Source organism: Homalodisca vitripennis, chromosome 2 (assembly GCF_021130785.1).
Source record: "Homalodisca vitripennis isolate AUS2020 chromosome 2, UT_GWSS_2.1, whole genome shotgun sequence".
NCBI lineage: Eukaryota > Metazoa > Arthropoda > Insecta > Hemiptera > Cicadellidae > Homalodisca > Homalodisca vitripennis.
The window spans coordinates 224,931,536-225,002,450 of record NC_060208.1 but is presented as its reverse complement, the minus strand read 5'-3'; the positions used below and the strand labels follow the sequence as shown (position 1 = coordinate 225,002,450).

At 32.3% G+C, this 70,915-nt stretch overlaps 1 protein-coding gene across 1 annotated transcript; it reads left to right on the top strand.

Moving 5' to 3' along the window:
• Window positions 1-12,159: 12,159 nt before the first annotated feature.
• Window positions 12,160-41,313, top strand: LOC124355443 (cleavage and polyadenylation specificity factor 73-like). Its single transcript, XM_046806585.1, has 17 exons — window positions 12,160-12,395; window positions 18,269-18,332; window positions 20,278-20,375; window positions 23,761-23,889; window positions 26,035-26,212; window positions 27,258-27,347; window positions 28,055-28,205; window positions 30,962-31,137; window positions 31,837-31,966; window positions 32,098-32,273; window positions 33,960-34,112; window positions 34,992-35,100; window positions 35,938-36,122; window positions 38,343-38,471; window positions 38,595-38,717; window positions 38,893-39,061; window positions 41,218-41,313. Exons 1-16 carry the CDS (start codon window positions 12,325-12,327, stop codon window positions 39,010-39,012), a joined length of 2,082 nt encoding a protein of 693 aa, XP_046662541.1. The 5' UTR covers window positions 12,160-12,324; the 3' UTR covers window positions 39,013-39,061; window positions 41,218-41,313.
• The last annotated feature ends 29,602 nt before the right edge of the window (window positions 41,314-70,915 follow it).

Below are 70,915 nucleotides of genomic sequence, written 5' to 3'. Positions count from 1 at the left end.
CATTATAATAATGTTTCTTTTGTGCAAGAAAGTCAGTCAAAGTTGTTCTGCAAAATCTCGGAAGAAAATAATCAATTGTTACTTCTTAAGACCATAAAAGTTTAAGAAGGAAAAGAGACTCACTACTAATATTTTATTTCTTTGTTGAAAACTAATATAACTACCTACTGAAAAAGTTTTAGCCCTGAGAATGCTCTCCTTTTTTTTCTAGAGCTTTTCAAAAATGGCCGAAAGCCTAATAATGTCATTTTTCTAGGGTTAATAACTAAAAAGGGACTGAATGAAAATAAATGAAAATTTTACAGAATGTTCTTTATACAAATAGGAATATCTCATAAAAAAATTATGACTGAGACTTAACTACATTTAGAGATATACAGCATTGAATTTCAGTTAAACGCGCTACCCTTTTTCTCGCTTGTGTGGTACCAAGTTAGCAAACAAGGGCTTGTTTAAATCATTATGTTAACAATAAACTTATATTCCTTATTTAAACCTACTTAGGATTTACAATAAAAATTATTTAAAACCAGAAAATAATGGTATAAATAAACAATACTCATAACCACAAAACACCACTTGCGCACTTTAGGAAAAATAATTTGCTTAGGTCTATTATACTGTCAAAATGTATATGCATTTCAATTTATGTTCTAAAATATAATATTATTAAATACATTTTATAAAATACATGATCGGGCAATGATAACCCAAGTGTTTTTTGCCCTTAAAAAAAAATAAAAAATAAAATAAAATACATGATGTAAAAATATATGTTAGTACCTGAGGAATATTTTAAAATGGTAATAGTAAAAGGTGAGTGACTTGTCAGCTGAAGAACAATGTTTGCTAAAATTAAGAATTTCAAAAGAAATTACTAATATTTGCCACTACCACAAAGATAAGTATTTAGACAAATACAACCACATTTATGGGAAAAAATGTTGTGGGAATAAATGAGAAACTATGTAATGAATTATCATCTTCATTTAATTCGCTGATGAAAATTGCAGCCAATAAGTAACTGACCCCAATGTTTTAAATCTAAATGCACAGAAGAACAATATTATGTGGATACAGTATGCAAGTGTAGTACAAAAATTGTATCGGTAAGTTAAGTTGAAGAATTATAATTCTTACCTATTGTTCTCACTGTGTAAGATTATGAGTTACTATTTTAAAATATTCCTCAGGTACTAACATATATTTTTACATCATGTATTTTATAAAATGTATTTAATAATATTATATTTTAGAACATAAATTGAAATGCATATACATTTTGACAGTATAATAGACCTAAGCAAATTATTTTTCCTAAAGTGCGCAAGTGGTATTTTGTGGTTATGAGTATTGTTTATTTATACCATTATTTTCTGGTTTTAAATAATTTTTATTGTAAATCCTAAGTAGGTTTAAATAAGGAATATAATTTTTTGAGCATTAAATATAAGTTTATTGTTAACATAATGATTTAAACAAGCCCTTGTTTGCTAACTTGGTACCACACAAGCGAGAAAAAGGGTAGCGCGTTTAACTGAAATTCAATGCTGTATATCTCTAAATGTAGTTAAGTCTCAGTCATAATTTTTTTATGAGATATTCCTATTTGTATAAAGAACATTCTGTAAAATTTTCATTTATTTTCATTCAGTCCCTTTTTAGTTATTAACCCTAGAAAATTGACATTATTAGGCTTTAGGCCATTTTTGAAAAGCTCTAGAAAAAAAAGGAGAGCATTCTCAGGGCTAAAACTTTTTCAGTAGGTAGTTATATTAGTTTTCAACAAAGAAATAAAATATTAGTAGTGAGTCTCTTTTCCTTCTTAAACTTGTATGGTCTTAAGAAGTAACAATTGATTATTTTCTTCCGAGATTTTGCAGAACAACTTTGACTGACTTTCTTGCACAAAAGAAACATTATTATAATGTCAAATTGAAGTTCATTTTATGCTGAACACACTGGTTTTTGGATTATTCTGATATCTTTAAAAATAGGTTGGCAATTAAACTTTTCACAAACCGCGTATTTTACTAAAATCTGCAAAACCGCCATTTTAAAATGGCCGCCAGGAAAAAACTATGGCTTGTAAAATTTTTTCAAATAGTGTTTTGTGATTGTCTACCCATAGGGAACTCATAATAAAAAAATTAGGCAAATTAAAAATGTTGAGTAACATGACCTGGGTGATTTGAAATGGATTGACCCACAAATATATTAAGAAAATAAGAAATATAGTAACTCTTTCATAATTTTTTATTTTCTTACACGTGTTTTGGCAATCATGCCGTGATCACAGTAACATTATAATCTCACAAGAAACTAAAAATAAATATAAATAATTAAGTGATGATAATATGTAATTAACCCTTTCCGCTCGGATGGGCAGCAGTGCTGACCAAATATGGCTTATCGTAGGCTCGTATTATTTTACCGCGTACTGTCCACTCAGATCGGATGGGCAGCGGTGCTGTCCACTATGGCGCCTGCGTGCACACAGCAGCCATGTCATTGTTGCGTCCCCACCAGCTCGGATTTATTTTTGCCGTTGATACTGTGCCTTTTAAAAAGTTAAATGAGTTTAAAGGTCCAAAGGTAAATAATAATGTAGTCGAAAAGTATTACAATGGAAATGTTATATTTCTATAAACTAACATCAGTTACAATGAGTATTAATAATGTGACAGTAAATAATTATAACATGATAAAAAATAAAATTTAACTGCTTATTATTGTTCCGAACACAAATTTAACTGCAGGCTAGTTGTCATATTGTTGTTGAAATATCTGAGATGAATGGTACTTTTCAAAACAAACACTGATGTGAAGACCGGGCTCATTTTCACAAGTTTTGCAATAAAACTTCACTCTTTTCCTGGTGCCGCCTTGTGCTCTGCTGCTACACACGACGCAATTCTTCACTTTTCTACCTTCAAGAGGATATGGTAGATGAAGTTTCCCATTTAGTCGGGAAATGTCTTGCAATTGGGATGGTCTTCCTTTTTTATTTTTGTTCCTTACATCGCCAACAAGCTCTAATACCAGTAATTAATAATAATACCAGTAAAACCAGGTATTAATACTAATATATTTACACTTTTATTTACAGTTATATTTACACTGATATCTACAAAACTTCATTTACACTATTTAATAAAATTGCACAATACTAAGAATAATAAACAATCCGTTCTAATAGCCTAATGCGTGTAGGTTAACTCACTAGTGACAATGTAGTTAAAAGCGCGCTAAAACGAAAGCCTAGAATGCAATATTGACCAGATGATCAATTTCCAAGCTTTGTAATGAAACAGCTGATTGATCTTAATGCGTTGTGTTATAAAAAAATATGTCAGAATAAAAAAAAGAGTATAACTTGTGGTCAACGCTGCTGTCCATCCGAGCGCTAGTAGGATTATTCAACGGGCAGCACAGCTGACCATCCGATCTCTGAAGATGGCGACTCTAAAAATATATGCGCGCGCTAGAGGAAATGGCAGTGGCCAACACTGCTGCCCATCCGATCTCTGTGGACATTCTAACATTACCGCTCCGAGCGGAAAGGGTTAACTATAAATCTTTGTTGGTAAAGTCTATGTTCAGGATTACTTCCTTAACTTTGATATTTGTTCAAATATTCCATAAAAAAAAAAAATACAACTTAATACAAAAACTGAGGTTTGTTCTGAGGTTATAATGTTACTACATTACTTATTTTATATATATAGAATAATATATAGAAAATAGGTAATATAAATCAAGGCAGCCTGAAGAAGATAACAAAATACAAGACAAAACAATCTCAGACAGAAGAATACAATTGCAGGTTAGAAAATATGCTATCTATATCTAGAGTTTTGCTTATGGACCAGAACATAGAAAGATTAATGACAATCAATTATTGTTTTATATATGCATAAATAAGTATGATTTAGCAAATGTATTAGTACTAAAACCACAATAAAACACTTAAATATATCACGAATGGAAAACAACACTCACTTTTATTCTTCTTTAAATTTCCCATTGTAGTAAGGGATGTAATCAGAGATTAACCTCCACTCAGACAAATACAACCCCACGGCTGCTGCTGATCCTCCAAACACTGATAATGATGGCAACCTGCAAAACAGCATAATTGTAACACATTTTCAGTAGATTAATATAGTTAATGGTGCACTATCAAATTAAATAAAAGGGTTCTTTAAGAAAACCGTATTATAAGTATACACTAAATGCTATTTATTTTACTTTCTATAGTTTTCATGTGATATTCGTTTTTTAAATACAACATTGGACATACAGAGGGGAAGAATTGTGCATTGAGTGAAAAGAAGTAAGGGATGTGATATTATAATGAAATGAATTTCGAAAGTTTCAGGAAGGAAGGTGTAAGTGTCATGAGACTGCTGACGGTTCTTAACCCATTAACGTTTTTTTATGTATCTAAATTGTGGTTATATTGAATATTTTGCTGTTATTTACAGAGATATGTGTCATTATCACGCAAATGAAGCCAATTGTCTATTTATGTCAGATATTCTCAAGGTACAATAAACACTAGAAATAAAACCATAAAGTACTCTGGGGCGGGTGACAAGCAAAAACACGTGGTAGCAGTCTGCACTGTGCGACTACAGCGAAATCACCAAGTGCAAACACTCATGACAGAGGACGGAAGAAGTGCTTACATCTAGTAGAAAATGCCAGAACTACTTGCGCGACACACGGTTGTCATAGAAATGCTTCTTGCACAATATTAGAGCAGACAAGAGAATAAAACAGGAACAATATAACAATGTGTAATATTACATAACAAATCATGAAGAGGTTAAGACAACAAGCAGATGATACCTCCCATTGCATTTTGACCTATAAAAATGTCGGTACTTTGGGATTATATCGACCACACCAGTATGAAGAACACAAAAATATAAATTTATAGAAACAAACATGATAGAACGAAAAAACAACTCTTTAATTACAAAATTACAAGCATTTCCAGGTATTGTGATCGGTATTGTTGTCGCTGTTATCTTATCTTTCTCGAGAATCCCGATTACGGCAGGCCACGCGGCATCACATGATAATTTAAGTTTTTTGCACGGTACATAATTGCCTTTCCATTACAATTCAATTTATATTTCTGATCTGCTCCTCTAGAATTTGATATTTTACTGATAGGTACTATCTCGAGGGATGTTTTTCTTTCGTTGACATCAGCGGGGGGGGGCAAGCCCGCGCTGATGGCCGGAGGCACCCGCATTTTGGGTGGCGGAGTGTGATCAAGAATAAAAACAAGTTTTGAGTGTTTTTTTAAATAAATAGTTTAGTTTGGTAATGTTTGTTTTTGTTGCATTTTTGTGTTTGGAGAAATGTAGAGGTAAAACACGGAAGTACAACAAAGCGACAGCACCAGCTGAAAGGGCGGCGAGACTCTGCAGTCGTTATCTACTAGACCGCTCGACTTTGACCTCTGTCTGAGGATGGGGAGGGGTTTGCGATAAGACAATTCCTGTTTTATATTGACGAAATATTGTTCTACGCTAATCTAGTAATCAGTAGAAGCAAAATGTCAAATAACGATTCATGTCTGGGTGTGGTCGGTATAATCCCAAAGTACCAAGATATCTATGTTGCTTCTGTAGTGGCAGGATATTCAGAATAGATCAAGTTGGCAATTGAGATCGTCTTCTGTCGAAATCTCGTGTTACATCCACCGTGAGGAGGAATAATGAGCGCTATATATGTCTTGCCACCCCGTTAAGAAGAGAAGGCTAGCTCTGTTCCCATCAAAGCGAGCATGGAAAGGCTCTTTCTCACACTTAGCTTTACAGAAATCTTAACAATAAGTGAATCCCGACACTGTAAGACTCATCTACAATAAATTAGACCTTTTGATCAATATTTTACCTCAATACCTGACATGCGGTTAGTGATGTGCCGCTCCTGGACATCAATTTAGTTGCCCAAATATGTACAATAAATTAGACCTTTCATTAATCCTTTATCTCAATACCTAACATCGGTTAGTGATGTGCCGCCCTAGACATCAATGGAGTTGGCCAAATGTAAGTGATAAATTGGTTTCTGCTGTGTAGGTTCTATTGGTTAGTATAAATTGGCCAGAAGTTAGTTCCCTGGGGGGGGGGAGAGTCTGTATGTAATAACATTAGAGACAAATGCGTGTACCTACACCAATATGCATTAAATTTCTTTATAATAATTAGAAGTACAGTATGTATAACTTTTGAAACTATTATATGTGTAACTTTTACAAATATATTTCATACAATAGAACAACTATAAAAGATGGCAATACAGGCCTAGTTGGTCATTTTTATTAAATATATAAACCAGTAATAAACAACTCTGGTGTCCTGATCATACGATCAAAAATTATTTTTGTTGTGCACTGAATTATTAATTGCCATTTAAATTGAATATAAATGGCATTTGTTTTAGATTTGATATGAGTTTAAAAAGTTAAAAATATTATTTGTCAGCATTAAACCATAGACCATAAGATAAACATAGACTGGACATTCTCATATGTATAAGGCCCAAGTATCTGATGCCTTGTATTGTAAGGGTGAAATACTTGATTTTTATGGTACTGTTCACTATTTGATTTGTAAAAATGTAAAACTTCAAAAATGTACAGAGATGGAAGAATCAAAACATTATTATTTATGAAAAATGGTTTACATGACTTAAGGATCAGAGCTAAAATATAATTTAATTTTTCAATTTGAACACAAATTATTAATGCTTGTACGTTGTATATTTTTGAGGTATGGACATCTATAGATTTGTTCTTTCAGCACACAACCTGTAAAATTGGTGTGGCTCCGAAAATAGGTCTGGTCAAAGAATGAGGGTAGTAATATAATATAGTTGAATGTGTATAGAAGGTTTTATCGAAATAGGCTTGTACGTTTTTGAGGTAGGCCTATGGCTATCTATAGGTTCTTCCAGTAGTTGACCTGAAAATAACAGCTACAAATAGCAATTATTATTGTAAAAGTAGACTTTTTCATTTAAAATCCGTATTTGTAGTATTTATCTTCATGTTATTAAATTAATATATATTTTGTATGGGTTAAGTTTATGAACTAGGTTAGGATTCAGTTATGAACTAGGTCCTGGGTTTAGTTCTTTCTATGGATGTAATCTATGGCCAGTTTTACGTCAGCCCACTTCTTAATTCCTCATTACAATGGTTACGAGACACTGAAACAATGATTTCGGAACAATAATTATAATTATTTCAACTTTTAGAAGTTAAGACTGGGCTGCTTAATTTTTAATAGGCTTATGCTATCCATAAATAAAAAGGCTACCCTAGTCTATGTCTATTGTTTGCAAGATTTTCACTCCAGTTAAATCAAAGAGCTTACCATTTAAATAAGAGTTGGACGTGTTTTGGGCCGACTGGAACTGGGGACATCTCTATAAAATTTACACTCAAAATAAGAAAATTTAATTATTCTACAAACTGTCTTCCTTACAGAAGTATAACGAACGATGGCCTATGTGCCTTGGAAAGGTCGTTCCTTATTGTTTTTCTTACAGCTGATAGCTGATGCATTATTTTAACATACAGGCAGAAACATAGAGTAAAGAACAACTCTGCAAACTGTGTAGTTGGAAAAAGATTTTGACTCCATATAACACTCAAAGACAAAGGTTAGAGTAATCCACATTTGATTAAACTGTATACATAATTGTACATACATCGTTTAAATACAATAAAAGAATTAACTACCCAGGTTTATCTTAAGTGTTTTATACAAAGAAACAACTTTAAGTTCTGTGCCTAATGGAAAAAACCCCTCCATATTTTCAGAAATTTGTTTGAGCGTCCTGACGCAACACCTAAACAAAATATATTAAATTATGATATTTTGATAGTACCCGCATGACTTAATGAATATTTCCAGTAATTAGCACTCGCATTTCAATATTATAAAGCCTCCAATTGTGGTTTTAGCTACATCTAAAGCCATATAATGACAAAATAATTGGCATGTCAATAACACCAGTAATTGGCACTACCAGATCGAACTTCAACAATCCTACAGTTATGGCAAGCTGGTTTCTCCAGTAATGGCGTTGCCAGTCAATAGACAATAGACAAATATTTATTGTACAATACGTTTTCTGGTATCACAATGTAATAAAAACTGGTACATAGTCAATGATTAAAAACTACATAACTAAACTTATTCTAAAACATTATTTTCATACTTATAAAAAATAACTTTTGACACATTGATCTATAAAACATAAAAAAGAAACATTGATTAAATCTAAGGCTAAACCTATTGTAGATCTTTTGAAGATATATTTTTACTATTCGTTATCATCATAAACTATCTTCAAAGAATTAATTTATACTATAATATGTTTTTTGACAAAGTACTTCTTTTAATTTTTTAGTAAATGTAGATAAGGGAAGTTTTTTATATGCCTGTGGAATATTATTATATAATTTCAAACCTAGATAAAGAGGACTAGTTTCAAATTTTTTTAGTTTATGTCCCGGATATTGAAACAAATTACAATTTCTTGTGTGGTATCTATGATTAAATTTGTATTTTTCAAATTGATCAGGATTCTTATGTACTAATTTAAGCATTTCAAAAATGTATATACATGGCAAAGTAAGGATGTTAAATTTTTTAAATAACGGTTTACATGTTGTTCTTGAGTTGCAATGACCTATTGTTCTAATAATTGACTTTTGACTAATAAAGAATTTTTGCACATCTGAGCAGTTACCCCACAAAGTAATTCCATAACTCAACATCGAGTATACATGGGCATAATATACAGCTAAACCAACTTCCAAAGATGTTATTCGAACTAGTATACTCAAAGCATATCTGGTTGAATTAAGTTTCTTATTTAACATATTGATATGGTTGGAAAAATTTAATTTAGTGTCTAAATGTATGCCTAAAAATTTTACTACGTGTGTATTATTACTAAACCCTTTACAAAAATTATCATTTCTTAAATTAAAGCGTAATGTATTAGTCTTGTCTCGATTTAACAACAGACCGTGAGTAAGGAAAATTTTGTGAAGTTTGTCAATGACATCTTTGGTGTAAAGTTCTAAGTCACTTAACATTTTCCGTCTAATTAAAGCAGTTGTATCATCTGCATATAAAAAGAGGCTACAAACTTCTTTAGGAAGGTAATTTGGCAGGTCATTGACATAGATAATGAATAACAATGGGCCTAATATTGACCCTTGGGGTACACCATGTTTTACATCTGCCCAATTAGAATAATATTTTCCTGATTTATTAGTAATAACTGTCCTCTGTTTACGGTTAAATAAATAAGAATATAATAGTGTAAGAGCTGTGCCTTTGACACCCATTCTTCTTAACTTTGTCAGCAAAAGTGTGTGGTTTACACAATCAAAAGCCTTAGATAAGTCACAGAAAACTCCTGCAGTGTAACTTGACTCATCCAAGGCTTCAATGGTACTGTTTACGAAAGAGAAAAGAGCTGCTTGTGTACTAGAATTTTTTCTAAAGCCATACTGCTCTTTACATAATTTGTTATTAGATTCTAAAAAGTCAAAAAGTCTGCTATGGATAATTTTTTCATAAATTTTTGAAATCGAACTTAGAAGAGAAATTGGTCTATAATTGTTTATTTCACTACGTGAACCCTTTTTGTGTATTGGGTGAATTTCTGATAACTTCAATAGTTCAGGAAAAATTCCTTCACATAAGGACTTATTTATAAGTCCACTTAGTACATCAGAGATTGTATCAACAGACAATTTAAGTATCTTATTAGGGATCTCATCCCATCCACTTGAACTACTGTTGCTCAGATTTAAAAATTATATTTTTGACCTCAGTTTTGTTAGTGGGTGAAAAAACTTGCAACTCAATGTCATTTTGTTCACATGTAAGATAATGTGAAGGGGGTAATGTGACAGGAACTTTTGGAACTTTTAATATCTCTACTATATTTGTATATTGATTGTTGAAAAGTTTAACTACATATATCGGGTCATCTATCTCTTTATCATTAATCTTTAATTTAATGTAATTTTTACTGATTTTATTAAGACCTAGTTCATCTTTAATTACATTCCACATTGCCTTAGTTTTGTTTTTAGAATCTATTATATAAGAACTATTACACGATTTCTTCGCTTCCACAACAACCTTATTGAACACTTTTTTATATTTTTTGACATAACTTAGAAATAAAGGATCTGTACAGTACTTTGATTGAATATGAAGCCTTCTTTTATTTTCAGAGGATTTTATGATTCCCTGAGTAATCCATTTCTTTGGTCAAGTCAAGTGTTCATAATTGAAAATTGTATACACGTGGAATAAAACGTCAGGACTCCACCTCTATTTGTTATATAGTCTATAAAAGGGGATATCTTTAGGGTAATAGTGCTATGTGGAAAGAAAATTGCATTTGGTTATTTTGAAAATTGTGTCCCAAAGAATGTGGGATTTTGGGGGTAACTAATAAAAATTAAATGTATACTTCTCTCAAGTGACCTCTCATTTTGAAGAGCATAAAAACGTAAAGAATGGTGAAAACTATAGAGATCGCTATCTCTTTCTCATTCAAAATAATAGTTCGTCAAAATTTAAAATAGGTCTTTACACTTATATTTTTGTTATTGTAGAGGTACTGTCTGCGTGGAGACCAGTTTAATGGGCGTTTGTGTTCTTAATCAATTATGGACGAAGGATCCGATGAATATTAGAAAGGACACTGATAAGAAATTTATTTGCAAAGAGTGAACGGAAATTTCCGGTTCGAACAACGGTTTAGTACAAACGAGTTCCTTCTTTGTGTCAATCTCGTCAGAACAGGTCATACTTTTAGAGTGGTTATTACTCGATAGAGTGGTATTATTATTGTGTGGTTACACTTCCGTAAAGTGTTTTGACAATATAACAGACTTTCTAAATTTGACCGTTTTCAATGGGTTTTAACCATTGGGTTATAACTAACTATTGTTATAAAATATATCACATTTACTTATTTTTCCTAGCATTTAAGAACTGATTGTACATAAAAATAGTTACACTAATGTGTGGGTATGCGCGCATTTGAGAAAAATAGTGGAATCAAAGTTAATTTGTTCAACAATCATTGATTTATTCTATACTGGAAGTCTGTTTGAGGAAGACTTTGGACTCTTTGAATCTGATGTGGATATATTGTTGAAATTTAAAAATACGCCAAACGGAGATTTCTTCCTCCTGTGACAATCTCCTGACACTCGTACTTATGTTTACTTCAACGGGTGTTTAATATTATTTCCTGAGCTCTTAACTGCCACTGAAATTGGACAGCCCAACTTCTCAGCTTGTAAAAGATATACCACATTGTTGCAAGCTTAATAAATATAATTTCTCAATTTATGATTCTATTAGCAGAGTGTTTTGAATGTAGGTATTATTTTTTTATTTTAGTCTTTTAATTTTAAACTTCTTATTACATACAAGGAAGTTTTTATTTGATAAAAATTTCAATTTCTCAGTTTATAGCTGTCCAATCTTAAATATGTTGATACTATAATTTGTGGGACTAAATTCTTCAACATTTTCCTCTCTTGCAGTGTTTACAATAGTTGAAGGTTTTTGAGCAATTTAACTTTAGAAATAAATATTACTGCCATTTCAATTTTATAAAGACAAGTAGAAGCTATTGGCTAAACATGCTGCTGAGCACGTCAATTAATTCTAAAATCTAAATAATCAATTGGTTTAAATTTAAGATTGAAGTAACTTTTCCAAATGTTATTCTGTGCTACTAATGACATAGCAGCTGGATCTTTGAATGTTTTAGTTGCGTGATTACATTTTGTGGTTATTTTCTGATTTGTTCTGTTTATAGTTATATTTTATGCTTCCTGAAGATGCGGGTATCAAATCCCACGAAACATAGATACTTTTTATCTGTTGCTTCATTCCAATAAGTGAAATACTATAAATATAAATATATACATAAATATACATATGTACCTTATATTTTAGCGTTGAACTTTTAAATGGACAGCTAAAGGCTAAATAGTGTACGTCGAGGCTACATGGGGATTTCAAAGGTGAATAACGTTAATAATAGGAATAAAGCAAAGAACTTTAAAAAAAACTGTAAACAATCCACAAGGTACACACTCCTGAATAGCAGTGGATTCCGGCAGTTCTACACAGAATGTGTTTTACTAGAGTTTTATTGTCAGTATAAATATGTCTATGATATTGTGTTCTTAATCTGTTTAATTTATACAAATCTTAGTAGTGTACGTAGCTAAGTGTAAACATGGGAACGAAAAGGAAAGCGGATAGTCAAGTTCCAGCAGAAGAAAGTGATCTTCTATCAATTAGACCCTTGTAAGTAGGCCTTTGTTTATGAAATCTGTAAGCCTACTTATTAATGAACCTTCAGCAGTCTAATTACTCTGTATTAGCAGGCTACTTCTGGATGTTTAGTAGGCAGTTTTTAACACTGTGTTAAAATTATAGTAACTAACTTAACCTTAAAGTATTAATTTTTTATAGATAATTATCCAGAGACATTTAATATTTGCAGAAGAATAATATAATTTATGGGATAGACTTTAATAAGTGACCTACACTCATTATTCGGTTGTTTTTGTCTGATTGTTTGACTTTTTTTATCTGAAGGCATAGGCTAATTCAGTATTACAATTGATTTAACTTAGCATATGATTTCACCTTATTACTTATAGCAGTTTTAATGTAGTAAACAATAAACAGTAAGAAGTAAGTTAACTAATATTTTTAGACTGAAAATGGTGATGAACATGAGGAAAATATGTGAGATATTTCTCACAAGTGATGAGATTAGTTTAAGTGGCTTCAACATGTACGTTTGGCTCCTGGTAACCCATGGGGAGAATTATTTCCTCCATTTCACAAAAGTTCTTACTCATTGCTATCAAGCTGGGCAAGTTATAAATATTGTAAGATTTCTTTGATATGTAACTTAATCTAGGCCTTAGTTGGTTTTGTTGTTTTGTAATGTTTGTGTTAAATTTATGTTTTTAAAACTGAAGGTATCAATTTACATTAACGTGACCATGGAAAGGTATGTTAATTTTTTTTCCTGAAAACTACAATTTTTCCTGAAAACAATATTGAAGAAAAAATTCGTCGGCAACGAAAATTGACGTAGCTACGATTTTTTTAAATCCTCTGAAAACTCTGTTTTTGACAGTTTCTTATAGGCCTAACTCCGTGTCTACTCAAACTCTGTAATAGCCAGATTTTTAAAACCGATTATCATACCAACAACGAGAAATTATCGTACTTTCATATAAAATAATCGTACCAAACACATTTAATGAAAAAGTATGTTATGTTCGTATAATAAATTATGTTATAATTAACTTTTGGTTTGTTACTTGTATAAATTTGTCAAAAATCTTTCATGGTACGATAATAACTACCCATCATGTATCTTACTGGCTCATAAAATCAATGAAATTATCGTACCTCTGGCAACACTATCCATATTTGACAGTTTGGTATTACTCCGCGCCTTCTCAAATAAAGAAGGGACGCCATTTTGAACTACTGTTGTTCCTCCGCGTCTATTATTAACCTCCTTGTTCAGTAGTGGTAATGGCACACACCTTTGTGTTGGATGTTCGGTATCTCACGTGGAAGCAATTCATAAAGACGAGTATACGTTAATCCTGTCAACGATGCCTGCCCGCTGCGCAGTGCTGCACACTGCTTGCTCTTTTAGAAAAAAAATTAACTCGAGCTTGCAAAAGTCGAATCCCAGATCACGTGATGCCCCTGCTCCTTAACGCAATAATGTCCGAAAAGCATCAATATAATACAATAATATACTTTCCCCCCAGTTCATATGCACCTGTGATAATAATACTTGGCTATAAATGCCCAACCCATGAAAAAAAGTCCATTTTCCATGGTCACGCTAATGTAAATAAATACCAAACTGTAACATACAAGATTTTTCTTGTTATGGTCATTTATTATAACTCTTATTTTGTACGATTTTTTCATATCGAAGTTGGAGATATATCGAACAATTTGACAAAAACAACCAAATAAGGAGTGTAGGCCGCTTATTAAAGTCTCCCCAATTTATGGGTAGAGTATGATAAACGGACCCGGTTTTTTATATTGAAATTATCAAACAATATTTAATTATTGTACCCATCGATATAATCAACTAGGCCTAATATTAATTAATTTTAACAATAACTAAATCATCTGCACCTACTGTACACATATTTTATATTCTAATACACAAAGACTATTTGCTGTACCTTTCTTGGTTTAAAGATGTTTGTTTTGTTGTTATGTTTTGTGTACTATATGTCAATTTTCCTGTCACCAGTCTTAATTTTGTTGTTTGATTAATGGTTATGGTTCTTTTATTATTTATGACATTACATAATTCTTTAGGGTAGGGTACGATAAGCGGACCCGGTTTTTGATATCGAAATTGGCAAATGATATTACTTAATCATAACCATCGATATAACCAATTGATACTGATTATTTATTTTGAACAATTAACTTAAATAATCCATATCGAACAGCTGTAAACACTCCAGTAATACATGTAAGGTAATATTTAAATTTTACATAAATATCATTAGATTATTAAAAATGGCAGTCAATTTTAGAAAACTACACGACATTGCTTTAAAAGATGATAAGACATGTTTATCGTGGCATCAACATGTTGGATTTGTACCAAATAACCCATTATTTGTGAAATTTGTGGGAAAGAAACAACTGTAACTGTTAGAGGGGCAAACATGGTCCTCTTCAGTTTTCCCTAATTTTGGTTATAATAACTTGTTTGATCACTGGAAATATTAAATTCATATTTTAATTTAAAACATATGATTGTTATTGAGGACTCTAGATACTTTTATATCGATTGATAGTCTTGGATTTTAGATGCGAATATTAGGTATTGATGATTACATTCTTCGATATAAAGAAACTGGGTCCGCTTATCTTACCCTGCCCATTCTTTAAACTGTTTCTATTCACTTGAAACATGTGACTTGAATTTTTTGTTTTAGATACATTGATATCGATTGATAGTTCTGTTTTTCAATATATAACTTAAAGTATCAATGATTGTTATAAACGATGTGAAAACCGGGTCCACGTATTGTACTCTGCTCTAATTTATAATAACATTTTTGTACAGCACTAAACATGAAGTTTTATGAAAAGAAAGAAATATTTAAAGGGTGGAACTAGGGTGACAGACAATTTGAATTGACAGAGAAATTTTGGGAACATTCTTTTAAAAAAGGAGGACGAATCCATAAGCAAGTTCTTATTCAAAACTTTTATTAATTCACTTAATCTGTATGTTCATACAAGTTAGTGTCATATATTATATATTGCAACAGTTTAATTAAAACACGTAATATTATTGTCTACAGTATAAAGAGCGGCCACCAACTTGATGTTGATATCAATTTTAAATATCGATACTATCGAACACGACATTTGACCTATAAATGATGTAAATAACCATTGCGAACTTTCTTTATTTAGATTACCAGCTGTTGTTATTTCATTTATGTAGGAGAAGGCTAGTGACGACAAGAATATTGGCAATGAATATGCAAATATTGGCTCAAAATGTTTTTATAAACACTGAGCAATGTTTTAAATAGCTGGATAGAGCTCGCCTAAATTGTCTTTGAACATTTTGGGTTCTTTTTCTTGAGATTAAAAAGTATGCCTTCAATGCAGGATACAATTTAAGTAACCTCTCAATGACAGAGAAAAGGCTAAGCCACCTAGTTTTGCAGTGCCATGTTGGTGGTGAATCTACCGAGTCACAAAAATCTTTCAATCCTCGGTACACACTATGTTTATTAAGAAATAATTATGAATTTTCATCACAAAAGAGTCAATGTCATAACTTAGTAAGTCACTAACTAGTAATACTGCAGCCCTGTGCAATTTATCCGTCATTCTGTAATTTTCTACAATTATTGTACCAACTTCAATTTCTTTTTTAATATTGACATATATTAAACATTGAATGTTTTTTTTTAATTTATTGTAGATGAAAACAAGTGTTGGTGAGATTAAATAACCCCCCAAATAACTAACCACCACGTAATCCTCTGTCGAAAATAGTGGCCTCTGCATAATATAAAGTACCTATAAAACTTAATCTCAGACCAAAATGAGTGCTTTAAAATTTTTTTAGTTCTTAACGTGTTGACGAGTGCGCCCGGCATTTGCCGTGCCCCTATGACGGTCCATACTGAGTGACAGACTGTTAGGGAGTAAAACAAAAAAAATTTTTTAAATGTTAATAAACTTGTTTATTATAGTTTAAATGTATATAAAAATACATTGTAGATTGTTAAAATCAATATCCTCGTTTTAAAACTTTGCTAATATGTGATACTGCTCAAAACAAGGATATATACAAAGGGCGACCACATGTTGAACATTCATAGCTGGTTTCTTTTCTTCTTTGTCCAGTTCGAGTACTGTGTTTGCATGCACACATAGCACTGCCTGAGTAGTTTTCGCTTCTTTGGGTTATTCTGGGGGAGTGGCCTTATAAAATGGCGACCTTGGAGGCGTAGCGGGTCTTGTGTCCCCCCTCCATAAAATAGTTTTTTACATTATCACCAGGTGCCACCACGATACAGGACTAGTAACACTGTACAGAGACACTATTAGGAACAACTGAAAAGTTCCAAAAATCTCCACTAGACGTCACAGTAAGTCAGTGAGAACGAATTGACAGTCATTAGTCTGCAACGGAAAATGCCGTGCCTCCTCATACGGGACCAAACGGCAAATGCCGTGCGCACTCATTTGGGTATGTTTTGCTGCACTCGTCAACAGGTTAAAGGAGTAAAAGTGATGACAAAATTAAATATCAGTCATTTTGGAGAAGTTAGAATAAAACTGTTAAATCTCTGATTAGGTTTAGCTTTATTACTAAGAGGATCTATTCGAGATCTTGAGAAAGCTCTCAGTTGTTATTTAAAATTCGATTACAAAAATTAAATAATAACATGAAAAAGTACCCAATTGACCTAATAATCATTAGCATCACTATCTGAATCATTGTTATTGTTTTGATATCAAAATGTGTGGATGGATTTCCTTTTTAGACGGCTTGTATTTCTCAGAATAAGTAGTGAATCCTCTCCTTATAAGAAATATGTCGTCTCTCAAATATAAATTCAGCTAAAGGGCTTTCGAAGATAAGTGCTTTATATATCTGTACCACATTATATTTTCTCTTCACTCCCCTTCACAATCTTTCTACTATCTGTGTGTAAGTACCAGTACTTGGTTTGTACGAGTGATTTACAGTCAAATGTGTAAATCTTCCAAATTGAAGACAGTTATATGTCTTCCAACAATCAGATAGTGATATTGTTCCTGTCAATATTTATTCATTTACGATTGGTAACAATGTATCACTAAAATATGTTTTAATAAGTACTAAAAGTACTTATTGGAGTCACTTTCAATTTTACCAAAACCCTAGCTATGATTTCCATTTCAATTGATCGATTCTATTTTATTTTCTGTTTCATTTTCGTCTCCTGATTTTGGTTTCACCAATTTCTACCACTTTACTAGTCCTACCAATAACCTGAAATTCTTTAACAAGAACAGCTGAGCAAACTTCCTACAAATAGTTATTACAGTCTGTAACTTTGGTGTTAGAAATGTCCAGTTCATTCAATAGAATATCATGCCTTGAAAGTTTTAGTAATGCCCAATTAGCTACGAATAAACAAATAGTTATCTTATCTAAATTGTTTTAAAACCAATGATGTTTATATTGTTATATATAGATTTATTGCAATGAATCTTAACCTTTTTTTGTTTGCCAACGTATTCTGCTCAGTTGAAACTCTGGAATACACTCTTAGTTTCAAAACCTTTGTCGTTGAGTTTAGTACATATGTCAAAACAAATCATAATTATCATACCTTGAATAATATACCTGGAAACTGAAATTTTCCAACAGATTTTAAGAAGAATTATATCAAAATGTTGGTCTTTGTTTTAATTGCTGTACACAACCAGTCTCTTGTTCTACAGTTTTAAAATTAAATAAAGAAAAAAAGAACTATTTGTTAAAGTTAGGCCTTTTGTATTGTATTTCATTATTTATTAAGTCTTAATTATATATTTTAATTGAGCGTTATTGACTGTTGAAGGTTTTGATGATATTTCTGCTTTTTCAGAGGAGCTGGACAAGAAGTTGGAAGATCTTGTATTATGCTCGAATTTAAAGGAAAGAAAATCATGGTAAGTGTTTATAAGCTCTGTTCATTTTCTCTTTGTTATCATATTATGTGTGGGACATTTAAGAACAGACTTATGATAATAGCCTATTTATTTTAAAAGTTACTATTCAATATTAAAATGGTTGCAAGGTCAATACATTGTTTGTTTTACTCATTATACCATTCCTAATATGGATTATCTGCTGTTCCTATGTGAGTGGTAGTAACTACCAGTTTTATAGGAATATTTCCAGCCAGTGCTGAAGTTAGAATAGTTTTCTTGCTTCACTTGCAAAGAATTGGTAAGATGCTTCTCAAGAGGCACCCACTCTTATGTGACAGGCCAAAGTTACTTCTTAAGATGCAGTAACTTAGATTATGCTAAGTTTTTACTGAGTAAAATCTGCAGCACATGGATATTCAGTGCCAAATTACACTCGCTTAGTCTCTGGCTATAAAACTAGTGTTGAAATATAGTAGCTACGGAAATAGAACTATAAATACATAAAATGTATTTCATGTATATAAATATGTAGTTCCAGTGATTCATTGCATATAAAAGTGTATTTAAATATGCGTGAAGGTAACAGGACTTTTTAGAACATTTGGGACTGTAATGTGAAACAAAGAAAGTTATCACTGTTTCGATATTTGCAATCTTGATTTATTTCTCAGATGGATAACATAACAAGAAACTAGGTTGAAGTTAGCAAAATATACCAAAGCATTTTGACATGCAAAAATCAGAAAACACAATAAACAGGTTGCGTTTCAGATTCATACATACTATCTTTAAAACAAGCGCGCCGTAAAACTAATATTAATTATTTTAAATTTAACAAAAGAACTCAGGCCAGAATATCAATTGCAGATAACTCACTCAGTGGTCAATGACAAATGGTCATGACAATATGCAGCTAATATATAGATGAAATGATAAGACTAGTACAGGTTAAAATAAAGAACGCAAGGACAGCACAAGATTGAAACGGATTCTGTAATACTTTGTTCCTTCCTAGGGTGCGGCTGGCCTTAGAAACGACATTCAAATACATATAAGGATTAGAAACGTACACAGTCTCCCATCTACTTGAGGCACTTGGATTCTGGAAGGAATGTCATTCTAAACCCAAATAATTATTGAATCCTCATTAATTTTTGTTTATGCTGGTCTAATGTAAAAGCGAATTTATAATTCCATCCTCAAGATGTTGTTTTTATTAAATGAAAAACATTAATGGTTATCACTAGTGATGTAGAATTCCCAGTAATTTAAAATTGAGGGAATATTTCAACAGTAATGTTTTTGGAAATAGACGACCCGAGCTATTTTATTTTTTTCTGGGTCTGTCAAAGCCTTCTATATCTCTGGTTGCAGGTTAAAGAAAAAGAAAAGAAAGGAACACGTCTTTATTGAGGTGAAATTAGGACCAAATGGCCCTTTCTTACATTTAACCTATCAAACAAAATTAATATTAATAGTGCAAAATAAAGGCTTATTAACTAAAACTTACACTTACTGTATTCCATTCACGATTCAAAGAGTAGCCCGCCACCCGCCACGATCATCCGGTCCAGGTATATTCGTCTCAGCTCCACCACAAACCATTCCCGACTCTCAATTTGTTTGACAGGATCTGGTAAGGAGTTTCCATAATCTACAGGCGGTAACGGGGAAGGATTGGTTATGGGTGGTGGTTCTGTGTATTGGAATTCTGAGACTTAGTGCACCAGACTGAGTTTTTCTTGGTTAGATCTGTATATTACATAAAATACAAAATGCATTTTGTCCTTGTGTTTATTATATTAATAAAAAAGAATCTGGATAGGTTGTAACATACATTATAAATTTGATACAGTTTTAAGTAACTAACGACCTATTGTTTCAGTGCGATATTATCTAATTTTATTTGAAAATAATTTAGATATATATATCACTTATTGTTACAATTTTTTTTATTTTCCAGCTTGATTGTGGTATACATCCTGGGTTGTCTGGTATGGACGCACTACCATTTGTGGACCTTATTGAAGCCAATGAAATTGATCTACTATTGATATCACAGTAAGTAATTTTGAGTTATTATAACTTTAGTTTTTGTTTGATTCCATTAACTCTTTCGTTTACATTTTCTTATTTTTTATGAAACTCCATTTCTGTTGTTTCTACACCTCTATAATCAGAAAGAAACCTATGCATGTAAAATCTCGCCAAAATTCTCTGATTTCAGCAATTGGGAACTACCATATCTGTACCGTATCACGTCTCACTACAAAAGGCTCAGGATTTTTTTGGGATTCAACAGGGACATAACATCATCAGAAACCCTTACCTACAAATAAATATGGGGTCTTGCCAAACATCCTTGATGTTAGTGATGCGTTTTAGAGGGTACCCCTATGTTTGCATTATATCACATTGTATTTTAATAGACCCAGAAGCTTGAGGTATCCAATAAAAGATCATCAGTAACCCTTATTTACATAGTGTTGCTCCAAGCACAAAGTAGCTTAAATGCTAAAACACAGTTTGTCAGGAGGTTAAAAATAAAAATTATGCCTCATTCAACAATAGCAACATTTGTAGTCTTGGATATGTTTACATATAACGTATGTTAACGTAATAACGTTTTCAGGGGTCTATCCTGGGATCTCTATTGTTCTTATGTATAGGAGGTTTGCCAGGGGTTATAGAAGGGTTGGGTGGTGTTGTGTGTCTGAATGTTTAAGAGTGTGACTAGAGGTATAAACATATTAAAATTGCATCATATATTGGTCTAAGTAGTATTAAGGATTTCCTTTTTGCAAAATTAATCTTTTATTAAATTGAGACAAATTTAATTATATTTCTATCTCTACAAAACAGTTCAGATCAAATTTCAACCCTGACATTTTTCTAGACAATTACAGGCTCAAACAAGTAGACCACTCAAAGTTCCTAGGGCTTATAATAGATAAGAATTTAACTTGGCATAAACATGTAGATTATTTTACTAATAAGATGTCTGCTGGTCTAAATGCATTGTGACAAATGGTAAAATTTAGTAATTTAAATTAATATATTTGTCATTGATACACTCACATTTAGCGTACATAAATACGCATTTATGAAGCAACAACAATAAGAAACTTAGATAGGTTATCGATCCTACAAAAAAATCTTTGAGTCATGAAACATTTAAGATATACAGATTCTGTTAATCATATTTTTTCTCAGCTTGATATTTTTACGATATATGCATGAGATATATTTGAATCAATAATTTATGTTAAACAATTTTTTGATCCTATACTTTTAGCTATTGAACATACATTAATATCCATTTTAACAGACATATTGATCAACACAATCTCGAATTTATAAAAAAGAAAACATATTATATAGTTGTGAGATATTCGCATAATCTACCAGCCAAATTTATAATGGGAACAGATCTATTAAAAGTTACAAAATGAAGTATAACATTATTTGACTAAGTTGTCTTTGTAGTCTTTTGAGGAATTTTTTAATATAAAACTAATAAACTAATTAAAAGAAGAATTGAAGATAAATTGTTGATGTAAGTTATTATAGCACACTTAAACTAATGTTACCATATATAAAGTATACATTTAAATTAATATTAGTATTTAGTTTTATTTAAGTGACCCTATTCATTGTACGTGTTGAGAAGTAAAGTGATTTGGCTATGACTATTTTAGGATGGCAGTATGTGAGATCTCATTAAACATCCCCAAGGTTTGTGATGGGTGTTAGGAGAAATCTGCATCTCCGAACCATTATCGTGTTTCACTATAATAGGCTCAGATATTGGATTTCAGACATTTCCCATCAGTATATCTTATAACGATAGAAGACTTCATTTGGAGGATTAAAACCTATAATAAATAATAAATTCGTTTATTTGTCGTAAAACATGTTACATGCATTGACAAAGTCTAATTCAGCTACAGACTAAATAACATTATCTCTAAATAATATTTAATAAGTATAATACATAAATATTATATATATATATATATATAAATATAAGACATTAATTGTCTAGTTGAAAATTATACTAGTTATATCATGAGTTTATCTTAAAACAATCATTAAAAGTCTATTTTGTTAATAGAAAAAAACTCATCAATATTATATAAAGGGTTTTTTAACAGCCATTCATAAAGTTTATTTTTATAAATTTTAAGAGGGTATTTTTCTATCAAATGTTTCAATTTGTTATACACCTTCAAGCCAATTATAACATGACTATTCAAAGATTTGCTCAGTCGACAATACTCAATTAAAATGTTATTTTTGTTTCGTGTGTTATAATTATGTGTTTGTGCATGGTTTATTAAGTCCTTATTATTTAAAATGTAAACAGATAAGTCAAACAAATATAAATTAACTATTGTAAGTATTCCTTGGTTAATGAAAACAGGTTTACAATGATCAAGATATTCAGCTTTACCAACAATTCTAACAGCTTTCTTTTGAAGCACCAGTATTTCCTGAACTCTAGCACTATTTCCCCACAGTATTAATCCGTATCTCAAAATTGACTGAAAGTATCAAAAATATGCAGTCCGAACATAATTTTCACTTATGCAGCAAGATAGACGTCTCAATAAAAAAATAATTCTAGATAATTTAGTAGACAGAAAATCAATGTGAGGTCCTACCCTCTTCCTCACTAGAAATACTGCTTACATTTAAGTGCAGACTAAACACGTGCACAAAACTTAAAACTAAAAAGTGTGAGGTGGAAGACTGAAGGTGAAAGTGTGCTACATTCCCTGATGTGTGTGACACGTGTTGTCTAGTGCTCTTGGTTCTGTGTAGTGAAAATGCTTGGGTTCATTCTCAAAAGTCTAGACTTTTCGCTGTTGTTGCACTAGTCAGGTACTGCTTGTTCTTTTGATGTATAACATATTATATTGTCTAATTTAGTTTAGTATTTGGCAAGTTCATTATCGCACTATTAGGGAATTTTTACACCTGAGGAATAGGTTTCAATTCTTGGAATGTCTTCTGTTTTTGGAACCTATAAAGATGGCAAATGATCAAAATCCTATTTTCCTTTCAGACCAGAAACTCGTGGGACATAATCAGAAACCCTCACTTACATTATGTAACTTCTCCAGATATCCATTAGGTTTCTATTAGGTATTTGGAGAATTCTTGGATCTACACAATATAATAGGCCCTGAAACTTGTAGAATCCAACAAGAACATCAGTAACTTTCATATTTGTGTACATTAAGATTCTATTTCTAGATTGCATTCCCAGAATTTCATATTTAAACACCTGTCAGTATTAATACTGAAACTAATTTTTAAATTGAATTTTTGATGGCTCTTAAACTTAGACTATATGTAATTTTAAAATCATTAATGTCGACTTGAAGTTCAGTTTTGTGCGTATTTTTGCAAAAGCTTTAGTATAAAAAAAATGTGTTTTTAGTTTTCACTTGGACCACTGTGGAGCGCTGCCATGGTTCCTCATGAAGACTAGTTTCAAAGGCAGGTGTTTCATGACTCATGCTACGAAAGCTATATACAGGTGGCTGCTTTCGGATTACATTAAAGTTAGGTAAGTTCACATGCCTGTTTGTTTTGTAATATGATCATGTTTTGCAGAATTTATTAGTAACATTTATTTATCTAACAAAATTGTTTAAAATATACATTTTATACCTTTACTATAGTTATTCTTAACCCTTCCAACGCGGCTAACGCCTATAGACGCGGAACTGCCGATGCTTTAAACGCGGATAACGTCTACAAACGCAACAGCTTTACTTTTGAAATGGCGAAGAATTAGTTGTTAAAACTTCCGTAAGAGAGCAGGTCGATGTTCCTTTCGACTGTTGGGACTAGATAAAACGCTTTGTCACCATTGGTGGACGTTGTAACGGTATCTACTCGGGTTGAAAGCAATCGCCGCCATTTTTTGTATGGCCTGTGACGCGGCATACGCCTACAGACGCGTTCGTTTCGTTCAGCTGTTTAACTACGTGTGTGTTGGTCGTATGTTGGTTATATTGTCAAACAAAGTGTTTTGAATCAGTCCGTTGTTATTCTAATAGTGTTTTAGTTTGTTTTTACTAACATTTAGTATTATATTTTGTTATGATGGCTAATCCAGATGATCCAAATGATTACTTCGAACAACGTAGTTTGAGCGCATTTTTGGTATATTATGTGTAATATTTTTTATTCAATTATTTGTTTTGTATTTTATACCAGTTTCACCATACAAGTCCAGTTTATTTATTCTAAATAAATAAGGTTTATAAGTACAATATTTGTTTCATTTCCCTTGTAGGCTATCGTATAAATAAGTTTGTGTTGAATTTCATATTATTACATTTCAAAATCTTATACTGAACTTATTTATTTTTATGTACTAATTATACAGAAACTTCAGTTACAATTTACTAATTATAAATAACCTGTATAAATGTAATGTAATCTGTCAAATAGTGTTCATATGTACATTATCCTGCAATGCAGTTTATTCTAAAATTTCAAAAGTTTTCGTGTGTATAAAATTCTTAAAAATATGTAATATTACATGTTTATTATTTTTTTCTTATAAAGGTAATACCAAGAAATATGAAAAAAATTAGCATTGGGAAATTTAAAAAAATATATTTTTTTATGTCTTAGCGTTTGACAGTAATTTAAATTAGCGCTTTAAGGGTTAAAAGATAGTCCTAAAAGTATTTCAATATTTCTAATTTTTTTACTACATATTCTAATTAATTTGAATTTTTTGATTAACCAGTTTTACTGCCAACTTAAGAGAGACCTCCCTAAAGCCAAGTACATGTTTTAAAGCAAGTGTGAATGAAGAAAGAACGTACCTAAGATTTCCCAGTTGCCTGAAGGGTGATTAAGTAAAGTTACAATTTCAAACGAACAATGTGAAATCTGATATCTGCAACTATCGTCCAATATCCCTTCTTTCGGTAGCCTGTAAAATTATTGAGATGGTAATCTGTCGCATTGTACCTGGAGAAAAATAAACTTGTGGCTTCAGAAGATCCGAATCTTAATAGTGCACATTCATATAACATTTCATTTTAGATCAAATTTGTCATCCAACATAGGATTGTCTAACGCTATTATTTTGTAAAGAACTTTTTCCGATTTTTGACTCTACCATCCAAAACATCTTCTTTGATCAACAGACCTGAATATGTGTCTCTTTCTATGCCCTAAAAGCAGAAGAAAAGTAATGTGGCATCAGTATTGCCAAGTCTGATGGAAGCAATAGGTTTTTTTCGATTTAATAGACATTGTTTTGAAGTAATACAGAAAGTAACCTCAAAAGGGAGCGGGCTGGTTGGGTTTTGTGGGAGAAAGTCCCTCTCATCAGCATTCTACTGTGAATGCTGACTATCATAATTTTCTCTATATGTGAACAAAAAATGTGGTACTCGTATACGCAATTTTATGATGTGTGCTTTCACAACAAATTGCAATGAAAAATATGTGTTTGATGTATTTTATTTTATTTTATTTTTGTTGTATGTTTTCTGTATAGTTTAATTCCTGTATAGACTAGATAAGCATAAAAAATTTCATTTGAACTTCTTTCACAAGTGGCTTTTTATTTTAAACTTAGCTATAATTTTTTTGGAATGAACCCATTTTAATTCGTTCAACTATTTGTAATTTTATGTTATTACTGATTCGAGCACAAGAGTTATGTGTCATTGATCTGTTACAGTAATATAGCAACAGATCAGATGCTCTACACAGAGTCAGATCTAGAGAACAGTATGGATAAAATCGAGACGATCAATTTTCACGAAGAGAAAGATGTCGGAGGAGTAAAATTTTGGGCTTATAATGCTGGACATGTGTTGGGAGCTGCGATGTTCATGATTGAAATCGCTGGAGTCAAGGTGAGTTCATAAAATATTTATGTTGTATAGATAAAACTATAATTGAAAAAGGCATAAATTTTTTAGTAATCTATAGCTAAATATTTGTGCGAAATCTTTTCTCTGTCTGTCTGTTGGTTACAGAAGTTACTTTTGAGTACTAAATTGTTTCATTTTTTACATATAACAATTTTTGGAGCAAAATTAGATAAGAAAACCAATTTATGTAATAGTGCCTAGCTTTAAGAGTTTTCCAACCCTTTATTTAGATACCGGACTTTAAAAAAATCTCAATTTAAACATGACAAAATTTATAGATTTTATGGATTAGAATGAATAATACATCAGGGACCTCTGTATCCTATAAGGACATTTATCAAGACCATACATTAAATTAGTGGAATCAGCTACTTAGTCAACTGTAAGTTTAAATTAGACAGCTATAGGTCCCAATACTAAATTGGAGAAAAAATAATAAAACAGAATAGAGTCAAATAAATAAATGTGGGGTAAAATGTGGTCTTAACAAAGGTTCACTTAGAATGAACATATTTGAATGTAAAAGGTCTGCCAATTAACATATTTGTCACTGTCGTGTTTCTATCAAACAATCACCATTTATTATTGACGATTTCTCAGTTGTCAATAACCGATAGTTGTAGTTGTAGTTATGACCTGCATTCTTTAGTTCAGTTAATTAGTGTTAGTTTTGCATGTTTTAGAGATACTTGACACACAATATGTTTGTTATGATTACTGACATCTGCGTGTAACAACTCATTGGTATGATTTATTCACTCTAACCTCTAACACGTTAGATTAGTTATCCACCCGAACAATAGAATCAGAATGCAAATCTCAAAATGTATTGTTACTGCCTCTTTTTGTGTTGTTTAATGATGACAGATAAATGTTTGAACAAAATTGTATTACCTTTAAATTTTTAATGTTATTATCACTCACTCACTCATGACTTGTTGCGATGTTGGATTTGTGTTGAAAAAGGATGAGTAAAGATTAGTTTAATATACAGCAATTATCCACAGTATGTTGTTACTTTTTGTAGGTACTGTACACTGGCGATTTTTCTCGGCAAGAAGATCGTCACTTGATGGCTGCAGAAATACCAAGTGTCCATCCGGATGTGTTGATTACAGTGAGTATTTTCACATAATTGAAAAAGTACATAAATAAAACAACGTACAGTAGAACTCCGATTATCCGAACCCCTATTATCCGAATCCCCAATTATCCGAATCACGATTCGGTGAAATTATGTAAAATTTGAAAGTCGTCAAATAACAGTGACGGCGCCCGCTACAACCTCAAGGCAACGTACTTTATTGGAAATGTTCAAGTGAAAAACTACACAGGACAAATATGTACTGTATGTAGCCTATTACACATTTAATCACTTAATTTTTCATTTGTCATTTAGTTTATGTATTATTACTTTTCGTTAATCTGTATTGCTGTACTGCATTTTTATTGCTCATGTTTATTACTGTACTCTATAGTATTAAAATAACAACGTTTTCAATGCACTTTTTTTTATTTAATGTAAAATACTCCTTTTTTGCATAATTTCCATGCTAAATCCAACTATCCGAATTTTTGCATATCCGAATCGGCCTGATCCCCAATTAATTCGGATAATCGGAGTTCTACTGTAATTGGGTTGTGATTCAACTGACCTTATTTCAAAATTACTGCTTATATTGCAGCTGTCCAATCTCAAATTATGACATCTGGAGTCACAGCCTCAACTATATAGAGGAATCTACTTAATGATAGTCTTATACAGTAGTTAGTGTAATTCATTTGTAAACTGTGCAGTTTCTCTAATAAATATCGTAATTGCAGGAATCAACGTATGGCACGCACATCCATGAGAAGAGAGAAGAGCGCGAGAGCCGGTTCACAACACTGGTCCATGACATAGTGAACCGGGGCGGGCGATGTCTTATTCCTGTATTTGCCCTGGGGCGGGCCCAAGAACTGCTCTTGATTTTAGGTTGGTACAATTATTGTAGTATCATGGGTTACCTCGTAGGTTGGACCATAAAAAACTCCACTGAAATCGAAATCGATAGTGAAATGATTGTTAACCAATTACCAATATTTTAAATTACATTATTTAATAATTATTTCAACTTAGATTTTCGATGGTGTCTAGAAGCGTACTAAAAACCAAATCCTTTTATGTGAATGGCATTAGATCTTGTAACAGAGTCGGAAATGGTTGGTTCCTTTACAATGGATATTAAGTAAGCTGATGTAAATAACAGGTCAAGTTGGTTGTTTGCATGGTCAATTTGCTTCACATTTAATTCAGATTTCAAAATCAAAATTACAGTTTTCAAAATTAGTTGATTTTTTTCTCAAATGCCTGTAATATCAAATACCCAATACTTTTCCAAACAGGATATTTTTGCAATTTTATTTTTTGTTGGCCAACAAGACTGTTGTTGAAGAGGAAAAACAACATATTGCACAAATATGTAAATATTTATATTTTTAATTCTAGTAAAAAAATTATAAGACACATGCTATGCCACGTGAACATTTTCTGATGAAAGTGGATGTTTATTGCATTGTATGAATAAAATTTCATTTCATGACATTGAAGCTCCATAATTATATTTTGAATTTAATTCTATAAGGACAACTTTATCAAAATCAGTAATTTTTAAGTATGCACAATGTTGTGGCTTCAGAATGAGTGTCATTTTACTGAATAAACAATTACTTTTTACAGCTGGCTTTAATACGTTTTGTAACTATTTTCTCTTACAATAATTATGACAGTTGTGTACGAGGGGGTACCAAAAAAAAAAACCGGAATTATTTTATAAAAATTATATATTATCAAATTTTTTACAATACGACCTTATCTCCTTCAAAATAATCTCCATTACAACTAATACACTTGTCCCAACGGTATTTCCATTGATCAAAACATTTTTTGTAGTCATCTTTAGAAATGGCTGCAAGCTCGAGCTTCGTTTTTTTCTTAACCTCTTCAACGCTGTCAATTCGTTGACCTTTCAAGCCTCTTTTCATGTGTGGAAATAAAAAAAGTCGCATGGAGCGAGGTCAGGCGAGTAAGGTGCGTGGGGCAGCGGAACCATGCCGTTTTTGGCTAAAAACTGCCTAACTGAGATGGCTGTGTGGCCCGTGCGTTGTCGTGGTGGAAGAACCAGTCTCCAGTCTGCCACAAATCGGGTCTTTTCTGGTGAACACTGTTGCGCAATCTTCTTAAAATCTCCAAATAAAATGTTTGGTTGACAGTCTGACCTGGAGGAACAAACTCAGAATGAACAATGCCTTTAGCATCAAAAAAGCAAATCAACATGGTTTTGATGTTTGATTTGACTTGCCGACATTTTTTTGGACGAGGTGAAGATGGCGACTTCCATTGGCTTGACTGTTGCTTCGTTTCTGGGTCATAACCATAGCACCATGACTCATCACCAGTAAAATCCCACCCTCATTACCTTTTCCAGAAAATCGGGATCATTTTCGAGATGTTCTTTCAGAAGGCGGCAAGTTTCAACTCGATGTGCCTTTTGATGGTCAGTCAGAAGTCGAGGAACAAATTTGGCAGCAACCCTTTTCAGTCCTAAATCTCCTGTTAAAATTCGCTGAACCGAGCTCAAGTTAACCCACTACTCTCTGATAGTTCCTCAATTGTCTGTCGACGGTCGGTGAGCACAAGTTCACGAATTTTCTCAACATTTTCGTCCGTTCGAGAGGTTGATAGACGTCCAGAACGAGGTTTGTCTTCAATCGACATGTCACCATTTTTAAATCGAGCGAACCACTCGTAGACCTGAGTTTTCCCCATAGCATCATCTTTGTAAGCTGTATTCAACATTAAAATAGTTTCTGCAGCATTTTTACCAAGTAAAAAACAAAATTTTACAGCAGCACGTTGTTCACTTAAACTTGCCATGACAAAAAACGAAACAAGAACAAGAACAGGGTTAGCGACAGTCACTACGAACAAACAGAATGCACTAGGACAACGGAACTGGGGTCACTGAGCTCGCAATGGGTTGCGCGACACACGCCTAGTGGCAGGAATGTGTACTACACGCTGCCGGCTGCCAGCAATACAATTCCGGTTACTTTGGGGTACCCCCTCGTATGTGCCTTTTATTCTAATTAGACCAGTTTTGATGCATGTGTAAATAAATTAAAAAAAGTCATTGTAACATTATTTATGTTTCTATATATATCATTAAGATCTCTATCTAAAATGTTACAAGAGGTTGTGTCACTCAGTTGTCTTTTTGCTTCGGCAATGTAATCCTTTATATTCACGATTGCACTTACATCCCCCTTGTCAGTAGGAAGTATTATTATGTCCTTTTTATGTTTTAAAGAATTTATATCTTTTTGCTGCAGTTTTGTTAAAATGTTATTTTTGGTAAAATTATCTGCAAATGAAGGATTAGAAATATTAGAAATAATTACATTTAAAAATTGCACCATTGGGTGATCTTGATTCAAAGGGTGGAGGATCCCAATCCAGAGGAGACTTAAACTTTATAAGAGATTTTAAAATATTCTCATCTGCTTCTTCATTATGATTGTTATTTGCAAAGTAATGCTTAATTCTAACCTTTCTTGAAAACTCTTAACACATCATGTAATTCTAACCATAGTGGAGATGTCTATTGTATTCACTAATGTGAACTTCTTGCATTGTGAATTCATTAAAATATCTGATTTGTTATGTTATAATGTGTATTTATCCACAAACAGATGAGTACTGGGGCCAGCATCCTGAATTGCACGAGATTCCGATCTATTACGCTTCCTCCCTGGCTAAAAAGTGCATGGCTGTCTATCAGACTTACGTCAACGCCATGAACGACAAGATTCGTCGTCAGATAGCAATCAACAATCCTTTTGTCTTCAAACACATTTCTAACCTAAAAGTAAGTCCACTACTTTCATGTTTAAAAGTGCACCTTTGACTGGATTAAAAAAAAACTCATTAACCCCTTGAGTGTGAGCATTCCGTAGTCTGAGAGGAGGGCAGCTTGGTTCCAGATACTGGTATTGTACTGGCAATTCAACAAGTATAGTTTTATATTTTTATATGAAGACGTACAGGGGATGCAATTTTATACTTATTACACTAAGACTTTACCACTAAGGTACAAATTAGTATTTAGTTTTCAGGGATCATTTCATGGTAAAATGAAAAAAATATTTGTAGTGAAGGAGAGCCTATTGATACCTAGCATTTCTTCTTTGATCAGTTTTTTTGGATTCTCAAGGTTTTTTTGCTGTGGAAGTACACTTTGTCTTTTAGATAACAATACATAAGCATGTAAAGTTTTTATTATTCCTTGATCTGCGGCACCTCACGCTTCCATTTAACCTGTGCAAATCACTGCTGTCGGCAGCCTTCATATTTTAATATATTGTAAATGTAAATTATTGTCTATTAGCTAAAAAAAGTACCATACATTTGTGAAGCCCTTTTGGATTTCCTTTCAAATGAATTAATGTGATTTAGTCATTCAATATACTATAACGTAGATATCAAACAAGAGCTAAAATGTTAAACTGTAGACATCATTTTAAAACGCACTGCATTTCAATAACACAAGTTTGTGTGGACTTTGCAGGGTATAGACCATTTTGAAGACATCGGACCGTGTGTGGTGATGGCTTCTCCAGGAATGTTGCAGAGTGGCTTGTCTCGGGAGTTGTTTGAGTCATGGTGCACAGACAGCAAGAATGGAGTCATCATTGCAGGTATGCTACCGATCCATCTGTTGAATACTTTTATACCTTTAAACACAAATAACAAATTGTGTAGTATCATTTATAACTTTTACTTTGCAATATGGGTGATTATTTTCAGTAAAAATCATGTATTGCTGCAGGTTACTGCGTGGAAGGTACTCCAGCCAAGGCTATACTCTCAGAGCCAGAAGAAATTGTGACAATGACCGGACAGAAATTGCCTCTTAAGATGTCGGTGGATTACATCTCTTTCTCAGCCCACACAGACTTCCAGCAGACCAATGAGTTCATAAAGATTCTCAAGCCCCCCCATGTAGTAAGTGTTGTCAACCCTTTAGTTAACTGTAGTTTAGAGATATATTCAGCATTAGTACCAAAATATTATACTCATTTGTTTGAGATCACAGGAGTGGTTTTGAGGATTACTTACGGTTAATTTGATAATGCTTATCTGATTTGGTGGTACATGAACCATGTGTGCTAAAAATCATTGGTTTAATTTAACTCTCCTTTTGTACACAACTAGCTGTTTCCCGCGGCTTCGCACGCGTCTCTTAAGCTTTGCCCGTATATTTCTTTGCCTTCAAATAGTGTTTGGATATTTTAATATACGTAACTACTGTGTTGTAATTGCAGTTTATAATGTGCAGGCGCTTTGATAACTTTTATATCTTGCAGTACAGCCTGGTGGTTAGTTACATCAATGGGCATTGCGTATAAACCTTCTACATAGAAAAATACAAATTTTCATAGTGATCGGTCCAATAGTTTCTGAGTCTATAAAGGACAAACACACAAACATTCATTTTTATATATTATGATTGCAGAAACAGTTTAAACAAAATTTGTCGTTTCTCTTAAGCTTACTCTATGCTTTAAAACTATAAGTGTAAAGAAATTTATATATAAATATATTTTTTGTCGCATTATATATGTTTACAAAGAACAGCTGATTAAAAATTTGAAAAGACTCTTTCACTTAATAACATATGTTTGCTGCAATGCATTTCTTACGGGTATTTCTGTAACCAGTGGGGCGGAATCCTGAATCGGGAAAGGGATAAAAAGTATCCTATAACCTTCTACAGATCAAGACGAACAAATTAAAAAAAAAATTAGGCGAATCCGTCCAGCCGTTTGTGAGTGATGCTGTTACACACGAACAGTTTCATTTTTATATTATAGATTATACAGTACAAAAAATAGATGAAAACTTTACATTAGACAGTTCTACTTCGGTTTATATCAGCTCAACATTGGTGTCATGAAAATATCCTGCAGAAGTTGAAGCAAAACTTGATCTCTGTCCATACTTTAATACAAATTTCTGTGGTGACTGAATCAACTGCAGCTATATGTATTATATATGCAATGTTATATATATTGGTAAGTGGGCTATAAATATGTGTTTATACTCACCAAATTAAAATCCAAAATCTTAAGGTCAAGTAAAATATTGGCCGTCTTTTACCCATCTTATCCTATTCAACATGAGAAATTTTTCATTAAGTAAATCGTGACTTGAAATTTTGCATGAAAGACCTGGAGTCGCCTGATGATGAAATCTTTGGTTTTGAAAGGCATTGTCCAAAAAATAAACCATATTGGAAAGTTTTGTTTTATTAACATTTAATACTATTTAAAGTGTTTACCAATTAATTGCTCCATGAGTATTCATTATCTCTGTAAGTTTTCTGAATGATATTTTGTGAATTAACTGAACTATGGACAAAATTTGGCTGAGCATCAGCATAGCCTATCTATCTGCAGAATATGTGGAGAATAAAATGAGCTATAGACATAAAACTTTGCAAACATGGTCTAATGTACTCCTACCTTTTATACTTGCACAATAAAGTATTTAAATATAATAAATGTATAATCAGTTTCCTTACCAAAGTATTCTTTATTACTGTACTCATGTGTTACATACCTACTCCACCCTTGATGTTCCTCTCAGTTATAATAATCAAAGTTTACTGAAGTGCAGTGTTGATGACAGGTGTTGGTGCATGGAGAACAGAACGAGATGAATCGTCTGAAAGCAGCTCTGGTGAGGGAGTACGAGGATGATCCCAACACAAGTATGGAGATACATAACCCTCGCAACACTGTGGCCGTTGAACTGTACTTCCGTGGAGAGAAGACTGCCAAGGTAACATATCGTTCTGCAACTTGTAATTTTTTCATACTTTCTAAACAAAACTAAGAATGTTTATATACATTACTAGAATTTTTAGATTCAGTTAACCCTTTGAGTGCCAACGTCCGATTTTACCGGACGTTCAGGACAAAAATCACAAAAAATTGAAAAATTTATATTTTTAAACTAATATATTAAATTGTTCACGAAGAACTGTTCTTTTAAAACTATTGTTATAGTACGCTTCCAATTAATTGACTTTAACAAAAATCAATCTAGAAGGCACTGACATCACTGTCAACAGATTGTGATGCATATTTTTCTCAGTTACTTAAAAGTTGTGTAACTCATTATTGAAGATAATGGTATGAATTTTTAAAGATTTATAGACAATTGAATACTCTTTTCAGTGATATGGGCAAAGAAAAGGATATGAATTTTTTGGTAATGATAATTTGTTGAAAAATGAAATGTATAAATAAATTCTGCAATATTTTTAGGTAAGTCTGTTTTTGGTATTCCTAAATTTAATTTTATAGTAACTTTGTTATTTTATGTTAGGCAGAGTTTTCAGAGAAAAATAAAAAAATATTTTGATAGCTTATTAAATAATCAAATTGTGAATTTTTTACTGAAATCTTGCAAAATGCCTTCAAAAGGGCTGGCACTTTTAGGTACACCCATTAGAAAAATATCTGGCACTTTTCAGTACACCCGCTCAATAAATACTTGGCACTCAAAGGGTTAATCCGACTGGGTTGGCTTAATCTATTGTTTTTATTAGAATATGATGTAGAAATAACTAAATTGTTGCAAAATTCTTGAATCTTGCGTAATACTCTTAATAAATAAATACTTTTTGGTGTTAAAAAGTGAAAATTGTTAACACAGGTGATGGGAAGTCTGGCCGTGGAGAAACCAAAACCTGGTCACAAGATCTCCGGTGTACTGGTCAAGAGGAACTTCAACTACCATATGTTGGCGCCTTCCGATCTCACCAGTTAGTAGCTTCTCACCTCAGTTTAATTTGTAATTGAAGATGTTTGCATGTGAATTTTAGACCAGAACATCAAAGCTCCAAATCTGGCACTGGATCCAGGTCGCATTTTAGTTCATTTTAAGACGTTAAATTAGAGACTACAATTGTAAAGATTGTGATAGATGTACAAAAATTGTTGATGTCTTGATTAATCAACAAAAGGGTTGTGTCAAGGGTTAAGGGTTAACCCTTCACACGCCACTAATAAATCGATTAACTTTCCTATAACGCCAAGACAAGTAAACATTTGTTTCCTTCAAGTTCAAAACTAATTTTTACTATAGCTAAATTATAAAAACAACAAAATTATAAAACAGGGAATTTGATTTAAAATTGGTGTATTTATTAATATAAATAAAAAGAACTATTTACAAAACTGTTTATTTCAAATAAATTTAAATTAAATAAAAAATTAATGTTTTTCAACCCACCCCCTCCAAAAAAATAATTGCTTAGTATTTTTAAGGAGAACAAGAAATCAACTTCTTTTTAATACTTTTCCTCTGTATTTGTTTTTTTGTAATGCAATATTAACCAGTAATAAATGAGTATCATTGTAACTCTAAAATTGAAATATGTAATGTTTTAATTTTCCTAGTGAAAGGCCATTTGCCAGTTTTATATTTCTAATTCTTTGGGTTAAGCCTAGTATTTTGTGTTAACCAGCCAGTCGGCTCTTTCATCTCATTATCATAATAATGTGTAATTTTGTTGGTTGAGTATCTAGTCAATCATGTGTACTCAACTTGTTTTGACATAAAAGTTGCCTTATAATGACTGACATATTTCTGTTTTCAGAGTACACTGACATGAACATGAGTACAGTGATACAACAGCAGTCCATCCACTTCACAAGTTCGATGAATGTGTTGCGTTATCTGCTCACTCAGCTGACCGGCACCGTTGAGGCTTTGGAGGATAAAAAGCTAAGAGCATTCCAAGCCATCGACATCACACTTGACAACAAGATGGTGACTCTGGAGGTACATCTATAGTTAATTCACCAATGTTAATATTACAAGTGCAAAATAAAGACTGCTTATTTTTTTTAATCAATCATAGAATCATTGACAAACATTCATAAACAGCCAATTACATGAAGGTAAAAATTGCATATTAACAGCTCATTCTACTACAGAGATAGGAGTAATACAAGGAGCTCTTTTTAAATAAGGGCAGTTTGTTTTTACAGTAAAACCAAATGTTATAACTGGTTAGTTTAATATATTATATATTCTACTTTTTATTCTTTTTTATATGATTAAAAAACTTTCTCAAAGAAATTTGCTGCTTACTCTGACATTCAGGAGTTCACAGCTATTTTCACTTCTTCGTGGTTGTTGAAGTGCTTCCCACCAAGGCAATGTTTCAGGTGCTAAAAAAGGTAAAAATTGCTCTGATCAAAATGATGATGGCGAGTGATAAAAAACTCCCAGCTGAGAGAGTCAGTCATTTCCTGAATTTGGACAGCAGTGTTAGGCATTCTATTATTATGGAGGAGTAGGATTATTTTTGTCAGCATTCCTCTAGAGTATTTTGTTCTGGACTGTTTGAGGAGTTTCGTTAATATCATAAAGGATTCTGTGTCAAAATTCATTCCCCCTAGTATAAAATCTATCAGCAAAACACTACCTTTCCTTGAACAATTTAGATGCCATGATCTAGTGCTATTACAGTGTTCCTGTGGTTTTGACCTTGACAGGAGAGGTTAATTGTTTCAAGTTTGTTTTCAACGTTGGAAGGGTTGGAAGAAAACAATATTTTTCTGGACATTTTTCATCATTTATTGAGGCAAGGAATCAGTAACACTATGTTTTGAGATATACAGTCAGGTGGATTGTCTCTTCTACATGTAGATAACTAACCTAATACATAATTACAATCTAGGTTTCAGTAAAAAAATTACACCAGAGCACGGTGACACGCACAAATCAGGAATAACAACTAACATTCTGTTTCTATTATTCTACCATCTTGTTTCTGTTGTTATGGTCGTCATTTACTATTGGCCTTCGGTCAGTTTCGAGTGGTTGGTTGATCAATGCAGACCCATTGAGACTTGTATTCTTTAGATCGGTTTCAATAATTAGTGTTTTATTTTTTATGAAGTGCATGTCACAACGCTCTTGTATGACTTGTTTATTTTAATTTATATTGTAGTTATCTGTTAGCCTCTTCTCAGTGACTACCTACCTATTTGCTGCTACTCTATGGAATAGTGTTGGACAGTCTATACACCGTTCCTTGGTTTAAGCCGATGGTATACCCTTACTTCGTCTTCTGTGATGATAATGTTACTCAACATGTCATCCTTTTTTGTTGTTAAAGAGTCGTAAAGGTTAAGAAATTGGCCCAGTATATTGTTCTAGATATTGCACAACCAAACCTGTACAATATACTAGAATACTCTAGTATACACGTGGAAGGGCTTAATAAGTATTGTTCATAAAAAGGGAAAGATTTTCAGGAATGTGAAAACCAAAACATTTAATATTTAGTATTTAACGTCTTCAGAAGACACCTTTATGTGATTTAAATCCAAAAGTAGTCTTATTGTTGTTTCTGCAATTAAAAGACAGGGTTGTTCTTGAGAAATCTAAATTGCAAGCCCAGCAATGATGTTTGAGTCAACTATATGCCATTATAAGCACACGCTTGTTTGAAAATTGCAAACACCTCAGACAAATAAAGAATACAATTGTGTTCTAGCTACGTTGTTAACATAAATAAATTTATAAATCCATAATCTAAGCCCAAAAAAGTAATATATTGGTAATAATTCAATGTCTGCTTCTATAAATACCATTTAAGTAATTGAAAGGGCTTTAATCAATTAAAAAAAAAATAGTTGTTTGTATTTACTGGTAATATTACCCAAGCAGCTGAAGCAGTAAACCATATCGTATCACAAGATTCAATCTCCAAATATGAGAGATGGTTGCTGTAGAATGAACACTCAACGTCTATCTCAAATCAGAATCAGAAATCAGAAATGGCTTCATTCATAAGTTCGTAAAGCGTACAATGAACAGTATCGTGGATATTAATACTATGACTATACAACTAAGACTAAAACAGTGTAAACACACACAAATAACATAAAATAAATAACACTATAACATAATAGAATAAATAAGCCATACAAACACAGTTATGTGTAACTATTGATCACATATGTGACCTAGTTGGTTGTGTTGTTAAAGTGGGTAGCGACGCCAGTGAATGACATGTTCGCCGACTGTGTGCTAACAGCTGTTCTACAAGCCGAGTCTCTGGACCCTGCCAGCAAGTTCCTGCCCGTGCCATCCAAGATGGACCGCATGCACTTCAAGGTATCGTAATGTTTATCACTTTTGGTTTGGTTTAATTGTGATTCAAAAAGCATGTTTTATAAACTTACCAAAGTGTTTTAATCTGTTAATTTATCTATATGTATGTATAATTATCTGCTCTAGGAGTGCCTGATAGAGATGCTGCAGGAAATGTTTGGAGAAGACTCGGTTCCGAAGATATTCAAGGGTGAGAAGCTGTACGTCACTGTTGATGGGAAAAAAGCGAATATCGATCTCTTGAACTTGGTTAGTACTTCTAACAGAAATGAAAACAGTATTAGTTCTATACAAGTTGTGGTATTTTTCCCTGAAAAAAATGAGCTAGACCTCTATAACCATTTTTTTTATTACTCAGATAGATTCAAATAAGTGTTGATCCAGTTTTTTTAGTAATTTTAATTGTATTGTATTGTGTTGGCAGGAGGTGACGTGTGAAGAAGACGAGACATTCCAGCAGATTGTTCAGACAGCAGTGAGCAAACTGCACGACTCCCTGGCACCACCCAGAACCGAGTTCCTCAGTGGAGCCATCCTGTCTTAGTCTCCGGTATCAAGCTAAACTCCTCTCGCTGGTTGATTACTTCAGAAATGTTAGTACCAGGGGAAGATATCAATGTAAATAGATAAGAATTATTTGTTTCGTCACTTAGTTACGCAGAACAAGCTATTACTGGTATTCAACCCAGTGGCATTTTAATTTTTATGCTGTTTTAGTAACTAAAAGTTTTAATTTTTCATGGTTTGGCTGATTTTATGAACAAGTTATAATACCTTAAGTTCTGAAGGAGACAGTGTTGTGAAAGTCACTAAATTACATATTAAGTGTTTTAAATTCATTATAAAAACGAAAAATATGCATACTATTACATGCATGTGTACAGTGTGATTCCGATAAAAGTGCACATTTTTTCAGGGTTAATAGACGATGTGAATATACACATTTTTTGTCCAATACACATGGAGTCACAAATGTTTCGTTTATATGAAAATTGAGAATGTGTGAAACACCACCTTTTAGGCAACATGTAATTTTCACTTTGAGATTCAGCAAAAATCTCCAATCTGCCAGAAAAAAACTTTATTGCCTTCCTAATAACACTTGAAAGAACCACACGATGTGAACAAGAAAGTAAAAAAAATATTGTTACAGCAAATGTTCACAATTAATAATACAATTTTTTGCATGAAGTGGTTCTTTTATTTGTAATTATGAAGAAAAACATTTAGTTTCAGTAGCTTCGCGTTTTTCTGGCCGAATCTCGGAGGCGAACAAAGAGGAGTGTCACAAATTCTCAATTTTTCCGGAAACGACACATTTCCGACCCCATGTGTATTGGATAGAAAAAAATTTGTATTCACATCCTCTATCAACCCTGAAAAAATGTACACTTCTATCGAAATTACTCAGTATATCATACATACTATTTAACTTTCTTTGCTCTAGAAACATGCCATTTTATATAATCGCTGTAAGTGTCTGTGTGATTAATTAAAACAACAAGGAAAATCACTTGATTTGTACAACAGAAAAAGTTACATTTTGTGCAAGTATTCCATCCAGAAACTTGAAATATAATGATGGATAAGATTAATAGGAGTTCACAACCTGTTCAGTGTATGTAGCTGTCTAGCAGACAACATAACAATTGTGCTGTTGCCAGTTTTTGATGATGGATGGATTGTGAAGGAAACAGAATTATATATCAGCTAACTATAAATCAGCTGACACTGAAGCTGTAAATATTAAAAACTAACAAATACTTTCAAGACTTTCTTTCTTTGCAAGAATGCTTTCTGGTAACCAAGGTCGATTTGGTATTCTTATACATCTAAATTAGGATATAGTATAGCAGTAATTATGATTTATTATTAAATAGTAAAATATTTGGCGGCTTAAAAGTACCCCTGTACTTTTGATGCCGCTGTGGTGTAGTTAGTATGACATGTGCACGACATCACCATGGTGTCATCAGGATTGAACCTGTTAAGAAAATATTTGCTATCTAACTTATTTAAGAACTTTGTTTAAAAATGTAAGGAATTTGTCTTCTTCTAAAACAGGGATGCTACAGGTCAGGGAAATCAGGGAAAAGTCAGGGGAAAAAAAACAGGACTGGAAATCAGGGGAAAATCAGGGAATCCGGTCTCAAGTCAGGGAATTTCGACGTTGGTCAGGGAAAAATATAAAATCCCTTTACACAAATAAACTTACTGCCGCCGCGCCGAGTCCAAGCCTGCAGACGACGTGGCGCATATTTTACTTCAGTGTTGTAAAAGATCATTTAAGTCAATCTTTTTGTACGTATTAAACTGTGTTCACTTTATTTTTTGCTTTTTTATATTTGCCACCCTGTTAGCCTCAACACCGCTTTTTCCCACCCATTAATTTCCAAAAACCCTGGGGATTGCGTTGAAAAAAGTCAGGGAAAAATGAAAAATTTGGTCTGGAAATCAGGGAAAAGTCAGGGAATTTCATTATTGGACTCCTGTAGCAACCCTGTAAAACATGAGTTATAAATGTACTAATAGCGGTGTATGTACGTATGTAATAGAATTGTCTGAAAGCTACAATATAGTAAAATTTATTGTTGAAAGAATGTTTGTAAAATATGGAGAATTGGGAAATTCCCAGTCAGCTTAGGACATTTAGGTTGACAGAATTAGTTTGTGCAATTTTTTAAAAGATTATTTTAGTGTCATTGGGTAAATAATAAAGTTTGTTAAAATAATGTTTATTTTGTTTCAGGTATATATTTTCCCCATGACTGTCTGTGTATTTTGAAGAAACATCCATCTTGATAATGTGTATTATCAATAAAATATTTAATTTTGTTTACTTTCAGTTTGATCCTTTTTACTATTATTTAATAAAGTAAAACTAATTAAGTTGTAAAACATGGTTGGTAAAAGCTTGTGAATAAAACAAAATATGTGCAATTGCAATGTTACATTTACCTAAGTTTGGGAACATTCTTTTACAATGATCTAAATTAGATTTTTGCCAGTAACCAAAACCAATTCTTGAAAGAACAGGTTCTGGCCTCTTGTATCAAGGATGGTGGCAAAGAGGTCTGAATAGGCTACAGACCTCCTTCCTCCCATTGACAGAGTTATGAGGGCAGCAAGTGTTACTCTGGCTCCCATTCCTCTTCCTTGGCTCCGGGTTCTTAGTAACAATGCACCTGGCTAAACAGTTCGTGTACTAGAAGAGTTGACAGAGTTATGAGGGCAGCAAGTGTTACTCTAGCTCCCATTCCTCTTTCTTGGCTCTTCTGAAAAGACTACAATCATTAATCAATGAAGATTCTGCCTGCTCATCAGTTTGGTTTTGGCGAAAACATGACACAATAGAAGTCCATGGAGTAGTCTAAATGTTACACGAGTGCTTAGAAAATAAATAAGTTATTCTACAGCCACCTTTTAAGATGTCAGTCAAGCGTCTGATAAGGTGTGGCATACTGGTCTATTGTACAAAATTAGTAAGTATTTGCCCCATTCTATTTTTCCAATACTTACTTAGCCACATTCAATAGAATCAATGAATCATCCGGAGTTTCTCAAGGAAGTACACTTTGTCCATTTTTATACTTACTATATACCACTGACCTCCTAGAAAGTTCCAACTGTTGCAGATGATACTGCAGTGCAATTACTGATTGGCTTAATACATGGAGATTCAAAATTAACGAAAATAAATCAGTTCACATAATGATTACATTAAATAAACATTCTTGTCCTCCAGTTACATCGAAAGACGTTCATTTAACCCAAGTAACTGAAGTAAATGATCTAGGCTCGCGATTAGACAGAAGAATTACATGGAAATCCCACATTTGAACAAAGACAGCAGCTAAATTTAAAAACAAAAAGAATTGGTTACATGGATTAAATCAAAACTCAGTTTGAAGAACAAGTTAGTATTATATAAAACTACTCTAAAACGTATATATATGGTGTGCAATTATGGGGAGATACTTCAACAGTCATCATCATCATCATCATCATCGTCAGACGTTTCCGTTCTCACGGGTCGTCGTACACAGCCTCCTCCACTTTAGTCTATCGTTCCAGGTCTCCTCTTCATCCACCTGTATTTTCTGTAGTCCCCTTCTCTCTATGTCTTTCCACACTTGGTCCTCCCATCTTCCTCTCGGTCTTCCTCTTGGTCTTCTTCCTCCTTCCTCCTTCTCCAGTGCTATTCTAGGCATTCTATTATCTCCCATCCTCTTCACATGCCCCATCCACTGTATTCTTCTTCCTTCCATTGTCTCTTGCAGTGAAACTACCTTCAATCTTTCTCTAGTTATTTCGTTCCTTATTCTATCTCTTCTTGTAGTCTTCTCTATCCCTCTTAAAAATCTCATTTCTGCAGCTTGCAATCTGCTTAAATCATTTTTAGTCCACGTCCACGTCTCTGCTCCATATAATAAAATTGGTTGGAAATAAGATTTATACATCAATACTTTTGATTCTTTCCCAATGTTCCAACTCCACACAATCTTCTTTACCATATTGAAAAACTTTCCACTCTTCCATATTCTGTTTCCTATCTCTTCTCTTATTGTGCCCCTATCTGTTATGATACTTCCTAAATAACAGAATTCCTTCACCTTTTCAAGTCTTTTTCCTTCAACTAACACGTCTTTGTTATTTCCATCCCTTCTCTCTACTTTCATTACTTTACATTTTTGTATGTTCATCTCTAAACCATATTTCTTCGCCACTTTTGCCCATTTGTTTAACTCTCGTTCTAACTCTTCTTCCCTATTTTCCCATATCATTATGTCATCCGCATATGCTATTGTCTTAAGTTCTTCTGCTCCTCTGTTTCCTTGTACTTCTAGAATAATTTCATCCATTATAATATTGAAAAGGAAAGGTGACAATATGCTTCCCTGCCTTACTCCTCTCTCTGTTTTAAAAGTATCTGTATATTTTTCTTCAATTCTTACCCTGTTTTTACATATGCCGTACAGGTTCTTTATTCTTTCTACTATTCCCTCACGCAATCCTCTCTTTCTCATACTCTCCCATATCCTTTCTCTCAGTACCTTATCATATGCCTTCTGTAGGTCTATAAACGCTACCATTGTATCTTTTCCGTATTCCCACCTCTTTTCTAACACTTGTCTCATCACAAAAATAGCATCCACCGTTGACCTACCTTTCCTAAAACCACATTGCTCCTCTCTTCCTGTTTCTTCCAGTACTGGTCTAATTTTCTGCAACAGTATTTTTTCATAAATTTTTTGTGTATGGCACAACAAAGTTATTCCCCTGTAATTCTCGCATTTTTGCTTATTGCCTTTCTTAAAAATCGGCACTATTATTCCCATTTTCCAGTCTTCTGGTATCTTCTTTTCCTTCCAAATCACTCTCATCACTCTGTACAACCATTGAATTCCCAATGGGCCCGCCGCCTTTATCATCTCAGCCGTCAGCTCGTCTATTCCCGCAGATTTCCCCTCTTTCATCTCTTTAACCGCTTTTTCCAATTCGCACATACTAAAATCCTCTTCATCTTCTGTCTCCTCTGTCATATCTCTTCTTTCCTCTTCATTTTCTGTTCCTTCCAGTAGTTCCTTAAAATACTCTTTCCACGTCTTCAAAACCTCTTTCTCCTCCCATTTGATTTCCCCTGAAACATCCACCACCTTAGTCAACATTTCTTTAGGTTTCGTCTTGTTCCTTATCACCCCATAAAAAATCTTCTTATTTCCTTTGAAGTTTGATTTCAGTTTTTCTTCAAAATCCTTCCATGTCCTCTCCTTTGCCTCCTTCATCATCTTTGCTGATGCCCTTGCAAGTCTCTTCCATTTATCCCTCTTTTCATTTGACCTATCCTTAAACCATTCTCGCCAAGCTCTATTTTTGTTTTTAACTGCTTCAGCAATTCTTTCATTCCACCAAGGGGTCTCTTTATCCCTTCTTTTACCTGAAGTTCGTCCACATGTTTCTTCTGCAGCTTTGACTATAGCATTCTTGAAATTTGTCCATTCCTCCTCTCCTGTTTTGACCTCCCCCTTGGGTATCGTTCCTCTAATGTTATTTACAAATTCCTCTCTAACTTTCGTATCTTTTAACTTCCATGTCTTGATTCTTGTTAGTCTTTTGCATGTATCCTTTCCAAACCTCATTCTTTGAAAATCAGCTACCACCAGCCTGTGATCTCCTCCCATACTTTCACTGGGTATAACTTTTACATCTGCCATGTATGGCTGCAGGCATTTCCTCACTAATATATAATCTATTAAACTTGGCTGTTCACCATTCCAATTGTATCTTGTGTATTTGTGGCTATCCCTTTTCTTGTTCCAGGTGTTCCCTATCACTATACTTCAACAGTATCAATCAAAAATGTTTAGACAAAATTGCAAAAACTCCTTGGTATGTATCCAATAAAATGTTACATCAAGATTTGAACATCCCAACAGTCAAAGAAGATATTACCAAATTCAGTCACAATTTCAAGATTAGAAAGATAATCAGCCAAATCATCTTGCAGTAAATATACTTGATAATTCTAAAAATATGTACAGACTCCACCGATCTGCTATCCTGGAACTACCTTTTAGGTTCTTGAATTATGTATGTTAGTGTTAACAATGGTTAACATATTATGTTATTTCGTTATATAATATTAACTTCTCATATCTATAAACCAATCTGAAACCAAACAGACTCAGTTCTACAGCATCTGTTAATTTGTTATCTTCTAGTAAAGAGGCTTGTAAGAAACAAAAAGTACAAAAAAGGGCATAAATGACAATAAGTTTTTCATTTCACACTGTGTTGAAACATTGCTTACACAATTAAATTCTTGAAATATTTTAGCCTTGCTGTGAAGAGATATTGTCAATCAATAAGTAAAAAAAAGAAAAAAAAACTTGCTAAACAAAAGGAGAATATTAAAACAGAACCTTTTAAATTTAAACTTTTTTACTGCCAAGGATAAAACATATGTAAGAATAACATTTTTTGGGGGTTTCTTTTTAAAATAGAGTATACTATTTCCAACATAAAATGGACCACTTAATTGCATTACTGTTATTTTATAACTGTTTACATTATTAAAAAACAAAATTTTCACAACTACGCTTGTCCTGTAAAACGCACGTCCATAGTGTTGTCCAGATGTACGTAAGTAGACTATATCGGTTTTTTATGTACCCAATGTTCTATAGTAAGGTATAGATTGAAACATCCAGAAGCCGGCAATACTGTGACAGGTAAATTTACTCATTTTGTATAAAATCGAAAGAAAATTTGGGTACTTTTGATGAAAAGAAGTAATGCAAATATAAACATATAGACTTTTATTAACAACATATAACAATACGTTGCATTTATTTTAAACTCTCTAAAGCTATTGTAATGCTCAGATTTAATATTAAATAGCTTGCAAAACATAACAGAACACAAATTTAGTCGGTTTTTTTTACAGGTAAAAAGAATGTAAAACCGAGGTATTTTTGGCCATGTACATTTGGACCATTAATATACTGAATCCATAAATTTTCACCCAAGCCAACGGGCCCAAGAAGAATACAGGACGCCAAGGACATATTCCTCTTAAATGGCATTGAAAACACTCCTGAGATAAGCGATAATCACTGAAAGATATTCCAACCTTCTCGTCCATTTAGGATTTAAAAAGGACTGTTTAGGAGTCCTGGATTCTGAGAGTGAAACAATTTCAAGTACCTGTGGAGTTATCACTTGCTTATCTCTCCAATATCCGTGGTATTTGAGTACATCCAACGAGTTCAGTAATAATTGAACTTTAGATAAATTCTTTCAAGTGCGGAGGAATCCTAAGTCTAAGTCCAAAGCTTATAGTTTGTGTTCTGTTCAAAAGGTTGCAGGCTAAGATAGTTTACGGCGAATCCGAGAGGTGCGCTGTTGTTACCTTTTCTATGATGTACATGGGCATTCGGTATTGAATCTTTATTAGGTTAAACCTGAACAATTTTGACCATTCGTGGCTCTATTAATAATACAAATTAATATATCTACAAACCACGAGATTATTTATTTTTGTTAAACATATGTCTGTGGATATATAAGGTTAATACTACAGGAAAACTAATTTTTCCAAACGAGTTGATTGTGCCTTAAACAATTTGAGTAATACCTAGTGTTGCTTGATTAAAAACAGTATTTTAGGTTAGTTGGAGACTGCAGTCAAACCTTACAAGGTAATTGACATACAGCTACAGTAATTATTAAGATTAAAACACTTGTATTACCGTAAGCTATACTGTATATGTAGGTATATTATAAAGGAATGTAAAAGTAGCAATTTGATGGGTGTTAATTTCAAAGTTAATTATGCCTCATAACGTGTGTCATTGTATTTTAAATATTTCTAGTAAATAAATGACCATTTTCCAGTTAGTTGAAATTGTCAAATTTAAAAAATTTTATTTTAAAAACTTTGCAATGGACATACTATTACAACTAAATTGTAATATAAATCAACAGTTCCGTTTGACGTAGTCAATTACGCAATACAGCCCGTTGTACTGTATAACTAAAAATGATGTAAGTAACGTCTTAGTCTGCGATGCGTAATTCTCTGAACACGTATATTTAATCACACAAGGGAATTTCGTGGAACCACACGCGTTTATATATCATAAGCACAAACGAACACACGCAAAATAATTTAAAACTCCAACTTTCTTCTAGAGTTTCAAATTTACTATGAACGCCAGTTCCGTGAAACTCCGCAGTCTCTTATTGGCGCGTTATCAGGTACTATTACCCGAAAACGTGATCAGCTACTGTTACCCGAAAACGTGATCAGCTACATTCACCCGGTAACGTGATCAGCTACAGTCACCCGAAAACGTGATCAGCTACTGTCACCAGGAAACGTGATCAGCTACTGTCTCCAGAAAACGTGATCATCCAATGATACCCGAAAACGTGATCAGCAACTGTTACCCGAAAACGTGATCAGGTACTGTTACACGAAAACGTGATCAGCTACTGTTACCCGAAAACGTGATCATCTACCTGTACTGTCACCAGGAAACGTGATCAGCTACTTTCTCCAGAAAACGTGATCATGTAATGTCACCCGAAAACGTGATCAGCTATCTACTATATTTAGATTAGTGGCAGATAAAACTGCTATTTAATCATTTGATTTAATCTTACTAACAAAGAGCAATTGTGGTTTTTTACTGGTATCTCGTATTTATCATTTCAATCCAGGTTTGATGTTTTTATTTAAAAAGGGAATATAAGCTAAACTCATAACTGTAATACAGGGTGTGACTCATGTGATTCGTATTATACTTGTAAATGAACGTGTTAAATAAATATTCAGATGAATTACAAAGTTGGTCACGATTAATAAAGTATGTCAAGAAGACATGATAAATGATCTGATTTACATTTCCAAGCTATTTAAACTTATTCATAGACTTTAAGGACCCACTGAGGCCCCGGCAGTTGCGGTTCTAGGCACGGGATTGGCAGGAACATTCACGTTTGTTTAAACTGTTCTCAAACATGGATAAAATCAATTCCTTGGCAGCCACATAAGAGTTAAGAACATGTTTATACAAATTCATGTAAATTCATTTTGTAGTTCGTAGATTTTGTTATCATGTAAATTGCTATTAACAGTTTAACTGTTTTCGCGAATGACCGTAACCAGTTTTGTGAAATAAACTTTTGAAAAATGTGACCTTAGGTTAAGACCTACAGTTTGAATAAATCATTAATAAATAAAGTATTCCTGGCAATATGAGTGAAAGATATATAAGTGCCGTTTTCATGAAATAGTTGAATACGTAGTATAAAAATCATAATCACAATTTTCATAAAATACCTGGACAGACATCCAAATTTTAATTCCAGTAATTGGTTTCAATTTTTATGAATACAAATATTAATTCTGTTTTCTTTTAATGTTGACAGTATGGCTGGTTCAAATCTTGTCCACAAGTTTGCAGGCCGAGTTAGTTTGGACCAGAACTGGCAGGAGCGCCCTTGTAATTGTATTTTTCTTTTAAATAAAATATATTTAGGTACATAAATTGAAAATTCAAAACTTTGATAGGTAAAATAATTTTAAAATATAATATAATTTACTAATAAAAATTTACGTCGTGTATAGTACAAAAAAAGTAAAACACAAAAAGAAAATTGAATTAAAATTTTCAACAACCCGTCCGCAGATTTAAGCTTTGTATGTTTATATAGGTATTCAAGTATATTATTTAGGGTATACCGTCTTCTTTTAATGCTGTATTGGATAGCAAATATTATTTGGAAGCTGCATTCCTGAATGACTTTACCTGAATGTTGAATGACAGCTCATATATTGAATAACAGCTTATGTTCACGCAATAAAACATTATTATTATTATTATTATTATTACAGCTGATATCGATTTTGATATATAGTCAATAGTGTAGAAATACACCGAGGCCACCAATCCAGTATTTCCGTGTTGGTAACGTTTGAAATAACGCGTGATTTTCTATTGAAAATTTTATTATTTTATTAAACTACAATTATTTCAAAAATACAAATATGATTTACCTTGTATAAACAAAACTAATTATTAAACTAATTTGAGATACATTTAATATTGCAATTCATATTGCTTTTTCTATGCATCAATTTTAATGAGTAAACTAGGTATACTTTAAGGTCAAAAATAAAATTTGTTTTATTAGTAATGTTAATTTTCTTTTGACAATTTTTGTAAGTTTAACAATATTTTTAATTTGTACACACAGATTTTTAACCACGTTATCAGCTACTGTCAAAAATTCACCAACTAAATCACACAGAGAAATTCCCAAGCCAATCCCGCATCCCAATTCCAATATCGCACTTGATAATGAACCTTTTATAGTTCTAACAATGTTCACTATACTCGTTATATTCGCAGTCCAAATGCAGTTGGCTACTTACCTTTTGTCCAAAGTGCTATATACGAATATAATAACCGTGATGGTTTGGCCAAAATGTATTTCGGACGCTCTTTTAGGTGTATTCCGCTATTTTAATAAATAATTCATCATATTTTATACTTGAGCACAGCGGCGTATCCAGAAATCTTCTCTCTGGGGGTGTCTGGAAAGTCAGAGTGTAATATGAGCATCGCCTACGTCAGTCACCCCCCCCCTCAGCACCACAACTGAAAACACCCCTTGCACATCACACCGTGGACATATACAACTGCAGAAATACCATATTTGTTATGTCAAATAATTTATTTTCATAGAAAATATTTGCCGCTCTATACAAGTAATTTATTGATACAATTAATTTTATTTGTATATAATTTTAGTAACATTCCCACGGAATCTTGGCACTAATATGTGAGGTGCATAGTCCTAGATTTTGCTATAGGAATAATTATTTACAAGTTTTCTTAATAAACATTAACTTTAAAACCTCTCCTTTGAATATATCTGTTTAATTAATCCCGGTAATATAAGACAAAGATAGATATACTGACATGTGCTCTTTTTATGAAGCAGCTGGGCATAATTCCAAACTTTAATTCCAGCAATCAGTTATATGTATAAAAACACAAAATATCAATACTTATTTCTTTTAATGTTAACAGTGTTGCTGGTTCAGTTCTTGTCCACCAGGTGGCAGGCCGAGTTAGTTGGTACTGTAACTGCCAGGGGCGCCCTTGTAGTTGTATTTTTCTTTTAAGGGGAATAATTATACGTATTTATATTAAAAGTATAGAACTTTAATAAATAAAGTAAATAATATTATTGTTTCCTAAAAATTTTATATTACGTATTGTATAAAAGAACTAAAAAAAGAAAGAAAAATAAATTTTATTTTTAAACATCTCCACCGCAGATTTAAGAGGAGTATGTTTATACGTTTATTCAATTCATTAGTTTTCAATATTTTTCTCGGTTTTGTAATTTTATTTCGAAGCTGCATTCAGTCATTATTACCTAAATGCTGAATCGCAGCACATTATTATTTAGTCGTTGTTAATTGTAGGGCGTGTGTGATATTGGTAGGTTAAAATTTAGCCGTGAATGCTAAATTGTAGCTAATATAAATTATTGAGATACATTGTGTAGAGACAGACCAAGGCTAATAAAAGTCTACTTGTTATCACTAAATTTGATACCGTTAATCGGCGCAAATGAGACAAAAAATAAATACTGATTTAGCCAATACCAGTACTCTGATAAGACGTTAAACCAGTATTTCTGTGTTGTTAACGTTTTAATACGTTGCATATAATTTACTACAAAAAAAAATTAAACACATACACACATTCAACTTACATAAAAACTAAGGAAGGAGTTGGCAACCAGAGAGTTAATATTATTCAAATCTTGATTTTACCTTTAATTTTATGTGTTACTTCAACTTATATATCGTAGATTTGTAAGTTATTTAATAAACATCAATTGTTCTGAAAACTGTGTAGCTGTGAAAGGTCTTCATAAAGGTATTTAATTATTATTATGTGAGGACAGTGCAACCTTTTTTGTATGATTCAAACTTTTGATTATATAAACAATCATTGAACACGTTGCTAGTTTAATAATACAAATTAACTTTAAACCCCCTTTTATCTTGATTTTTAATACCGATTATATGATTCTATTTTGTAATAAAACAAATAATAATCGTGCAATCAAACACATGTGCATACATACAAACTTTGATTCAACCAATCTCTTTTAATATCAAAGAACACAAATCATTTCTTTACTTCAGATATTAACTGTTTTGCTAGATAAGTTCTTGTCCACCAGATGAAGACGGAGTTGGTTTGAGCTAAATTTGATAGGCAGCGCCCTGTAGTCGTGTTCTTTTTCGGACATGAATAATAATTATTTGAAATTAAAGTGAAATACTTTCTTAAATTATGTACTATATAAATATACTTAATGTACTATCCAGTACTGCAGTTTTCTTCTGCTACTCCTCGATTTCGAGATTTGACTACTAATATCTATTACGCGCTATTGAATTATAAAATGGGTAGAATATATTCATTTTACGTACGTTTTCATTGTATTAGGGAACGTGCTATATCAACATTTCTTAAATTTCACATCTTGAAGCAGCTTTGGAAATGAATTAGGTTAGGTTCAACCGTATACGAGCAGATAATGGACACTCAAAATCTGTAGGAGAAATATCAGACCAATGTTTACGCTTTCCTTACTTTTAAAAGAGTGCTTGTTTTGCTGGTATATTCTCTTTCTATTGTACCTCTGTGCGGCTTAGTTACACAAGTACAATTTATATTTATGTATGTATGTATATATATATATATATATATATATATATATATATATATATAAAATTTCAATAAACATTGAATCACAAAAAGTACTTGCTCCACCGGGAGCTATATTTTTGTTTATATATAGGTAAAAATACGTACGTAAGTTGTTTTGTATTTTACAATAAACTACACTTGTTCATTGTAAAATATTTGTTAAAAGCCCATGTGTAGCCTAATATTCTGTCTGTATTCACGTATTAACAGCTTTGTTTTACGTTAAAAGTATTAAACAAGCATAATATAAATATAAAACATAATAAATATATAAATAAGCACAGAGCAAGGCAGTTAGCAACAAATTAAGTCTAAAAATGTGTTCATAATTATATTACACATATAATAAGTTATATATACAACAGAATAATTAATTATACAACAGAGTTTTATTATGCTGATTTCAAAATGGCGGCCGTTCAAAATTTTAAAATTGTGTATTAGCTTTGAAACGGCTACTTTGACAACAATTCACCAGGATAACTTTTTAGCTTATTTTATTACCAATTGAACAATTTTTGTTTCAAAAAGATTGAATAACAAAATAACTGAATTACAGCACCAAACGTAAAAAAACAGGTTAAATCCATGCATTGCAAGTACATACAACAATGTAGTGGATTTTTTTACGAATAAAATTTTTAAGGTTCTTTATTCTTCCTCACCTTTGAATTTTCCTTTGAGTATTGTGGCGTAAATAAAATTGTTCATCAATTTTCTTACCACCAAATGTGTTCCGTTGCACAGTTTTGAGTGGTTTAAGTTTTTAAGCATGATTACAACAACCAAACTTTAGTTGTAAATTGTGCTGTAGTAAGCCAGGTACATCCAAGGAGTTTAAAAAAATCAATTGGATAGTTGGTGGTATCACCTTTATATTTGCTACACAGTCAATAGATTTGAAAGAATGCAGTGTACCAATGATCTCATTCTGAATTATGTAGTTTAAGTCATCTACATCTTTATTCTTAGCTACCAAAATTGCTCGCTCACTCAACCATTCATTATTTTTTGAGGTTAGTAATGATGTTTGTGGAATACTTTGTTGATGAGTTCGTCTTTCGATGAGACAAAGTTATAGAAATTCGGAGGAAATGAAATCAATCCGCTCGATTCGTCGACAGGTACTCGACCATAACCGATAGTCAGCAATTGCTCAGAGAAATTTTCAGCAGATGTATCGTTCAACAATGCAACTCTCATGTTTGTTGTCAGCTGAAGTTTCTTAACATAGTTGCCATAGATTCTATGATTTGAAGCAAGCGTTTATCTCGTCGGCAGCAGTCGATCTGGGAATTACTGGCAATGTTTTGGCGGAAATCGCCAGGCAGTAAAATCATTGCGCCTCCAAAACATCTCGAGTCATTACGTATAGATCTTGCAATGTTCGGTAAAGTGCTTCCAATGCACGTTTAATGCGCCATTGTGCATTCGTCCCAGATGATGATCTTCGATTCTGATAAAACTTTGGCAATAGCGGAGTGCCATTATTGCATGTTGGTTTTTCAATAATATTCCAGATTTAACGGCAATTTTAATGCAGAATGTGCCGTACGACATCCTTTTAGCAATGTGGCTGCTATTCCAGAAGAAGCAAACTGCAACCGCAGTGTTGGATCTTGCACGAACAGTGGCTAAAACTACTGACATGAGGAATGTCTTACCAGTTCCACCAGGGGCATCCAGGAAATAGAAACCACCATTTCCATCATCAATTGCCTTCATTAATGTATTATAAACTTCCATTTGTTGGGGATTCATCAGGGGTAAATTCGTTTGAACTTCTAAATCTAATTCCTGGTGATCATATTTACGTTTCCGTTCCAATTCTCGATTAAATGTGTCATTCATTTCACAATTTGGCACTGGCATTCCTAACCTGACTAAATAAACTACCGCATATGAGATAGCACATGTCTTCGGTCAAAAGCAAGGCCCTATATTATGTATCTCCTAATTCATTTCAAGATTGGAATTTCTTGAACTGACACGAATTTGATGTAAAATATCTTCTGCCATATTATCCTTGTATTTTGTGCCACAGGTTAGATGGGGTTCGATGGAAAGCATGTCGAAATGATGATAGCAAATAATGTAATCTGACTTGGAGATTCAGAGATAATTGCTTTCATTGCAAAAAATTAAAATTTGAATTGTATTATCTGGATTGTTTAAAGTCTATGCCTTAACAGTGATTGCAGAAACAGTTTGAAACAAAATTTGCTGGTTTTCTTAAGATTACTCTATGCTTTCAAACTATAAATGTAAAGAAATTAAAAATGGTAATTAAATTATATAAACATATGTTTCTTTTGTCGCATTATATATGTTTACAAAGAACAGCTGATTAAATTTTGAACACGCCCTTTCACTTAATAACATATGTTTCTGCAATGCATTTCTTACGGGTATTTCCGTAACTTTTAGAGACCAGTGGGGCGGAATCCTGAATTGGGAACGCGGGATAAAAAGTATCCTATGTGTTTCTCCCAGTTCTTTAGCTACCTCCCTACCAATTTTCAGCCGAATCGGTTCAGCCGTTCTTGACTTATAAATAGTGTAACTAACACGACTTTCTTTTATATATATATATTTAAATACTGTATACTTTTGTATATTGTATTTTTGTACATTTAACACAGTTTTGTATCATCTAAAAACTAAAATAAGCGACTACTTTTCGTAAAATACATTATAAAAAATCTAATTATATTTTACACAAATAAAGAGTTTTAACACAATTTATTACACAAATTTCAAAGTCACACTGAATTATATAACTAAAAATAAGTATTTTAGTACTTAGTATCAGTGACAATATGAGTACTTTAGGACTAGTAAAGTAATCAGTACGTAAAAATATGTGTACCTCGTAACGTAACCATACACAGATACAAAGTACCTATTATCAATATTTTTGTATTGCAGTATCCGTTGCAGATGGTCTACTAGAGAAAAGTGACCGTTACAAAGTATTGATTACTGAAACACCGCCTCACCTCTAAAAGAATTGCAGCTCATATTTTTTTAAATTAAGTTTAAAATCCCGTAATTATTAATTATATAATGTATGTTACTAATAATTTTGTTTTCGTACAACTTCATCCACCGATAATTAAAAAGAGCGACGTAAACATGAACTGTATATAGTATAGTTTTGTATGTATAATTAACTTACTACAAATCAAAGAATGGAATATGTGACCAGCATAGGCGTAGCACCGTGTGTGTCCGCACGTGCCACCCCAACATTGTAAACAAAATGTAATAAATCAATAGCTTTGTGGCTATTAACTAAAATAACTAACGAGTATTATATAATAATTTTATACAACAATTTATTATATATAATCTTTAGTATCAAAGGTTATGTAATAATGAAGTATATAATATAATATAATGATGTTGACACTGTTGCTGTTTTCATCCATGTCCACGAGTTGGCAGGACGAGTTAGTTTTCAATGTAACCGTTAGGGGCGCTCTTGTAGTTGTATTATTTTAAAGTAAATAACTATAGGTATTAGAAATAAAAACGTTGATAAATAAAATCATTTTAAAATATAATGTAACTATTTGCTAAAAAAATGTACATTGCGTATCGTACAAAATAAAAACAAAACCACAGAAAGAAAATTAAATTAAATTTTTAAACACCACGTACGTAGATTTAATTGTAGTATGTTTATATATTCATTCAACTTTGATATTTACGAAGAGACGTCACCTCCTTCGCTACTTCTTACTAGAACTACCCATCATTTTACCCGAATGTTGAATTACAGCTCATTTTTATTAGAAATATTAGTTATTTGCAGAGTTTAATATTAATATTTAACTTGTAAAACTGTTATATAAAGAGAAATACCTTACATAGATGTTGAACTGCGGCTGATATCGATTTCCGTCGGCTACCAAAATTGTATCTACTGTGCTGTATATCAGTATAATAACCGAGATGGGTTGGCCAGAATGTATTATGGGCGCTGTTGTTGGAATCTTTCTCTGATTTCAATAAAACGTTTTCTCATATTTAATACTTGAGGACAGTGGCGCATTCAGAAACCTTCTCTGGGGGGTGTCTGGTACACCATTGACATTTTTGAAATATTAGGTGTTAAAATGGTTGTTTTCCTTTGCACTAATAAAAGTGAATGGTTAGAGTGTACAAAGTTTGCAGTAAAATCACTCTACCACCAAACGGTAATAAGGTAATACTGGTATAATAAAAATCTTCTGCAACAAATTCGGTTTATATGAAGTTTATTTAGGGGAAATTTGCCGTTTCAATTAACCTAATGTTACATTTATCATACATCTGTAAATTGCTGTTAACAGTGTAACTATTTTCGCGAATGTCCGCTACTATTTTTGCGATAATATTAAGAAATGTTAACACAGAAAGACGAAAATATGAAATACTATACAAACACCATAGATCAATAACATGATCATCCATGTGAAACTTCATGTAAACTTATCATTGTGTTGTAATATGAGCATCGCATACGTCAGTAACTCCCACTCAGCCCTCCACCTGAAGACACTCCTTGGACATCAGACCGTGGACATATACAACTGCAGAAATACAATATTTGTTATGTCAAATAATTTATTATCGTCGAAAATATTTCTTGCTCTATACAAGTAATTTATTGATACAATTAATTTTATTTGTATATAATTTTAATAACATCCCATACTATTTTCACTAATATGTGAGACCTGTGCAACATAAATTACGTGATTAATACCTTTTGCTATAGGAACGGTCATTGAAAAGTTGGCTTATAAAAAGTAACTCTTAAACCTCTCTATGATTATCTTGATAATTAATCCCGGGAAAATGAGTCAAAGATAGAAAACTGATAAGTCCAGTTGTCAAGAAACAGCGGGGCATATTTCCACAAACTTTATTCAGTAAACAGTTTTAATTTTCAGGAATACAAAATATTATTAATTTTTATTTTTACATTGACAGTGCAGCTGTTTCAGTTTATATCCACCAGGTAGCAGGCCGAGTTAGTTTGAAATGTAACTGTCAGGGGCGCACTTGTAGTTATCTTTATCTTTTAAAGTGAATAACTTTAAGTATTTAAATTAAATATTGAAAACTGTAATAAATAATATAATTTTAATATATAATTATATATATTTTTTTAAATATGTATACTGTGTATTTTACCAAAAAATTTTAAACAAAAAGAATACTGGATTATATTTTTAAACATCTCGTCAGCAGATATAATAGTAGTATGTTTATATAGATGTGTATTACGTAGGTGAATAGTGTCTAACGTACACGTGATTACCGTTTATTTGAAAGCTGCATTCAGTTATTTTTACCTAAATGGTGAATTGCAGCTCATTATCTTTAAAAGTGTTAGATACTTGCACAGTGTGATATTGATTGTGATATATTGTGTAGATATGCACCAAGGCCACCAATCCAGTATATCCGTGTTGGTAACGTTTTAAATAACGCGTAGTGTTCTATTGAAAATGTTATTATTTCTATTGAACTAAAGTATTTCAAAAATACAAATATAATTTTTTACCTAGTATAAACAAAACTAATTATTCTATAATGTAAACTTCTATAACTATAATTAAAACTAATATAAAAACAGAAATACAGAAAAAATAAAATACAATACAAACACTATAAGATCAATATCATTAGTATCCATGTGAAACTTCTATTGAACTTATCATTGTGTTGTAATATAGCATCTTACTACCACTCAATCACCGTAAATTGAGACATCTTGCACATCAGATTATAGACATATACAACTGCAGAAATACAATATTTGTTATGTCAAATAATTTATTATCATAAATATTATTTGCTGCTCCAGACACGTAATTCACTGACACAATTAACTTTATTGGTATTTAATTTTAATAACATCCCAACGGAATAATGTGTGAGTACTGTGTTAATGTAGCGTTTTTAAAGCTACATTGGTTGATTTTTAATTAAAATTTAAATTAAACGAAAATTTTGGGTAAGAATATTGGGATTTAATTTTAATTAGATTGTGAGAAGTTAGGATAAAAACGAATATGTAATCCTTCGGCAAATTAGTGCTGGTAACTTTAAATTATTAGGAAGGCGGTTCACTGCCTTGAATTGATCAGAACTTGTCTTGTGTACTGCAGATACCTCAGATCTGAGAGGGCTATTGTTTCTCGAGTTGGATACGGCTGGGCCAATGAGAGAACACCACGGATGTCCAGCAGAGGGTGGTGGAAAGGGAACTATAAAAACTGCCAGCTCATAATTTTCGGCCTTCTTTTGGGTAATTATCGTGAATTTAGTTTATGACAGTGCGCGCCGTGTTTCTAAATTTTTTTCAGCGAGGGATTTTGAGGTAAGCACCAAATTTATTGTACGTTATATTGAAATAGTCTTCCAGATCTGATATTAGATTAATTTTGTTGTCTTTTTCATAGGAAAAATTAAATTTATAGAAACTACAGAGCAATCTGCATAACTGATTCTTGATGAACAAGAAAGCACAATAGAATCAAACAAGTTACATTTGGTTCAACTTGCGAGAATGGTGAATTAAAATTGAACTTTTTAATAACTTTCAATTTTGGAAATTTAGTAATTTATTAATATTTAATTGGAACTGTTTTATTGTGAATTATTAATTGGAAATTATCTAAACTTTAATAATTGTTTGAGAGAGTTGCATCTGAATTGCAAAGACTTGAAAGTTAAGGTACAACTAGTGGAAAGAGAAGTTTTATTTTTGAATTTTGATTGAACTTTGAAGTGAACATTTTTATTTTAGTTATTTCCAAGTGGTATTTTATTTTTATTTGAACACTTTATTATTTCATTGCAGAAGAGAGCTCTGATTTTTAGTTTGAAATATATGACTGATATTTTTATTTCTTGCCAAAGGACCGTTTAATATTAGTAAACGGGGTGTCAATTCTTTGTTGAAAATAAAGTGATAAAACTTCTAAAACATTGAACTTTTTAATTTGCCATTTTAAAATTATTATTTTTTATTTAGAACTGTGATTTTTATTTTAGACAAACCAGATCATATTTAATACTTTAAAACATTTAGTAATAAATTGTACTGAATATTCATTTACTCGAACCTTACTAATAAAAAATATTTTATATAGTCTTGGATGTCTCATTGATACTTAATATTCTGGAATATTAATACAAACAATCCAAGTCGTTATATTGACTACGCATCCCTGCTAACCCAACTCTGTAAGCAAGGTTATATATATTGTGTGATTCCTAATTTTTGCTACAAGAATAAACAATGACAAGTTGTGTAATTAACGTTACTCTAAAACCTCTCCTTTGATTAGTAATCCTTTATTCAGGCACTTTATTTTTATATATACGAAAAATGATAATATGGCAATCATTTTATAATATCATCTGGATAATTATTCCCGGTAATATGAATCCAATATAGAAAAACTGTTAATTGCATTTGTCATAAAACAGCTGGGCATACACCTACACTTTAATTCCAGTAATCAGTTTTAATTTTTAATAATACAAAATATCAATACTCTTTCTTTTCATGTGGACAGTGTTGCTGGTTCAGTTCTTGACCACCAGGTGGCAGTCCTAGTTAGTTTGGACTATAACGTGCAGGGGCGCCCTTGTCGTTGTACTTTTCTTTTAACGTAAATAATTATAAGTATTTAAATTACAACTTAAAAGTTTCATGAGCAAAATAATTTGAATATAATATCACCTTTTACTATATATATATATATATCACAACGTGTGATATTGATCTATGATGTATGTATAGTATTTATTTGATTTTTTAATATTTTTGTTTTTATCATTGTTGTATATATATACACATTGGGCATCGTAAAAAAATAAATATAACAGTGAATGAAAATTAAATTAAACTTTTAAAGATCAAGTCCGCAGATTAACCTGTAGTATGTTTATATATTTAATCTTATTGTAATGTAACCTTATTCTCGAGTGTGATATTGGTAGGTCATGTTTTAAATACTATTAATTGCAATCCAGGCCAATCCAGTTTTCGTTTTGGTAACATTTATTTTAAAAATAAAAATGCCAGAGTAGTAGCAAGACATTTCATATAAAATCGAAAGGAAGTTTACTTTTTATGATAAGAAGTAATGCGATTATAAACATATTTATTTTTATCGACAACATATAACAATTATGTTACATTATTTTTAACTCTATTATGCTATTGTAATGCTCAGATATATTAATTAATGTTTTGGAAAACATAAACAAACAAATATTGAGTGGATTTTTTCTATGTAAAGTGTAGACAAAATAAGTAAGGAGGGATGTTTTTGTTCTGGTTCATTTAGACCAAAAATACATTGATTCCGTCAACTTTCACTCAAGCTAGCTGGTCCAATAAGAGTATACAGAGCACATATTCCTCTGAAGTGGCATTCCAAACACTCCTGAGGTAAGCGATAATCACTGAGAGATATTCCAACCTTCTCGTCCAAAATATAACGCAGCTATGGTGGGAAGGGCTGGTTCATTGCGAATATTGAATTTAGCTCCAGGTTAACTTCCTCTTATATAGAGCATCTGAACTCTGATACTGTTGCAGACTTGAGTCCTGAATTCTGAAGTCATGTAGGCCTACGTCTAAAAGGATTCTACAATAGTCGGCGATAAAGAACGTAGAAATTATATAAAAAAATTAACTCTAAAAGATCTCCTTTGTTTATCTTGATAATAATTTATCCTGGTATTATGAGTCAAATATAGGAAAACTGATAAGTACAGTTTTCAAGAAATAGCTGGGAATTTCTTTAATAGTTTTAATTTTTAAGAATACAAAATATCAATACTTTTTACTTTTCTTGTGGATAGTGTTGCTGGTTCAGTTCTTGACCACAAGGTGGCAGTCGGAGTTAGTTTGGACTGTAACTGGCAGGGGCGCCCTTGTAGTTGTATTTTTCTTTTAATGTGAATAACTACTACAATATTTAAACTAAACTTTTTGGTAGATAAAATAATTGTAAAATATAATAAAACTCTTTGCTCAATATATGTACATTGTGTGTCGTGCAAAAAAAATAACAAAACACAGAAAGAAATTGAATTACATTTTCAAACATCCTGTCTGCAGATTTATATGTAGTAGGCTACGTTTATATATTTATTTAACCTTACCAATTCTGCAGTTACATCACATTACTATTCTTACTGCTTATTACCTCTAAATACATTTTGAAAGCTGCATTCAGTCATTTTTACCTGAATGTTGAATTGCAGCTGAAAGTCATTTAAAATCTTAGTTAATTGTAGAGTGTGATATTGGTAGGATATGTTTGAAATACTATTGCAACGGAGCAATACCGTACCTCGATGTTGAATTGCAACTGATATAGACTGTGTGTGATATTATTAAGTAGAAACAGACCAAGGCCAATCCAGTATTTCCGTGTTGGTAACGTTTTTAATAACGCATATTTTTTATTGAACAGTTTAGATAAAACTGAAAAATAAAACTTTTTACCTTATATAAATAAAACTAATTATTATGGTGATGAATGTTTTTGTTATTTGATGTATATTTAATATTGCAATACATATTGATGTTTCTATACACAATGTTTAATATGCACAATGAGTATACATTAAGGCCTTAAAAATTATTTGTTTTTAATTAGTGATTTAATTTAATTTTTTTTTACGTTTAACACAATTAGTATTTTGAATACAAAGAGTTTTAACTACGTTATCAGCTACTGTCATCCACAAATTCACCAACTAAATCACACGGAGAAATTTTCAAGCCAATCACGCATCTCGAGTAGTGCGACTGAAAAGGGATTTTAATAATCGTACTGTATATTATCGAACCCTTTATAGTTAAAACAATTTTCACTATACTCGTTATAATTACAGTCCAAATGACGTTGTCCACCTACTTTTTGTCTACAGTGCCATGTACGAGTATACCGTAATAACTTTTTTTTATTTCAATAAATGGTTCATCATCTTTGATACTCCAGCACAGTGGCGTACTCTGAAATTTTCTCTGGAGGTGTCAAGTACATCATTGAGTCGGGGGGATGGAAACACCCTCAGACATATATAGTGGCCAGAAGCGCGCTCCCCTGGAAAAATTTAGAATTATTAGATCCTAAAATGGTTATTTTATATTCCTTTGAACTAATAAAAGGAGGGCAAAGTGGAAGGCCAGAGTGTAAAATGTTTGAAGTAAAATCACCCTACCAGAAAATAGTAGTAAGCTTATTATACTGAGATGATAAAGTCTTTTGCAACAAATTCAGTTTATGTGAAGGGAGTTTATTCAGTTTTTTAAAGGGGAATAAGCCGTATCATTTAACTTAATGTTACATTTGTCATGTATAGGTGAATTTCTGTAACAATTTAACGGTTTTTTATGGACGTTGACAATGTTACTGGTTTACTTCTTGTCCACTAGGTGGCAGGCCGAGTTAGTTTGGACGAATACTGTTAGGTAGCGCTATTGATTTGTACTTTTCTTTTTAAGTGAATAATTATTAGTATTTAAATTAAAACTTTAAAACACTTTCATAAAGAACATAAAACGAGGATACAATATAATTGTTAGAATCATCCTATTTTAGTATTAAAAGTCATGCAATAATGAACTTTATTGTTGATGCCTAAAACATTGAGTATTGACGGAAACTGCACCTAAATACAGTTATCCACAGGCGAATAAGTGAGAATGAGAATGATAATATATTTATTTACAATCTTTGAGATTATAAATCAAGCAAGGTTAAACCGCATAAGCAGATAATGAAAACTTAAAAATTTGTAGTAGAAATATCACACCGATGAGTAGCTTTTCTTACTCTTAAAAGAGTGGTGGTTATGCTGATATAATCTCTTTTGACGCAATTTTCACAGGTACAATTTTTACTTATGTATGTATACCTATATACCTCCATAAGTTGTCTTGTATTTTACAATAAAATACACTACGTCGTTGTGAAATATATCTTAAACGTCTTTGTTAATCTGTAGCCTGTATACTCACATTATCAACTTTTTTCACGTTAAATTTATTAAACAAGCATAATATAAATATATCACACACTAAAAATATAAATAAGCACTTATAAGGACAGGTAACAAAACACATTTAGTTTTTAAATGAGTTTATGAAATAGATAGGATTAATAATTATACACCAAAGATAGCCGATATCTCACTATTAGTTATTATTTTTAAATTAGGCTATTGATGGCAATAGTGGTAGTTTTACCGTTAGCCACCAGGAGAATAGTAACACTAGTTCTGCTTATCCCCACCAGGTTGCAGGCTTAGTTAGTTTGTACTGAACCTGGTAGGAGCGCCTTTGTTGTAATTTCTACATTCAAAATAATTAGTTATTTTAATTTACATCAAATTTATAAAAACCTTGGTAGTTTTCATTAAATGGGATTGAAATACAAATGTATAATATATAATATTCTGTGTACTTTACACTAAAAGATAAAACAGAGAAAGAGAATCAATCTTATTTTGTAAGTTCCCACTCGCAGAATTAACTTTATTTTCTTTATAAATTGTTTACTATCGATGACATTAGCGCAAATAAATGGAGCGTATATGATTTATTAATATTTCAAAGCTGCATTTCAGTCATTCTTACCTGAATGTTGAAATGCAGCTAATAAAGATAAAGTTGTGTTATGATACTTAGAGTTAGGACAATCTCTAACTACCTGTTACCACTACTTTTGATACTCTGATAAGTAGAAGGTTACGTTTTAAATACTGCAAATAGACCTAGTGATTGAATAGTTTATGAAAGGCTTAACAGGTTTAATTCAATCTATTTGGACGTAAAAATCCCTTTTCCTAAACCCCATACAAACAAAACTATTATGGTTATGAATGTTTTTATTTTTTGATATTAATAGAAACTCTAGGCATAGTTTGAGGTCATAAAAAGATCTACTTTAAACATTGTTTTTATATATTTGGTACGTTAAAATATTTTTGTATACTGCAAAAAATAATTACATCTCACATGACGTAAAATACATTATAAAACATCTATTATTGTTTATACAAGTATAGAATTTTAACACAATTTATTACATAAATTTCACACTTTAATATACAAAGACACACTAAATTATATAACTAAAAATCAGTATTTTAGTACTTAGTATCAGTGAGGATATAATTTATTTGGGACTAGTAAAGTAATCAGTGTTTGAAAATATCTGTATCTTATAACGTAACCATATAGACTATTGGTTAAAATGTATCTATCATCAATATTTTTGTACCGCAGTATCCATTACATATAATGCCGTGTTGCAGGACAAAATACCCCTTCCCTAACCACCCATCTCGCATAACTGTCCAGCCGGTCGACACTCGGCACAACAATCAGTTCGGTTTGGTGTCACCTGTCATGCGCTCATGCCAATGTGAACGCAACCTTGACAATAGAGCCGTGTTGCAGGACAAACTACTTTAATTTCATCCAAGACGTGGTGGCCAACACGCTATTTATTATCGCGCTGGACTTTGTACGCCCCCTAGAAAACTTTTTATCAAATTGTTTTGTTTGAAGGTTATTTTTGACGATGATCTCTTCTACAGGTGAAGAACTAACCTAATACATAATTACAAACTAGGTTAAAATTTATGAGAACCCTTTCTTACCACCAGGTATCTCTACTGCGAACTCATTAAGAATGGTGAGCTATGAACACAATTTCGGCAGAACATAGTCATTGTTAAGATCACGCACATCCGGTCCTAATATTTCCTGTATTGAATTCCCCATCATAAAAGTCCGACGCCGTAACTACAAAAGAGTCTAGAAATGTTCAAATATTCTCAAGGTCTCCTATACTAAATTGCTCATCATAAAAGACCACCGTGGTAAGAACATAAGGGTCTAGAAATGTTGGCAAACACTACAATATTCGGCTCCCACCACCACTATGAGCCGGGAGCCGAAAACTCTCAGTAGGGGTAGTAGCACCGTATTCACTCTCCTACTCTAGATTGTGCCCCCACGCGCTCACCTCCTCCACTCCTCACGCGCATCCCACCGGTCATGCTATAACTTCCCTACTATAGTGTACTTGTAAATGACCAAATTAAATAAATGTAACATTCACGTTGGTGTCGAACTGTTCTCAAACACCGCTAAAATCTGTTCCTTGGTAACCACCCAAGAGCTAAAACATGTTTAAACAAATCCATGTAAACACGTTTTGTAGTTATAAGATTTTTAAGGTTATCACCGTCACGTTCAAAATGTGTTTAAAAATAACATACTAAATAATTCTTAATTATTATTTGTATAGAAAATTAAAATGTGTTTCTGGCATGTTTTCAAGAACTGACGGTCGTAGAGTTTATATAAACTAACTATAATTAAAACCAATATAAAAACAGAAATACGTAAAAATAAAAAATATACAAAAACTTTAAGATAAACATAATTACATCCATGTGAAACTTCTAGTAAAATTGTCATTGTGTTGTAATATGAGCATCTTATACGTCAGTCACGAGCACTCAATCACCCTAAATTGAGACACTTCTTGCACATAAGATCATGGGCATATACAACTGCAGAAATACAATATTTGTTATGTCAAATAATTTACTATCATAAATATTATTTGCCCTCCCACACACTAACTCACTGACACAATTCACTTTATTTGTATATAATTTTAATAACATCCCAACGGAATAATATGTGCGTACTGTGCTACATACTCGTATATTGTGTGATTCCTAATGTTTGCTACAAGAATAAACATTGACAAGTTGTGTGATAAACATTACTCTAAAACTTCTCCTTTGATTAGTAATCCTTTATTCAGGCACTTTATTTTATATGCACATAAAATAACAATACGGCAATCCTTTAATAATATCATTTGGCTAATTATTCATGGTAATATGAATCAAAGATAGAAAAACTGATAATTATATGTTTTCATAAAACAGCTGGGCATACACCTAAACTTTAATTCCAGTAAAAAGTTTTAATTTTTAATAATATAAAAATTTAATACTTTTTATTTTGATGCTGACAGTGCTGCTGGTTCATTTCATGTCCAGCAGGTTGCAGTCCGAGTTAGTTTAGACTGTAACTGGCAGGGGCGCCCTTGTAGTTGTACTTTTCTTTTAAAGTAAATAATTATAAGTATTTAAATTATAAATAAAAAGTTTAATAAGCAAAATAATCTTAGAGTAAAATATAAATTTTTACTAAATTTTTATACATTGTGCATCCTACAAAAAAATAAATATAACAGAGAACGAAAATTAAATTAAACTTGTAAAGATCCCGTCCGCAGAATTAAATGTAGTATGTTTATATACTTATTCAATCTTACCAGCCACGAGGATGCGTGACTTCAAGAGTAAGCTGAATACGTCGTAAATATTATTTGGAAGCTGTATTCAATCATTCTTAACTGAATGGTGAATTTCAGCTCATAGTCATTTAAAATCTTATGTTATTGTAGAGAGAGATATTGGTAGGTTATGTTATAAATACTATTAATTGCAATGGAGCAATCCCTTACCTGGATGTTGAATTGCAACTGATATTGAGTGTGATATTATTGTGTAGAGAGACCTAGGCCAATCCAGTATTTCCGTTTTGGTAACATTTTAAATAACTCATATTTTGATATTGAACAGTTTAGAAGAAAAGTGTTGTTTTTTACTTGATTTTAATGAAACAACTACTGTTAGATTTAGAATAAAGTTTACAACATTTTAATATTTATGTAATATTTTCATACAGGGTATCGATTTTGCGGAATTTAACATTAAAATTTATGATTGACTACCATTTTGAAATGTATAAAGATAATGTGTTTATATATTTTTTTAATCGGCATACAAAAGGTCAACACAACTGCTAAGTTTCATAACTTTATCTTTACTGGTATAAAATATATACATTTTGTGGGAAAAATCACATCCCGACAGGCAGACGGAATACTAAAAGTATTAGGACATATCTTTATATGAAGTTTTTTTGCTCATCTTCACGTCTAGAACAAAATACCACAATATTGGAACACCTTGAGTAAACAACCCAAAACTAATTATTATGGTCATGAATGTTTATGTTATTTGAGGCATATTTAACATTACAATACATATTGCTGTTTCTATGCACAATTTTTAATATGCACACTAGGTATATTAAGGTCAAAAAAATAAAATTTTATTTTATTAGAGGTTAAATTTTCCGTTCACAAATTTTTATACGTTAAAAACAGTTCGTATTTTGAACACAGAGTTTTAACTACGTTATCAGCTACTTTCACCAATTAAATCACACAGAAACATTTCAAGTTAAGCTCGCATCCCGAATAGTGCGACGTTAAAAGGAATCTTTATAATATATTTTGTGTGGTATAAAGAACATCATATTGCAAATACTGTTCCATGTCCCACGCCATTCACATATGCATTGTATTAAAGTTCATTTCAATATCGTTATTGATATCGAACACTATAGTTCAAGTAATGTTCACTATATAGCAGTCCGAATGCAGTTGGCTACTTACCGTTTTGTCTACAGTGCCAAATACGAGTATACCGTAATAACCGAGTTGGTTTGGCCAGAATGTATTACGGACGCTCTTGTTGGCGTCTTCCTCTGATTTCAATAATTGGATCTTCATTTTTGAGACTTGAGCACAGTGGTGTACCACCCCGAAATCTTCTCTGGGGTGTCTGGTACACCATTGATTCGGGGATATGGAAACACACTCAGATCAGTATGGTGGCCGGGGTTATTATAATTTTCAATAAACATTGAATCACAAAAAGTACTTGCTCCGCCGGGACTCGAACCCGGATATGTAATTATAAACATATTTACCTTTGGCGACCATATTTAACAATATAAGTTTCATTTTCTTCCAACTTTCTAAAACTATTATAGGTTAATGCTCAATATTAAATGCATTGCGAAACATAAACAAATAAAAAATGAGTAGTGTTTTTGTATAGTTGTAGTAATAATAAAACATATAAAACTGAGTGTTTTTGGTCTGGTTCATTTGGTTCACTACAAAACACTGATTCTGCCAACTTTCACCCAAGCCAACGGGTCCAAGAAGAATACAGAGACACCAAGGACATATTCCTTTTAAATGGCTTTGCAAACAGTTCTGAGAGAAGTGATAATCACTAAAAGATATTTCAATATTCTCGTCCAAAATATAACGCAGCTATGGTGGGAAGGGCTGAGTCAATGCGAATGTTAAATTTAGCTCCAGTTCAACTTCCTCTTACTACAGAAATCTGAACTCTGACTCTGATGCAGACTGGGCTCCTGATATTTGGAGTCATGTTCGTGTAAATGGATAAAAAATAGTCGATGATAAAGTACGTAGAAGTTTGTAATAAAAATTAACTCCAAAATCTCTACTGTGATTATCTTGATTATCATTCCCGGTCATATGAGTCAAAGATAAAAAAAACTGATAATTACAGTTTTCATGGAACAGCTGGACATAATCCCAAACTTAAATTTCAGGAGTGAGTTTTAAATTTTAACAATGCAAAATTCGAATAATTTTTTCTTTTGATGTTGAAGGTGTTGCTTGTTCATATTTATTCCACCAGGAGGCAGGCCGAGTTAGTTCTGACTGCAACTGGCAGGAGCGCGCGAGTAGTTGTACTTTTCTTTTAAAGTGAATAACTATAAGTATTTAAATTAAAAATTAAAAAATTTTAGAAATAAATAATTTTAGAATATAATATAACTTTTTACAAAATATATATCCATTGTGCATCGTACAAAAAATAAATATAACAGAGAACGAAAATTAAATTAAACTTGTAAAGATCCCGTCCGCAGATTTACCTGTAGTGTGTTTATATATATTTTTAAACGTACAAGAATCGAAGATTCATCTGTTCACAACAGCCGTTGCTAACAATAATATTTGAAAGCTGCATTCAGTCATTCTTACCTGAATGTTGAATTGCAGCTAACATCGATCATGTTATGTAAATCAGAGGTAGGTTAAACATTAGTTACCTGTTAACGCTTCTTTTTGATAACGTTACTCGGCGATACTGAGCGCAAAATATCACTGGTTTACATACTGGGTATTTTTGGTACGTTATAAAATTTTCTTATAATGAAAAATTTTAATGATATTTCACTTGACGGAGAATAGATCATAAAATACGTCTAATTATATTTTACACAACTATTTAACCTTAACACAATTTATTATATAAATTGTACACATAAATCTACCAAATCACTCTTAATTACTGTAACTACACAAAAGTATTGTATAGAACGTAACACTTTTGGACACTAAAAGTTATAGCGTTTTATGTTATATATGGATACATACTAAAGTACACTGAATTACAGCAAGGATACGAGTACTTCATGACTAGTAAAGCAATTAATACGAAAAATATCTGTATCTTGTAACCATAAGGAGTACTGGATACAAAGTATCTGTAATCACTATTTTCGTATCGCAGTATCCGTTACGTATAGTCAGTCTACTGGAGAAAAGTAACCGTTACAAAGTATTGATTACTGAAACACCACCTCACCTTTAAAGCATTTACAGCTCATCTTTTTAGAAATAGTTTTTATTTTTTATAAGCGTGAAATTTTTAGGTAAATGTTATTCATATACATTTGCTTACCAAGCAATACAGTTTTAAGCATTAACTTATTACAGTAAATATAGTGGTTTAAAGGCAACCCAAAACTTCGTAAAATGTGTTGTACGATTTACCGTAAATAGTACTTCTATAATGTATGTGTAATTTTTGCGTTAGGAAAATTTCATCTACCGATAATTAAAAAGAGCGATGTAAATATGAATTGTATGTAGTACAGTTTGGATGTATAATGAACTTAACAGTGATCTTAGGGTGCGTTCACTAAGACAACTGGTTACAAGTACTCATTTTCAGCGCTTGCTCCAAGCGCTTGAGAATGTTGTTGTATGTACACAACAAACGCTTGTAGCCTATTTCTAGCTTAGGGTTTTCTCAGCTCTCGTTCATCAAGTTTCTCGTGTCTTCATCAAGTGATGAAGAGTTATTTATACTTGAAAATGTCGAATTGAAAATTCTAAGAAGATCCTTGACTTTGAATGTAAAGTCTATACATCTTCGAATAATTCTCAGTACCTAATAATTGATAATAAAATATTATTTTTACCGTCAGTTTTCATTTCCGAAGCTATCTTCTTCCACAACTTATCCACGTGAACTCCATTACTATGTAGTTTGAGTAGTTTGTCCCAAATAAAGACTCTTCTAAAGACTTGAGATGTTTGTCACTCTCCGGTTTGGTCAACAAGAGCCGGGAAACAAGTACAAAACGTTCTTGCGTGCTTGTCAGAACTTGTAGCGAGCGCTTGATAGCCGGGACAGGCTTTGTTTGTGAACGCACACGCATGATACAATGTAGAGTTTTCTCACGTCGGTTGGAGCTTGCAAGCGCTTGCCAACAAGCGCTTGTAACCAGCTTTCTTTGTGAATGCACCCAAACAGTGGAATATGTGACCAGCATAGGCGTAGCACCGGGTGTTATTGGTGGGGGAGGGGAACACATGCCTCCCCAACATTGTAAACAAAATATAATAAACAATAGTTTTGTGCCTGAGAAACTCAAATAACATAAGTCTCAGCTGCTAAACCTAAATCTGTAGTGTAAATAAATCAAGTCTACATAAACTTTGTCTACACATAGTACAAGTAATTTAAAGCGCGAAAATGAACTGGATCTCCGGAGAGTTGGAATCTTTCTTTGGGTCTAAACACAGCAGTTATTTTGAAATGTCTAATTCAGCCCGTTGATTGCTGTAAGGTAAGCAAAGTTCAACCTAAATCGAGACAATTCAAAGAAAGCTGGAATTCTCTTGGATTCAATATAGCCCTAATGCAGATGCTATATTATGTTATCTGTCCAGATTGTTTTGTTAACATAGGACTGTGTATAGGGAGGTGTCATTTACCAAATTGGGCATGAACAATTGGATGAAAGCGCTTGATAAATTCTTTAGGCAAATCAGTTTCTAAATGAATACAGGAAACCAGGAATGAGTGTAGTATATGCGCTATTTTCAGCTT

Bases quoted from the DNA above. Each gene is read 5' to 3' on its own strand.
- LOC124355443 (XM_046806585.1), top strand. From the start codon at position 12,325: ATGGGAACGAAAAGGAAAGCGGATAGTCAAGTTCCAGCAGAAGAAAGT. The intron at 26,213-27,257 runs GTGAGTTCATAA...TACTTTTTGTAG, and splicing joins TTGAAATCGCTGGAGTCAAG to GTACTGTACACTGGCGATTT. The intron at 38,472-38,594 runs GTATCGTAATGT...TATCTGCTCTAG, and splicing joins TGGACCGCATGCACTTCAAG to GAGTGCCTGATAGAGATGCT.